The sequence below is a fragment of the Kogia breviceps genome, chromosome 19 (assembly GCF_026419965.1).
Source record: "Kogia breviceps isolate mKogBre1 chromosome 19, mKogBre1 haplotype 1, whole genome shotgun sequence".
NCBI lineage: Eukaryota > Metazoa > Chordata > Mammalia > Artiodactyla > Physeteridae > Kogia > Kogia breviceps.
This window is the reverse complement of record NC_081328.1, coordinates 248,878-312,442: the sequence shown is the minus strand read 5'-3', so window position 1 is coordinate 312,442 and position 63,565 is coordinate 248,878. Positions and strand designations below refer to the sequence as shown.

General features: G+C 51.5%; 1 protein-coding gene and 1 pseudogene across 5 annotated transcripts; one reads left to right on the top strand and one right to left on the bottom strand.

Annotated features, from left to right (window-relative positions):
- Nucleotides 1-7,741: 7,741 nt before the first annotated feature.
- LOC136793230 (uncharacterized) lies at nucleotides 7,742-30,665 on the bottom strand (annotated as a pseudogene).
- Nucleotides 18,116-38,271, top strand: LOC131747007 (disintegrin and metalloproteinase domain-containing protein 21-like). 5 transcript variants are annotated; one of them, XM_067022055.1, is made up of 5 exons: nucleotides 18,116-18,301; nucleotides 31,184-31,626; nucleotides 33,026-33,138; nucleotides 33,236-34,438; nucleotides 35,753-38,271. In XM_067022055.1, exon 5 carries the CDS (start codon nucleotides 35,817-35,819, stop codon nucleotides 38,034-38,036), a length of 2,220 nt encoding a protein of 739 aa, XP_066878156.1. In that variant the 5' UTR covers nucleotides 18,116-18,301; nucleotides 31,184-31,626; nucleotides 33,026-33,138; nucleotides 33,236-34,438; nucleotides 35,753-35,816; the 3' UTR covers nucleotides 38,037-38,271. The 5 variants fall into 5 exon arrangements, with proteins under 5 accessions (XP_066878156.1, XP_066878155.1, XP_066878157.1 ...); XM_067022054.1 differs by having other exon boundaries at nucleotides 31,186-31,626; nucleotides 33,026-34,438; XM_067022056.1 differs by lacking the exon at nucleotides 33,236-34,438.
- The last annotated feature ends 25,294 nt before the right edge of the window (nucleotides 38,272-63,565 follow it).

The following is a 63,565-nucleotide window of genomic DNA, read 5'->3' as shown; positions in this document are numbered from 1 at the left end:
TCTCTTCAGTGTCAAGGGGCCAAGGTCAGAGCGGTGGGGCCTCAGAGGACACCCGCATCCCCCCACGGCCCACCCTCCACCCAGGACCAGAGGGGTCTCCAAACCAGAATTAGGCCTTTTGACCCTGCTGCCTGAAACCCTCCCTGTCTTCCTTGCACACTGGAACTAAAGTCCCCACTGTTTCTCCAGCCCTGGAATCCTGTCCCCTCCTCTAATCGGGACCTCCTGCCTCGCTTGAGCCCCTTGAGAGCCCGGTTTTGCCCCCCTACCCCAGGACCTTTGCAAGGGCTGCCCCCTCTGCTTGGGTCCCTCTTCTCCCAGACCTGCCTCCCACCCTTCCTGGGCCCCGTGCAGAGGCTCCCCAAGGCCAGGGATGGTCGCGTCTCTCGTCCACTCCTGGGCGCCCGGTGCCAAGAGCCGGGCTAGGCTGTGCTCCCCGTGTATTCGTCTCACGGATGGTGGGTGGATAGAGGGCAGGCCCTGTGGGCTTCACCACCCAGAGAACCGTCTTCAGGCCTCACCAACCTGCAGCCCCCCCTTCACCTTCCCAATGACCCAGCTGGGCCAGAGCCCGGCCACCAGCCACGCCGAGGAGAGAGCAGCTCGGCCTGGGGCAGGAAGGGTGGAGAGCTTGGTGCTACAGGGGATTTGAGCCCGCCCAGGGCTCCGGGCCCTACTTTCTTCCCTCTCCGTGCTGCTGAGAAGGCACAGACGCGGGCCATCCTTACCCAAGCCTGGACTGGGGTCTCGAAGGCCTTCTGCCTCCTAAAAGCTTATGACCGGCCATCTCTGGGCCTCAGTTTCCCTACGTGAGAAATGGGAGCTCCACCCATTCCTTCCACAAGTGTTTACGAATTGCCACTGTGTGCCAGGCAGGCATTGGCACTCTGGGAGGAAGCAGGACAGGCCCAGCCCCTGACGTCAGTCTAGAGGCTCAGGGGACAGGCGTTCAACAGTACAGAGCCTGCAACAGGGATTCGTGTGCGCGTGACTCACTGGGGGCTTGGGGGCAGGGAAGCAGGAGAGGAGCTGAAGGGCCGAGGTGGGTCCAGCTGGCGGCCAGCTGGCCTGACCCTGGGCTCGGGGATGTGAGCTGTCCCACCTGCCGGCGGAGGCTGTGCTTCTGTACCCTCAGCAGCCAGCCTGTGGCTACTGCCACCCTGCCGAGCGGGGAGGTCCAGCCTCTCAGCCATTTCGGGCTAGGCTGTCTCCTGTTGGCCCAGAATGGTTCCCCAGGGAGGGGGCAGCTGAGAGCCATTAGCAAATGACACAGCACCTGGGTGCCGGGCTCGTCCCGGTAAAGGGGTCCAGGTGGCGCACAAGCCATGCCTGCTGCAGCAGTAGCGATACAGCGCGGTCCCTGGGTGAGGGACACGAAAGGGTGCCATGGGTAAAGCAAGGGGAGGCCTTGTTGCAGGGACCAAGGCAGGGGGTCCTCCAACGAAGTGACATTTCCTTTGAGATCTGAAGGGTGGGTAGAGGTTTGCCAGGTATGTGGGGAGGAGCTTCCCAGAGAGAGACCAGCACCGGCAAAGGCCCTGGGGTAGGAAAGCACAGGAAGAAGCAAAAGGAGCAGCTTGGCCGGGGCAGGGGAGACCACCCAGGGCCCGCGGACCCCGCGCAGGGCCCGGCCTCCTTCCCCAGCACTCAGCTGCCCTCAGGCCCCCCTGGCAGCCTTGCTGCACCGCCCTCCTCCTCCTGCCAAGTCAGCCTCTCCGGAGTGGGAACTTCGGTTCTATCTCGTTCACGACGGAGCCCCAGCACCCAGAACAGCTGGTGCCTGGCACCCCGTAGGGGCTCAGCTTTGGCTGCTCCCGCAAGATGTGAAAGAACCACGGGAAGTAAGACGTCAGTAGTTGTTCTTGGCCTGTCCTGTGAGGGGCCTGGGGCCTTGCCGCCAGGCTGGCCGGGGTGGGAGGGTCCAGGAGGCCTCCTCCGTGTCAGCGCAGGCTGTGAGGGGCCAGGGAGCCACTGCCTGCAGACTTTTTAAATTTTTCTATGTTGTGGTCTTCTCAGAATAACATTTTGAAATGCACAAAATGAAATAGCTATGGTTGCAGAGGAAACCCATCCTCGTGCAAAGCAGTTACCAAAATATTTCTGGGATATTAATAACCACATTTCCTCACTAACCACTGATGCCAGCTTCCTGGTGGTGAGCAGGGCCTCACTGTCGGGGGTCCCAGAAAGTCACTGACGAAGAACCCCCCCCCCCCATTCCGCAGGCAGCAGAATCGCCTCCATCCATAAACGAAGAGGATGGCAAATTTCCATTTGAGGTGAGCAACACGGAGATGGACATGTTTCTCGTCCCGGTACACATGCCCCCCGGGTTTTCCCCTGAGCCCTGGCGGGCGTGCGGGCCCGGGTTCGGGCCCTGCAGGCCCAGTGGTTTGGAGACAGGCTTGCTGCTGTCAGGCAGGACAGGGGAACTTTGCCGGCAGAGGCCTGAGAATAAAAACCGTAGGCTTTGTGGCCGTGAGGTCTCTGGAAGCGGCGTGGCTCTGTGGTAGCGGGAAAGCGAACCCGTTAGTTAATGTGTTCAAATAAAACCTCATTTATGGACACTGACATCCGAATTTCAGTTATTTTTCACATGGCGCAAACTATGACTCTTCCTTTGATTCTGCCCGCACCCCACAATCATTAAAAAACGCAAAAACCATCCTTAGCTAAAGGGCCCTACAGAAGCAGGCTGTGGGCTACGTCAGAACCTCCCAGAGGTCTCCTTTAAACTCACAGCGCCGTGAGTTCTGATCCATCGGGCAGGTGGCAGTCCCCAAGTGTGCGTTTCTGACAAGTTCCCAGGTGATGTTAAGCCGTTATGGGGACCTCACCTTGAGAACTGCTGTTTTTCTGCCTGGGGGATGGAGCCGCAGACGTTTGTGTGTTGACCCCCTGCCCTGGGTCTCTCACACGGTTATAACCCATCCCGGGTGTGACTTTAGGTGGCCGGTGTTCCCTACAGAGGTAGCGAGCCGAGGCAGCCCCCCCTCTGATACAGGAGAGGAAGACGATTGTTTTCCCGTCGATCCTCCTAGGTCCTTCAGCTGGTACCCTGCAAAGTGGACCGACAAAAGACAGATGATCAAGGGAAAAACGAGCAGAAGTTTATCAACGTATCCATCGCACATACACACGGGAGAACTCAGTGATGAGTGGTAGACAAGGATGGTTAGAACTGAGAATCTCAACGATGCTTTACAGACGAGGAAACTGAGGTTCAAGGAAAAGAAGGAGTGGGCTGGCCTCTCAGGGCTCAAGCCAGATCTCTGCACCTCGTTTTGTTTTTTTTGTTTTTTGTTTTTTGTTTTGGTGTCAGGAGTGGGATTGCACCTCGTTTTTGATGCACCCTTTCTCTCCCTCACCTCCCACTCTGGTGCAATACCCTGACCTTTCAAATTTTAAAAATTTGTTTTCAGCCCCAGTACGTTTCTCCATCTGCTGCCACCACCCAGTCCAGGCCCCGCTGTCATCACGGACTCGGATGACTGCAGTTCTCTCCTCTCTGGTACCCTGGGCCCCCTCGCCCTTCTCTACCTGCACAAGACTTTTAGAGTCCCCTGGGCTTTGGTTCTGGGTGACCTGGGCTCCCTGACCCTGATGGGTCCACTGGGGTGCTGCGTGAAGGCTCCTCCGGCAGGCAGAGAGTTTGGCTGCACCAAGAGGAGCACACCAGTTGCCTGGATCCTGGCACCATCCTCTGAGAGTGACCTGCCAGCCCCGGACCCTCCTTGAAACCTCAGTTTCTGACACATGGGGAATGATGCTCTCTGAGGCCCCGAGCCAGGCCCGCATGCTGAAGGGCTCTTCCTTTCCCTTCCTGGGTCCATGCTCCTTCAGTGCTGAGGCCTGGGGCTGTTCTTATTCCCGAGTGAGGCCCAGTGCAGAAAGTGAGCTGGAGCTTGGAGCCCACAGCTCTGGGCCAGGGCAGGGCCCGAGGTTGTGCACTGTACAACTCCAGGGTGCCGTTCACACCCTACTCAGCCGTGCACAGCAGTGGCAACCGCGGAGGCCTCTTGCCTCTCCTTGCTGCCTGCGGGCTCCGTGGCGGACGGATCCATAGCACGTGTGGAAAGTGGGGTTTAGGATGCCTGGGGCCCAGATGGGAGCTGCGCCCGCAGACACCGGCAGTGTTTTTTTGCGAACCCACTGGCTAGCTGGAAAGTGTTCGCAAGGGTGGTGCGGCCTCATTCGAACACACACGCACATAACCACATACAGGCCCACACGTACACGTGCACACACACCCAAAATGTACACAAACACAGACACGCACTAAACGCACACACAACGGTGTACGTCGTCTTACACAGTAGAGCAAAAGAGCAGCCCCTGATGCGCGCACCAACGTGAAGGGGCCTCACGGCCACAAACGGAGACTTGCTCGAGTTCTAGGATAGACGTGAGTCTGTGGGATAGAAGTCAGGCTAGGGGTTGCCTGTGGGAGCAGGTGGGCCAGTAACTGAGTGTTGGGGGTAGAACTTGGCGGATTTGGGCTCAGAGAACAGGCCGCACCTGGATCCGGAGGGACGGCCCGACGACGAGAGGTTTTGGGTCCATGTGTCCTGCCCAGCAAAGAGCAGGTTTTTATCAATATATGCATCTCACACACACACGGGACAACTCAGTGAGGAAAAACGACAGATATATGTGTATATAGATAGATAGACAGGCAGACAGGAAAAGCAGACACAGAGACAGATAGATAAAGTGACAGAACCAAAAACATACAGCCTGATAGATGGACAAAGAGATAGACTCAGAAGGACGGACACATAAACAGATATATTAACAAAAGGACAGACGGAAAGACAGATGGACAACACATAGAGAAAGACGGGCAGGAATATGGATCGAGAGATACAGGTGGACTAACAGACAAGTGAGGCGGACAGACAGCAAAAGAGATGGACAGGTAGACATGTACACACACATCTGTACACAGAGTCATAGACACACAGATGTAGAGACAGAGAGAGAGGCACAGCCAGTGGAACAGAGGGGCAGACAGCATTTTTTTCTCTTTTTTTTTTTTCTGCCTTTGAACAGAGTTCCTCTACTGGGGCCTCTGGGGACGAGGTGCCCTGTGCGGCACGGGGCCGAGAAAGCCACTCCCACAAGAGGCGGCGCCATTATGAGCTCACCGTTAACTGGGAGCCTTGGATTCTGGGTGAAACGTTTTGATGACTTCGAATGATGTGGAACAATGTAGATCTGACATCTCGTATGGGATCAGGATGCTTTCTGCTCTTTGAATATTTGTGCTTGTTTTGTGTTTAAGAAGAAACATCCAGAAAAATTCTACCCTGCAGCCTTTTTCCTGGAATATATCTACTGGAACCAGCAGAGGGCAGGAAATCATTAGTCACTAGACGGTGTTGCTTGGTCTGTGGACAGTAAACTCAAGGTTTTCATGTGTCTTTGCTTCTTGAGCACTTGGTTAATTAGCTCCAGGACCTGCGCACACGCATCCACCCTGAATGAACATGCCGAGTCGTCAGTATTTATAGCACTCAGAGTCTGTGCTCTTTCTCAGCAATGAGATATCAGAGGACACAGCTGTTCTTCAAAGCAGGGTGGAAAATCAACGAGTATCCACTCAGTCTTAACTTTATGGATGGTGCAATGGGGTTATATTGGATAGAATAAATATCAACCCGGAGTGAATATCCTAGTGGGGTGACCGACCCACTTTAAGCTCATTCTTCTTCCTTTATATTCCTTTATTGACTAAATTCTGCATTCACGGAAATAAGCTGGCTGTTCAGAAAGAACGACTTTTGGAAGATAGGGAATCAGAACGTGTCAGAGCGCGTTACAATGGACGGCCCTCCAGCAACGCGGTCTCTTCATCCGGTTGCTGGCAACAATTAGACATGTACTCATCAGTATTTACAGGTGACCCCTCACCCCTCCACCGCCCCCCCCACCCCGTCATCTCTAATGTAATTTGCAACTATAAATGCATCCTTAAGTTTGTACGACTTTGGAATAAGTAGGGATAGGCTGATCTTATCATACGAATAAGATCAAGCATGTTTCTCTTTGAACACGGAAATTACGGAACAGAAGTATTCCCATTAAAACTAGCTTAGAGTCAGTAAAGTCTGCTGGAATACTGCTGAATGTGAAGAGTTAAGAAAGGAACGGGAGGACTCAAGCTACAACAACGAGCAGACGATACGGTGCTTCAGGTAAAGGAAGGCCCTCTGTGCCCTCTTAATGAACCTCACCCTGTCCCAGAGCTAGCCACACTTGTCTTCTCTATTGGGCTTTGCCAGTTTCTGGACCTCCAAGCAATGCAAACACACATTAGGTACTTTTTTATATCTAGCTTTTCCACTCAAGGTTACGTCTGTGAAACTCATCCGTATTATTTCATGCAGCAATCATTCATTTCATCATTGCTATGCACTATTGTTTGAATACATCAAAATATATGTATCTGTTGGATTACTGGCGTAAAATTTTTAACTGTCTAATTTTTCTAGCTTTTGCGTACCTGCACGTCTGTTCGTGGACATAAGCCATAATCTCTGTCGGGCTGGGTCAGAGGGGTTATGTACGTATGCTCAGCTGTATAGATACTGCCAAGCACTTTTCCAAAGTTGTTGTACTAATTTACACTCCCATCAGCAATGCTTATCTTGCCAGTTTTAAAATATTTTCTTTAGCCTGTTTAATTTTAGTCGTTCTGATGTGTGTGCTGTATATGACATATTCATCTGAATTTCCTGAACGGTAATGTTGTAGAAGTGGCTGTCCGAGGCTTCTTAGCCATTTGGATATCATCTTTTCTGAAGGGCTTGTTCAAATTTTTGGTTATTTTTAACTGGGCTCTCTTTAAAAAGCAAATCGATTTGCAGCAGTTCTTTAGACATTCTGGGTATGAATCCTCTATGGGATAAATGCATTGCAAATACATCTCTCCCTTCTGTGTCTATTGTTTTTACCTAAAGTTCTTAATCTTCACAAAGTCCAATTTAGCAATCTTTTACTTTATGGTTATTGCATTTTTGGGGTCCCATTTGAGAACGCCTTTCTGACACCAAATTCACAGATGCTGTAACAGAAAGAAGACGCACTCCTGTGTTTTCTTCGAGAACCTCTGTCTGTAATCCCACCTTTCGCCTGGGCAGGACCTTCTCCAAGGTCTGCGTTCCGGCTCCGGCTCCGAGTAGCCCTCTGCCTGCCCAGCCACGGAGGTCTCTGCGCAGCCAGGTGGCGGCCCTGCCCCAAGGGCATGGGCTCCGCGAGCCTTTGTTCCTGCGGCCTCGCGGGCGCGGGCGGCGCCAGCTCCCCGGGTGTGGTCTTCGTTGTCTCGGGTCCGCCCTGCGTGCTTCTCCAGCTGCCTGCGTGCACTGGTCTCGGGTAGACCAACTGGGACGGTTTTTGTTTTCCCAACTGGACAATGACGAAACGATTGCTAACCTGGAAAATGTGAACTAAAGCTACCTGCAGTTCTTGTTACCTGTCTGATGGGTAACAACTGAGAAGATCAGCAATATCCAGGGGTGGTCAAAGCACGGGTAAATATAGCCACTTCGACGCTATTTTGGGTACATATGAGTGCTATTTTATGAGGGGCCGTTCGGCGGTACCCGGTCATATTACAACGTGTATGGATTTGACCGGTAAGCTGTCCTTCACGCCACCCCCGCCTCTAGAGAAGGACGCTCACCCGAGTAGGCAGACTCTCACTGGCATGGCCACCTACACGTGGTTTGGACGTAAATCGTCATAACAGGACACTTGTCAAGCTGGCACCTCCGACGTACAGCACGAGGCGAATCTGCACGGACCGAACAGGACAGATAGGGTATGAAGGTGTTGATCTGTACAGAGAAGCAGCTGGTATAACTGTATAAAATTATGGCCCACAAATTATCTCGTCCCGCTGCGAGTTCCAGGCACTGAGCACCCAGTTCAGGAGGTGAGGGGTGCCCTAGGTCGTCTGACGTTTGTAGGGGACCGGGGCTCTGGCGGGGTGCTGCTGGCCCAGGGGGCCGCCCAGCTGTGCGGCCCTGCAGTGCGGCCGCCGGCCAAGCCTGTGAACGCACCACCTTTCGAAACCTGCACTTCGTCGCGCTGGTCCTCCTGATCGGGCCGTGAGCGAGCTCGTCCCCGGGCGGCCCGGGGGCTGGGACACGGGGTGAGCGGCCTCCGGGGACAGCGGGCGACACGGAGAAGCCGGCCTCCCCGGGCGGCTGCTTCCGCTGCTGTTCCTGCGATTACGTCATGGTACAGAGCGAAGGCGTTTTGCGCACGTAACTGAAGTTCCCGATGAACGAACTTTGGAGGCTTCAGGCCCCGGTGGGCCCGATCTACGCACACGAGCCCTTGCGAACTGACTGCTGTCTCTGGCTATAGGCACGAGGGCCAGTCCGGAGCTCAGCGGAAACGGGGGCCGAGCTGTGAGGTGTGAGCGATTAAAGCCACAAGCCACACGGGGAAGCGCTCGAGCTTTGATCACTTCCCGGGAGGAGCGATGCGGGCACCCGCAGCTGTTCCGTTTTCCCCCAGGAAGGGGCGCGCCTGTTGAGGGCGGGCTCGGCGGCGCAGAGCCCCCTTGGGGTGGTCTGAGTGCAGGCGGAGGCCCGGGAAAAGGCTCCGTGGGTCCTGCGCACCCAGGGATGAGGCTGGTTGCGAGGGGGTGTGGGCTCGGAGTGGCAACGTTCTGGGTGCCGAGTCGGAGCGGGGAGAGCGCCTTCGAGGTTCCCCCTCCTCCCCGAAGGGGGCCTCAGGTAAAGGGACCCGGGAATGGAGGCGCTGGGGCTAGAAATGTACATCTGTGAAGAGCACCGCCAGCCGGGGGGCCCGAGTCCTTGACTGCGCAGGGAAGCAAAATCTGTCATCCCCAAATCTGTCTCTCTGGCGTGGGGATTCATTTAGACCGACTATTTTAAGAAACAGAAGACTCAGGAAGTGGTGCTTTTTTTTTTTTTTTTTTTTTTTAACCTCCCTCTTAGCTGCCTGTAGAATTCAGATAAAGGGTCTGTTCCTGCAACAGAGCTGTCACCAGAGAAATCTGCAAAGAACGTGGGTTATGTGTGGTGGGGAAACTCAGCGGAGCCTGGAGACCAGAGTCCAGTCTCCGTCCCACTGTCTCTGCAGGGCCCAGGAAACGGCGATTCACCAAACATCTGCTTTTCTGTCACCGGGTGAACTGTCTGCGTTCCCTTTGAAGCCCCCAATCCCTACCCGACATCCTCTGTGGTCTTTGGCTGAAGATGGTATCAAAGGTGAAGGTTTGGCCATTGGCGAGTTACTCACTTTCCCTGGGTCTCTCCCACGTATACATGTTATTAAACTTCGTTTGATTTTCTCTTGTTAATCCGCCTCATGTCAATTTAATTCTTATACCACCCAGAAGAAACTAGAAGCGTAAAGGAAAATCTTCCTCCTGGACAGCTATCTCATTATATATATATATATATATATATACGCACGCACACATATATATGTATGTATATATACACATCTCACATTTTCTTTATCCACTCATCCATCGACGAACACGGGTTGTTTCCATATCTTGGCTTTTACGAGTAACGCGGCCATGAACACGGAGCACAGACACCTCTTTGAGATTCCGATGTCATTTCCTTTGGATCTATACCCAGAAGTGGGATGGCTGGGTCATATGGTAGGTCTGTTTCTAATTTTTTTATGGAACCTCCATACTGTTTCCCACAGTGGCTTCAGCACTTTACACTTCCACCAGCAGTGCACAGGAGTTCCCCTTTCTCCCAAGTGAGTGTTTTCAATCTGGGGGGATCACCAGTGATGCCCCCACAGAACCTCCCTGCTGGTTCCTTCCGGGTCTGAGCACCAGACTTCCCAGCATCGCTGCCTTGGCAGAGACCCGTGGGCAAGAGGGAGCTTGTTCCGCAGAGAGAAGCAGAGGCCTTGGGGCTGAGGTGCAGGACCCGTGTGGGGAGGGGCAGGGAGGCATCATCACCTCCTTCAGCTGAAGCTCCTCAAAGGGCGCTGGAGGGTGCAGACACGGCCCGGTGCTGTCCTGAGGGCCACATCTGCAGAGTCTGCCTTGAGGGGTTTACTCCATGCGGGTGGCTGGGGTCTCAGTGAAGTCTTGGGGGCGCCGGCGTCCGTTGCAGGCCGCTGGGAGAGCAGCCCCATGTCCCCCCTGCCCTGGGCCTATCTCCTCCGTGCTGGTGGACACCCACCCTGGTCCCAGATGCACGCCTACCCTGAAAACACCTGCTTCACATGCTTTCAAACTGGAAAACATCTGGTTTGGACTTTCCTGGGTAAGTCAAAGTTCCTGTTTCATTTTTACCTACGTTAGCCATTATTTCAACGGGGCATGTCCCTTGTGGCTGGGGGACTGAGGTCTCTAAGAATAAAGGACCGGAGTTTAAAGTTTTTTCCTCTTCTCCCCGTGCCCCCACCCTGTGACCGTGAACTTCTAGAAATAAGTTGGCAAGTCATGCTGTGTGTCTTTTGCTGCATCCAGAGAGATGGTCGTAGCCATGCTCTAGCACGTGAGTAGATATGCGTGTGTAGGACACTGCTTCCTGCTGTCACCTGCTAATAATTGATATCTGGTAAATGCTAGCTTTTTATTAAGTGGCTACAATGCACGTGAGTCGATCTTCAGGACAATGAACGTGACAGGTGTTGTATGTTCTTTATCAAGACACTTTGCAATGCCTTTTAAGATAAACGTGTTAAATTCTATAATTAGTTTACCTAGACCTCGTTAGCGGGCTGACGTTTTCAGTCAATAAAGAGCAGGGAGATGTGTCGGATCCCTTACTCGGACCCGGCTTAGGAGCAGCTGCATGAATTCAACGGTTCTTTATTGAGCACCTACTGTGTGGCAGCTTCTGTGTCTGGCTCTGGCCCTGGTTGGCTCCTGTTTAATAGATGCTGAGATCTGCGGCTGGAGGGCAAAGGCCAAGTGGTCCTGGGGATGCTGAGCCCGTGAATGAGTTCTTCTGTCTCCTACCTTTTACCTTCCTGTGTTCACTGCTTTCAGGCAGCACATCTAGGTTTGGGGGGAGATGGACGCTCCCCATGGAACCCGGGCCCCTACTTGAGGTCACTGTTGCCTGACATCGGAGCCCCCGGCCCGCCCCCAGACTCTGGGGCCACGACTGTCGTATGACTTGTCTTGCACGCGCAGAGCCAGGCACCTGTTCACATCTGTTCTGCAGTCCTTGTGTTCTTCTCATCTCAGTAGCACCGTTACGTGAGCGTATTCTCTTGGTGTGCAGAGGTTCCAGAACGTTCCTTTATCAGTGCCACGCTGCTGGATATGCCATTTTTTAAGCTATAATAAATAACATTAACCTTCTAAAAAATACTTTCGAGTAGTATTCGGGATGAAGATATCATCTTAACAGGTATCAAATTGCTTCACCTGATTTTGCTTATCTTTTCCAAATAAAGGGTCCGTCGTCGTGTGGGCTCCTCTCCTCGTGGGAGGGCCCACGCCCAGTCCAGGCAGGGAGGCGGGATGCCCTGCCCGCAGGAAGCGTGCAGGGTTGGAGGCGCGGGCTCCCTCTCCGACTCAGACACGAGGCCCCGGTGGCATCTGTCCCTCACGGTTGTGAACCTCAGGAGACGGTCACCCGGCGTACAGGTGTGCGGCCTCCCTGACATCAGACATTTTGTCTAATGAGACAAACAAGGGCGAGGAATAGCGGGCACTCGCGTACGTGCATGTGCCCAGGTGACGCCTGTATGCAGCTGACCCAGACATCCAGGAAGCCCTAAGGAGCCACACCACATCGAAAAGCCCAGCAGACAGGGCGGGTGGTGTCAGGGCTGCTTCCTTGGGTCCAAGAGCCCTTCTTGCACTATTGTTCAGTGAGCTGTGGCCTGCTCTTGCAGACATGCGTGCCACGGCCCCCGGCGGGCAAAGGATTTCCCAGGCTCTGTGCCAGGTGCTTGGCAGCCGTGACTCAAGCTGGTGTCCTTCTCACTGTCCGAGGAACAAGAGCATCAGTGGTCTCTGCAAACTGCACCCCAGGTCTCCAGGTCTCCGGGGGCTGCAGCAGAGACGAGGTCTCCAATGCAGCGCTTTCACGGGGTCCCCTCCTCGGCAGCCTTTGTGCACTTTGGAAACGGGCCTGACGTCCGCTAATTCAGCCTCATCAACGTTAATAAGATCAAACTGAGTTCCGTCATATTACATTAGTTGCCAGCAAATCAAAGTAGATATTTTTGAAGACCCTAGTTGACAGAGAAGGCTGCCCCCGCAAGTAAGTTTTCCAGAAAATAAAGCCATGACTTATGGAACAGCAACTCACAGCCCAGTGGCTTGGCTTGTAGCTGAGAACCTCCTATAAACTCCCCTCCATGGCTCGAGTCACACTTCCCGCTGCTGCCAGGTGGCGATCCACCCTCAGGCCTGGCCTCCGTCCACGGCACGTCCACGGCCTGACCACAGCCAGTTGGGTCACTGGCACGGAACTAACAATCTCTGAGCCCAGATGTAATTTCTAAGGGGATCCAGCCCGCAGAGCAGGGCTACCTGGGTGTGTGGCTCTGACACAAAGAGACATCCCTGGTGCTGAAATGACCCCCTTGGCCTCCCGCTACCCCGCCTCCTCCTGTCGTAAACGGATGACTAGAAATTCCAGTTCTAGGTGAGTGAGGGGGTGTTAACCCCGGGAGGTGGAGGGCAGCAAACTGCTCCAGGTCCGACTTCTCCCCACTCTGGCCCATCCCTGGCAACATCAAGTCATCTTTGGCCCCAACCTTCTGCTTCAGGACCAGAGGGAAGGAAACCACTTGAAAAGGCCAATCTCACAGCATCAGCACTTCTTTCCAAGACTCCGAGTCATGTCTGAGAAAGGAAAGATCGACTACAAGGCAGAGAGGAGCTCTCAGCTAGTGCTTCTCACCAGCCCGGGCTGGTGCTCCAGGGGTCCAGGTCCAGGCGGGAGGACTCACGGGGTCGGGAAGTGTAACCGAGCAGGATCCTGTGGGACCTTCCTGGGACTGACCCCTCCCCATGTCCCCTGCTGTAGCTTTTCCCCGAAATACCCGGATGATAGCATCTGATGCACATTCCTGAGTTGTTTTACAGATGCTGAAACCCCCACCAGATGGAAGAAGAAGTTAACTACCGGTGACCATGAGCGTGTAGCCCCCAGACCTCCTGGAGTCTGAGAAGCCATCATGTTCACCCCTGTGACCCTGCCCTGTGACCTCATCATCAACCAATCAGAACTGTGCACAAGCTGATCCCATACCCTGGGACTCCCCTCCCTCACCTGGCCTTTAAAAATGCCTCCCTGGGACTTCCCTGGTGGTGCAGTGGTTAAGAGTCCGCCTGCTAATGCAGGGGACACGGGTTCGAGTCCTGATCCGGGAAGATCCCACATGACGCAGAGCAACGAAGCCCATGCGCCACAACTGCTGAGCCTGCGCTCGAGAGCCCGCGAGCCACAACTACTGAGCCCACGCACCACAACTGCTGAGCCTGCGCTCTAGAGCCCGCGAGCCACGACTACTGAGCCCACGCACCACAACTGCTGAGCCTGCGCTCGAGAGCCCGCGAGCCACAACTACTGAGCCCACGCACCACAACTGCTGAGCCTGCGCTCTAGAGCCCGCGAGCCACGACTACTGAGCCCACGCACCACAACTGCTGAGCCTGCGCTCGAGAGCCCGCGAGCCACAACTACTGAGCCCACGCACCACAACTGCTGAGCCTGCGCTCTAGAGCCCGCGAGCCACGACTACTGAGCCCACGTGCCACAACTGCTGAGCCTGCGCTCTAGAGCCCGCGAGCCACGACTACTGAAGCCCACACGCCACAACTACAGAAGCCCGTGCACCAAATCCGGTGCTCTGCGATGAGAGAAGCCACCGCAATGAGGAGCTCACAGAGCAAAACGAAGAGTAGCCCCGGCTCACGGTAACTAGAGAAAGGCCATGTGCAGCAATGAAGACCCAACACAGCCAATAAATAAATAAATAAATCGATAGAAACACAAAAATATTTAAAAATTTTGAAAAAGTAAAAATGCCTCCCTGAAACCCATTGGGGAGTTCCGGTGTTTTGAGCATTAGCTGCTTTGGCCTCCTTATCTGCTGCCTGACAATAGACACTGCAGGTTCCTTCACCACAACCTGGTGTCACTAGATCGGCTTTATTCTTGCACGGCTGAGCAGACACAAGTTTGGTTCGGTAACAGGAGGACAGCTGCTCCCAGAGGTCTAGGGCGTCTTCTGGTCATTTCCACCACTGGCTGATATTTTCTCAGCCAGTCACCCATTCAGGGTGCCAACCTGTGCTCTAGAACGCGTGGCGTCGCTGGCACCCTGGGTCTGCGAGGGGTGGCGCGGGAAAGGCACTGCCAGGCCTGTGCTCCTTAGAAGAGATGTCCCCATGGCTGTGGACCCCGGTCCTGGGTGCTCTGGGGCCGGGCTGGCTCTGGGTGTGGTCAGAGGCCTGGGTCAGTGCTCAGAGCTCTGGTCAGTGGGGGGTCTGGGGTCCGTGGTCCCCTTCCATCCGCCCCCCAGGCACTCCTCTGTCCGATCACAGAGACGGGGGGTTTTCCGTCTCCCCGGTGACTGGCCCAGGGCCTGATCCATGGTGGCTGCTCAGGAGATGTTAAAAATCTAAGAATGCAATGAGCCCAGCCCAGTCCAGTATGGTTCCCACCTGCATGTGGGGCCCCCCCAGGACGCCTGCTCGGCTCCACACGCCTGGAGGACCAGGGCCTGGGCAGAACCTCTGACCCTGGGTGGTCAACGAGAACTCCTTGATCTACCGATGCATTAAGGAACTTCCCTTATCCTGGTGTGGAGGCTGAGGAGACACTTGCTGGGGGAGAAGGTCAGGCAAGCGGGGGAGGGATGGGGTCCAGCAGCTGGAAACTTCTGAGTCCTTGGCACTTGGAGGGGCCCAAAGATGGCATCCCTCCCGGTAAGACCTGCACCCTCTCCTTCCAGCCCACTTTACCCCGCTTGGACCCACCTCTCAGAAGTCTTCATGGGAGGGTCCCCTTGGAGGTGGTCTTTGATGTGTCACATGACCAGAGTGTCCCTTGGAGACACGTGCTAGTTGAGGGGTCCCCCACCCCAACCCAGACCCCAACCCCAAACCAGGAGATGCGTGTGGGTCTTGGGACCACCGTCCTCCAGGAGGGCATATACTCAGTCAGGAACGAGGTCCTCTGTGGTCCAGAGTGACCCATGTGCGAGGGAGGTGCTTGATGGAGGCTGCTGTCCACCAGTTCCCTGCTTTTCCACCCCTGCCTCTCCCAGCAGGGGCCCTTATAGGAAAAGCTCCTCAGCTGCTTCTCTTTCAATTTCACTCTTCTCTCCTTCATTTTGGAAGGTTCTGAAGCACATTCTCTTATTTCCTTGTGTGTCAGAGTTTGAGACGCCACCAGGAGACTTCTGGGCCCAGTGCTGCTGTGGCTTCATCAAAAGGGCCCGGGTGGAAAGTAGAACCACCACAGGCCCCGCCGATGTCCCCACTGGGAATGAGTCCCATCAGGGCACCAGGGCTCACAGACTTCAGGGCACCCCTGCCCTCAGGACTGGTCTCCTTTCTTCCAACCAGCTGCTGGCCAGAGCCCCAGGAACCCCCATCCTGGCTCCACCCCCCAGGGCCTGGATTCTGGGACAGCCTAGGGGTAATTCAAGACCCTCACGCTCCTTTATCTGGGGGCGAGAATGTCTTAAAAGCTGCATTTGGCTGATTTTGGAGGTCTGATTGTTTCTAGCCCACATGGGTGGAAAGATGGGGTGTGATGTTCCTACCTCTGCAGGACCTTCCCAGGGTAAAGATCTGTGCATTTCCCCAGCCAGTAAACTCCTGACACCATCCTCCCAGGAAGCCCAGATCCAGGATTACGAGGGCAGAGGCTCTCCCCTGGCGTACCTGTAACTTCGCACTCCCACAGCAAGGAGCCTGGCTCCCACCATCTGCCATTTATCTGTGCATTGCTCCTTTCCAGGTTACGTGTGCAGAGGTTTCAGAATTGTTAGCTGTTACACCCTGGAAAGAACTTCGTAAAATAAAGCCCACCGTTTATGTACAGTCCATTTTGCCTTTAGTCTACAGATTCCATCCATTTCCAAAGGTAACTTAGATCAGCACCCTTGCTCCCACCCTTGACAGTTGTTTCCATACATTTCTAATACAGTTAGATTCTGTCACATTGTGTATTTCATCTTGCAGCGCTCCTACACCCTAAATAACTAAATTTGAATAGATTATGATTGACCCCTTGAGCTACACAAATCTATGGGTTTGGACAAATGCATAGCGACAGGTATCCGTCCTAAAGTGTCACGTGGACTACTTCAAACCTCTCAACACATGGTCTGCTTATCATCTATGTAGCTTTGCCTTTCCTAGAGGTTCGTAAATGGGGTCATACTCCGTGCAGCTTCTTCAGGCTGGAGTCTTTGACTTAGCAACATGCACTTAAGATTCATCCGTGCCTTTCCGTGGGTTGACGGTTCATTTCTTTCTGTTGCTGAGTAGTGTTCCATTGCACGTGCATGGGAGGAAAAACAATTTTCCCTCTGCCCTTCTAGGTTCTTGGCTGAGATCCTCCACGTAATATAAAAGATTAATAGGAGAAAACCAAACAGAATTTTAATAACACTCGTACCTCTTGTATATATGGGAGATACCCAGGAAGACTGAGTAACTCCTTGAAATGGACCAAGCCATCACCTTAAATACCATATTCAGCTAAAAACAAACAAATGAAACAAGACTTTGGGGAAGGGGAGAAGCCAGTTATGACGGGTTATCCTGCAGCGCGCAGTCAACAAGGGTCGGGTTATTAGGCAGATTTAACTCAGGACTTCTCCACGGATGAGGGTTTCTTGAGATTTAATCATCCTTCTATCTAATCATCTTTCTACAGAGAGGGACACACCCTTGAAATGGAGATTTCCCTTATAAATGTAAATGTCCATCAAAAAGGGCAAACTCTACTCAGTTTTCTGAAAATTTTCAGTGTCATTTTATTGTAAAAAACCAATCAGATCAAAATAATCCCTACACCTAAGAGCATTTCGGGGTGGCATATTCTGTTCCCCATGACATGGATGTACCCCCGTTTGCTTGTGCGTTTATCAATTGAAGGACATCTTGATTTCTTCCAGTTTTTAGCCATTATGAGTAGAGCTGTTATGCATAATTCCGTCCTTGTTTGTGTTTGGATATAGTTTTTCAAAGCAGTTGCGTAAATACTGGAAGCACGATTGTTGGATCCCAAGGTAAGACTTGTTTAGTTTTGGAAAAAACTGCCAAGCTGTCTTACAAATTAGCTGAACATGCATTCCACCAGTAAGCAGGGAGGCTTCCTGTTGTTGCTCACCTTGCAGTAACTGGTATTGTCATTTTCTTGGGGTTCAGCAGTTCTAATAGATGTACAGTGATATCTCATTGTTGTATTAATTTGTAATTCCCTAATGGTGTATGATACTGAGCGTATTTCTTTATACTGTCTGTATATCTTCTTTGTCCAGGTGTCTGTTCATATCTTTACCTATTTTTAGTGGGGTTGTTTGTGTTAGAGGTCTTTGTATATTTGAGACAAATCCTTTATTAGATATGTGTTTTCAAATATTGTTCTCCCAGCTTCTGGCTTGTCTTTTGATTTTCTGAATAAGGTCTTTCACAGAGTAGAAATCTTTAAGTTTATAAAGTCCACGCTATTACTTGCTCTTTTTTTGTGGATTTCCTTTTCGTGTTGTGTGTTAAAACTCAAAGCTCCTGATCTACCTAACCAAACACAAGTTCAGGTAGATTTTCTCCTATGCTTTCTTCCATAATTTTGAAGTTGTGCCTTTTAAATGTGTCTAAGAATAATTTTGAATGAGTTGGCGTAAGCTGTAAAGTTCGTGTCTACCTCCATTTCGTGTCATACGGTTTCCAGTTAACGGTTCCTTAGCTATTTATGGAGGAGTTACGGGACACAGTCTCCATTTCAGCGAACGCCCAAAGTTGAATGGGTTCCGCAGTTCTGCGTGCAGGGAGCGCTGTGTCCCGCGAACTGTGAGGGACGCGCGGCCCGCAGTTCCTGCACTGACCACACGGTGGCGCCGAGCCGGCCTCTCTGACCCAGGGCGCATGCGTGCTCCCCCTCCCTGCCCGCAGCTGAGAGGCGTTGTGTCTCCTCGGGCACCGCCGAGGCTGCGGTTGGGACGCCCGGCTCGGCGTCTCTGCTGACGGGAGCTCAGGCTCCTTAGGACTCGCTGGCGTTTCGGTTTCAGGGCGACGCACGGCTGTGTCCACGCTGACGGAAGCTGGGTTTCCTGAGGAGCCAGGCGACGCCGGGAGGAACAGGTGAGAAGAAGTGGGGAGAAGCTGCCTGGGTACGACTGACGGCTGAGGGGGCTCCCATTTACTGTGGGGCCTGGCCTTTACAGCTTCCTTGGCCCCTTTGCCATAAATTAACGGGCCCCGCGCGTGCGGGGTGGGTTCTGGGCCCTCTGTCCCGGCCCTGGGGACCGTGTGCCTGTTTGGGGGCCGGTTCCGCACCGTTTGGGGACTGTGGCTTCTCGGCAGAGGGTGAAGTCAGCGAGGGAGGTGCCTCCAGCCCGTTCTCCTTTCTCAGCGTCGCTTTTTGGCTCTTCGGGGGTCTTTTGTGCTTCCACACAAATGTTAGGAGGCTTTGCCCTGTTTCTGTGAAAAATACCATTGGAATTTGGGTAGGAGCTACGCTCACTGTGCACATCGCTTTGGGAAGAAGGGACATTTTAACAATATGAATTCTCGCGCGCCGTGAGCACGGGGTATCTTTCCATTGATCTGTGTCTTCAGTTTCTTCACCGATGCCTTACAGTTTTCAGCGTGCGGGTCTTTCACGTCCTGCGTTAAATTTATTCTAGGTATTTTGTTCTTTTTGATGGAATTGTAAACAGCTTTTGTTTGTTTGTTTTTTCCCTCTTTCTGATGGTTCATGATTAGTGTTTAGAAATGCACTTGATTTTCTGTGTATTGATTTCGTAACTTTACTGAGTTCATTTATTATTTCTAATAGTTTTTTGCTAGAGCGATGCAGAAAACCGGAACTCGAAGATCCCACTGTTTCTATCAAGTTTAGGTCATCCACAACACCAAAGACACGGTGTCTCCTACTAGAATCTTCCCACGCTGCCTGTCAATTCCATGTGGACTCCTGTAAGGGCAGTTAGGTTCATGACTTTGTGTGAAGTGGATCTGGGCTCAGGCTTGGCCTCTATAAGAAAGTGCAGTATTTTCTCTGCCTCTCTGGTGTGGTCTTGGCATGGTGTTTTGGAAAGTTATTGACTTTGCAGTAACTGCAAACCTACAGAGACTTGTAATAGCAGAGCAAGGTACTGTGTATCTGCACACTCAGATTACCCAGACTTCTTTGCTTTACTGCTTTAGCCACCGACCACAGAATACTCCAGTGCATTTTACCCAAAACGGGGGCACTCTTCCAGGGAACCAACACATAACCTCCAAATGAGGAAATTATGTTGGTTTCCACATTGCAGTCCAATCCACAGGCCCACTTCAACTTTCACCAGCTGCTCCAGCTCTAGGGAAATGTCTTTTCCCATTCTGATCCAGATTTCTTTTTCTGGAACAATTACTGATACTTTCAGATTTTTCATCATTAGTGTATAGGAATGCCAGAGATTTCTGTGCATTAATTTTGTATCCTGCTATTTTACCAAATTCATTGATTAGCTCTAGTAGTTTTCTGGTAGCCTCTTTAGGATTCTCTACGTATAGTGTCATGTCATCTGCAAACAGTGACAGCTTTACTTCTTCTTTTCCAATTTGGATTCCTTTTATTTCTCTTTCTTCTCTGTTTGCTGTGGCTAAAACTTCCAAAACTATGTTGAATAATAGTGGTGAAAGTGGGCAACCTTGTCTTGTTCCTGATCTTAGTGGAAATGGTTTCAGTTTTTCACCATTAAAAGCTTTTGCACAGCAGAGGAAACCCTAAACAAGACCAAAAGACAGCCCTCAGAATGGGGGAAAATATTTGCAAATGAAGCAACTGCCAAAGAATTAATCTCTAAAATTTACATGCAGCTCATGCAGCTCAATATCAAAAAAACAAACAACTCAATCCAAAAATGGGGAGAAGACCTAAATAGACATTTCTCCAAAGAAGATATACAGATTGCCAATAAACACATGAAAGAATGTTAAGCATCATTAATCATTAGAGAAATGCAAATCAAAACTACAATGAGATATCATCTCACACCGGTCAGAATGGCCATCATCAAAAAATCTAGAAACAATGAATGTTGGAGAGGGTGTGGAGAAAAGGGAACACTCTTGCACTGTTGGTGGGAATGTAAACGGATACAGCCACTATGGAGAACAGTCTGGAGGTTCCTTAAAAAACTAAAAATAGAACTACCATATGACCCAGCAATCCCACTACTGGGCATATACCCTGAGAAAACCATAATTCAAAAAGAGTCATGTACCAAAATGTTCATTGCAGCTCTATTTACAATAGCCAGGACATGGAAGCAACCTAATTGTCCATCAACAGATGAATGGATAAAGAAGATGTGGCACATATATACAATGGAATATTACTCAGCCATAAAAAGAAACGAAATTGAGTTATTTGTAGTGAGGTGGATGGACCTAGAGTCTGTCATACAGAGTGAAGTAAGTCAGAAAGAGAAAAACAAATACCATATGCTAACACATATATATGGAATCTAAGGAAGAAAAAAAGGTCATGAAGAACCTAGGGGCAAGATGGGAATAAAGACACAGACCTACTAGAGGATGGACTTGAGGATATGGGGAGGGGGAAGGGTAAGCTGTGACAGAGAGTGGCAGGGACATATACACACTACCAGACGTAACACAGACAGCTAGTGGGAAGCAGCCGCGTAGCACAGGGAGATCAGCTGGGTGCTCTGTGACCACGTAGAAGGGTGGGATAGGGAGGGTGGGAGGGAGGGAGACACAGGAGGGAAGAGATATGGGAACATATGTATATGTATAACTGATTCACTTTGTTATAAAGCAGAAACTGACACACCATTGTAAAGCAATTATACTCCAATAAAGATGTTAAAAAAAAGATTAATGGTTGAGGCAGACTGAAATGACAATTTCTTAGTCCAGAGTGGAGCTAATCAAGAACATTTCTAGACATTTGGCACAAAATATCTTTAGATGGTGGAGTGAAAACATCAGTACCAGTCTGATGGATTTCTTGGATGGGTTTACTGAATGTTCCAGATGGTGGCCTAGACATCAGAGAGATTTTGATAAGATTGTCCACAGTCATGGTATTTCCCGGAGCAGAGACTAAAAGGTGCAGAAATGAGGTGAACTTCCTGAGGGGCCGACACAGCAGCAGCTCCAGGCACCAGGGTTATTCTCATACCATCTGCTGAAGTTTCTTCGAAGTTTTCGTCAAGTTGTCCTGCATCAGCTCACACGGCTTCATTAGGTACCAGGGGGAAGGTCAGCTGCAGACAACTTAGAGTCACAGTGAGGATCCGGATAGTCACGTTCTGGTTCTTCATGATGTGAATTCTGGAGGGTGGGATAAAATTCGGAACATTACTTTGGAGAGACGTAGCCAGGTAGTGAAGGCAGCTACAAGAGGTGAGAATTTGCTAAGGACCAACTAAATATGAGAAATGGCAGGATCAAGAAATTTACAGGTAGATAAATACCTTCTAAGAAAATGAACTGGGCTAGAATCTGATAACCCAAAAGGACTGGCTGTAGTTTTCTCCTGAAACATAAGATTTCTCCATGTAGTCACCCCACTTGTGATCAAACCTTAACAAAGTAAGGTTCTCCTTGTTTACAAAATTCATCTGTTCTAATTAGATTTGGCCTGATTTATTCACACATGTTCAACAAGAATGATTACTGACCACGTGAACATTTTAGTTTGTCTTGGTTGAATTTTTCTTAAGGAATCTCAGGTTGTAGTCTTAAAAGCCTCTTGAGGTTAGGAAGACATGGCAAGAACTTACCGCCAGACCTCATATGCAGTAGCTATAGATTTGGGTGAATTCCTCTCTTCTCTCATCATTATCTCTTCTATAAAATATCCTAAGGTTCCTGGTCCTATCAAGAAGTGCCTTTCCTTACTTTCCTGTAAGGCTGGGTACCACATGAGCCAGGATGCAGGCCAGTTATCCTGAGACGTCTTTGTAACCATTGGCATTAAAAATCAACCTTAGTGTCTTGAACTCTCAGGACACATCTGATTTTATACACATCACTCTAAAATATGACAGTCCAGTCAAAGCCTTAGTTACATGGCCAATATTTCCAAGTATGTTCTGTTATAAGGAGGGTAGATTCTGAATAAAGCCATGCAAAAAATCAAATTCTGGCAGGAAGTGGAGCATTATGAACTTGGAAGACATTTTAACAGTTTCTTATGGAGTTAAACATACACTTACCATGTGATTGGGGAGTGGGCTGCAAAGTACTTACCCAACTGATTTAAAATTTTGTTTGAACTTTTCTGGTGGCGCAGTGGTTAAGAATCCGCCTGCCAATGCAGGGGACACGGGTTTGAGCCCTGGGCCGGGAGGATCCCACGTGCTGCGGAGCAACTAAGCCTGTGCTCCACGACTACTGAGCCTGTGCTCTAGAGTCCGCGTGCCACAACTGCTGAGCCCATGTGCCACAACTACTGAAGCCTGCGTGCCTAGAGCCCATGCTCCGCGACGAGAGAAGCCACTGCAATGAGAAGCTAACGCACCACAACGAAGAGTAGCCCCTGCTCGCCGCAACTAGAGAAAGCCCGCGCACAGCAACGAAGACCCATCGTAGCCAATAAATTAAAAAAAAAATTCGTGTTCACACAAATGCCTTCATGGGAATTCTTATATCAGCTTTATTGATTTGAACCATTTTCCAGTCTCTGAATTTTGCTCATATGGTGATTGGTTTATGGAAAATTTCCAAAATAATTAGTGAATACTCATATCTATTGTGTAATTTCAATTACATAAACCCATTTTCTGAGGCACCTTCAACCTAAACATCTCTGTCACCTCAGCCCCGGCACAGCCAACCTCTCCCTCGGGGTTTCTGACACACTCGGGAGGAGGTTTATCGCACTGTGTGTCTTGCACGGTAATAGTACGTGACTGTGACCTCAGATCTCAGACTGCTCAGCTCCATGTAGCCTGTGGGTGTGTCCACACTGATGGTGATTGTCCTGGAACTTCTGGCCGTACCTTGTTTCACCATCTTTGGGGTCAATCTGTGTCATTCCCTAAAGCCCTTGTCCAGAGGCCTTCGGAACCAAGGGAATGAAGCAGCTGGTGAAGGAGTATCTGAAAGGCTTGCAGGAGACATTCACTGATGCCTTGGGCCTCTTTGCCTTGGTGCCAGACCGCACCAGCTGGACGTGGGAGAGGACACTTGTGGAGAGGGGTCAGGAGTGGATGAAATCCACTTGACTTGTCCTGATTCCCTCCCCAGCCCAGGGACTGGGAAGGTCCTTACGTGTAGCCACTGCCGCCAGGAAGAGGGTCCTCCCAGTCCGGTCTGTGGTGAGGACTGAGAGACTTCTGTAGAGGATGCTGTGTGGTTGTTGGATGATGCTCTTAGGGCGAGACATGCCCATCTTTAACCTAGGATATCTCAACTTATTTGCCCATCGACGAGGCAGAATATTTCATACTCAGTGCCTGTCTAGCCAAGAAAAGATGGATATCCCATGGACCATACTCAGTGGGATGCCAAAGGCCCAAGTCCTAATCCTGGTCTGAGAATATGTGTCCCCCACCACATCCTTGACCTCTGTGCCGACAGAGTTCTTCAAACTGAGAAAGAAGCCCCACAGGACATGCGTCTCTTTTTGAGCCCACCTTTGAATGACAGGGAAACAACCTGAACATGTTCTGAGCTGTGATAACTACATGTTACTCCTAGAGTCAGACTGTCTCCCCAAACTCTGCAACCATTGGATTAAAAAAATCCTGTTTTCCACTTCTAAGGATTAGGATATCTAGAAGGCCTACAAATTTACCTGTTAAACACAGTTCTCATTGCCTTGTTGAGTTGGGTATGTGTTCCCAATAGAATCCAATATTAATCACACAGGAGTAAGCTGTCCTTAACAACTCAATTTAGATTTGTTTTAGCTGAAAAGAGAAGACTCAGTCCCTGAGAGGAAACCACTCCCCAGTTCCTTTTGCATCTTCTCCTGGGGCTGCAATCCTGTGCTGGGTGGGTCCTGAGCACCCCCAGTACCACCCTGCAGGGAAGGGTCCTGCCTGGTCTCACATTGTATTTACCTCAGTATCTCTAGTCCAGTATTCAGTGGCTGTGCCCTGCCTTCAGAATCCTTTTACAGTGACACCATATTCTTTCTACATCATCTCTTGAAATAGTGAATTGGCCTTACTAAACCCACATACTTTACAGGGAGACCCCAAGCAAGGATTTTATGAAACCACAAGGGAGCCCTTTCCCTGGAGGTGCCAGATGCATTGATACAGTTGACAGTCGTGTAAGTCCAGAGTCTATCAGGGGCTTTGGGGGTTCCTTTCATTTCCTTTGGGCTCCTCTGGTTTAATATTATGTCAGAGAACACCTGCACATAGAAGACATGGATCTCAATGCGCACATAACATCTAATATTCCAGTAATACAGACACACACACACACACACACAGAGTGGCTAATTATCATAGTAATGCACTTGAAATGTCTTCTTTTCTATACCTAGCACATGGGCAGTGCCCTCCGTGCCCTGACACACACTCACCCTCGGCTTGAGTGTGTGACTTGCTTTGACAAACAAAAGCAAACACAGTAAAGCGGAGCCTGGGGTGTGCATGCCCGTTGGGCTTGCCTGTTCTCGAAGACTCTGGACACTGCAGCTGCCCCGTGGGAAGGGCACAGGCCTCCCCACATTGTCAGAAGCGGGGCACAGTCACCACATCTCTCACTCATAGTGCCGGCTCCGGAGGGACCCCAGAGACCCCACGTGCAGGAAGGGAGACCCTGAGAGGTCTGAGGAGGAAGAGGAGGGTGAGGCAGCGCTGTTGTCAACTGACTCAGGTGATGCTGTGCCGCTGGGTCACCAGGAAGATGAGCTGGCTCAGCTCCGTGAGGGATGCCCTGGCTTTTGCAGGACACCTCGTCACCAGAAGTTTCTCCATCCTCGGGCTCAATCCTGGTGGTCATCTTTCCTCTTGGCCGCCTGCCCTGTGGACCTAAGACCCCAGCATCTGACAGGTAGACAGACCCACTGCTTAATCACCCACAGCTGCACCAACTGCGGGAAACCTGCGTCGTCTTCTGCGTCTCTGGTGTGATTACACCTGGATCCACCACAAGCTCCTGGAGGAGGAGGGAAACTTTGTCGCAGAACACTAAGGAAGGAGAGAAGAACCAGCCTGAGGCTGATGAGCGAGGACCCTGAGTTTGGTCCGGAAGCTGCAGGTGTCAGAGGCTTCCACCTGATCTCCTGTTCTGGACTTTGTCTCACTGTGGTCCCTGGGCACCCCTAAGTCCTCCTCCTTGGGGAGTCCGTGTCTTCCAGCACTTGCAGCTTTCCCCCACCAGCGTCATCCTGCAGACTCATTACTGTGGCAGTGGTCTGGGGCAGAGGCGTCTTACATGTTCGTATGATTAAACCTCAGTGAGGCCGTTATCCCGAGTCTCTAATCTGTGATTCTCACAGGGTTTCCTCAGTGGCGTCAGGGTGGGACTTGTTCCCTTCTGATTACCCACCTGATTCACAAAAAACTATCACCAGGGAGCTTGACCTTATTGGTTGCACAAAAACGTTTCCTAATTTTAGGGAGAAAGAAAAGAGAGATATGTGACTCATGAATACTTAAAAAACTTAAATGAAAGACAGGCAGTTAATATAAACAGTATCAGAAATTCTCTTTCAAAAAGAAAATGAAACATTATGCATCTGTTATTTTTTTAACTTGTCAAAGTATGTTTTCTGCTAAAATAAATACATAAAAACCTGTGTGTGTATGTGTGTGTGTGTGTTAAAATGTAGCCAGATTTGTTTTCATCGGGTATGGTGAGACACACGGACGTGGAAGTGATTGTCAGTTTACACTCACAGATCCCTAGAAACGGGGCACACACCACACAGGGGCCACTCAGGGAGGCACTGGGGTTGGTCAGGAGACAGAAGAGGGGGCGGGCCATGCACCAGAGACCTGATGGGGGTTTTGGAATGGATGAGGCAGGGAAGGTATGCCGGGTAAAATTAGCACTGGATAACTTGAGTAATTTTGTCAGGCTCTTGGGCATGTGTGGTCCCTGGTTGTCTGAGACCTGGCCCTGGGGTGATCCAGGTCAGGAGGAATGTGGAAAGGTGTGTGAGAGCTTGTAAGAGAGAGAGAAAATAAGAGATGTGCTCTGGATTGGTGGCTTGTATATCAGAGGTACACCTGCAGGAAGGTGTCTGACATCTGCAGGAATCTGCAGCCCGGGAAGGGGCAGTCTGTGCAAGATCCGGGCCGCCTGAGTCAGAACACTGGGAATCCAGAAATAGGAAAATATACTTACTGCAGTTGGCCCTGCGGTGCTCTGGCTTCAAATGAAGGGAACTTTGGGAGAGTGGCTTGCAGAGAATATGGCAGAAGTCACTCTAAATGGAATAAAACATTTTGCTATGAGAGTAGGAAGAACAAACACAAGTAAAAGTATAAAGATTCCTTGTAAACTGGCTCATCACCAAGTGCCCATTTGTATGGCATTAGCCAGGAAAATAGATTTGAAGTTTTGGGGCTCTCTAACAATACCTGGGTGGAGTTGTGAAGAGTATCAGAATATGCTCAGGTCAAGGAGATGGGTCCAGAAGTTACGCCCTTTGAGAGTATGAACTGTCAGTAAGTCTATGTAAAGACAGTAGTATTTGTGTGTAGCCAAGGCCGCGGTAGGGGCGGGTGGTCCTACTCCACAGCGGTCAAGGTGGTGACTGAAAGGAGGCCGGGGCTTCCTGGAGACAACACTTATGTCCATTACTTTCTTTCTTTTTCAAACTTCTGCTCCCTGCATTCATTCATTCATTCATTTTATTTATTTATCCTTGCCTGCGTTGGGTCTTCGTGGATGCGCGCGGGCTTTCTCTAGCTGCGGCGAGCGGGGGCTACTCTTCGTTGCGGTGCACGGTCTTCTCATGGCGGTGGCTTCTCTCGTCGCAGAGCACGGGCTCTAGGCGCGCGGGCTTCAGTAGTTGTGGCTCGTGGGCTCTAGAGCGCAGCCTCATCCGTTACTTTCTTTAAATTAAGACTTTATTTTTTTGAGAGCAGTTTTAGGTTTACAGCGTAATGGGGGGGCAGTACAGAGCTATCCCATGTACGTACCGACCCCCCACATGCACAGCCTCCACTGTCATCACTTCCCTCAGATGGCACATTTGTTATAGCTGATAAACTGTCATGACACATGGCAATTACCCAAAGTCCATAGCTTACCCTAGGGTTCACTCTTGTACATTTCACAGGACTTTACAAATGTATGACATGTGTCCAGTATTAAGGAATCATAAGGAGTATTTCCCTGCCCTATAAGTCCTCTGACTTCACCTGTTCCTCCATCTTCCTCTACCCGAACTCCACGCAATCACTGATCTTTTTACTGTCTCCGTAGTTTTGTGTTTTCCAGAATATCACAAAGTTAAAAGCATACAATGTGAAGCCTTTTTGGATTGGCTTCTTTTACGTAGTAATACGCCTGCCTCTTCCATGTCTTTTCATTCTTTCATTGCCAAATAATATTCTGTTGTTTGGATGCACCACCGTTTATTTGTCTGTTCACTTACTGTGGGACATCTGGGTTGCTTCCAAGTTTTGTCAACCATGAATGAAGCTGATATAAACATTTGTATGCAGGTTGTCACGTGGACCTATGTTTTCTATGTCTTTGGGTAAATACCAAGATGTATGATTGCTGGGTCATGTGGTAAGAGCATGTTTCCTTTCATAGAAACTGCTGAAATGTCTCCCAAAGTGGATGCACTGTCTTGCGTTACGACAAGCGGTGAATGAGTTCCTTTCCTTCTGCAGCCTTGCCGGCACGTGGTGGGTAATTGCGATGTGTCGTGACAGTTCATCAGCCTTGCCAGCATGTAGTGTGGTCCACGTTGCAGACGTTGGCTGTTCGAATAATTGTGTATAGTCATCACGTCATGGTTTTACTTTACGTTTCCCTGATCACATGTGAAGCAGAGCTTCTTCTCATGTGCTCGTTTGCTACCTGTTTATCTCTGTTGGTGAAGTTTCTATTCAGGTCTATGGCCCATTTTTCTAAAATAAATTTTTCTATTTTTAATTTTTTTTATTTTTGGCTGCGTGGGTCTTCGTTGCTGCGCGCCAGCTTTCTCTGGTTGTGGCGAGCGGGGGCTGCTCTTCGATGCGGTGTGCAGGCTTCTCATTGCAGTGGCTTCTCTTGTTGCAGAGCACGGGCTGTAGGTGCACGGGCTTCAGTAGTTGTGGCTCGCGAGCTCTAGAGTGCAGGCTCAGTAGTTGTGGCGCACGGGCTTAGTTGCTCTGTGGCTCCAGGGCTCGAACCTGTGTCCCCTGCATTGGCAGGCGGATTCTTAACCACTGCGCCACCAGGGAAGTCCCTTTGGTACATTTAAAAATCAGGTTTTCTGTTTTCATATTGTTGAGTTTCAAGTGTCTTTGTATAATTGGGTAACAGTACTTTACCAGATGAATCTGTTACAAATAATTCATCCTAGGCTGTGGCTTGTATTCTCATTGTCTTGACATTGTCTTCCATAGAGTAGAAGTTATTAAATTTAATAGACTCTAGCTTATCAAAGATTTATTTTATGGATCCTGAAAAGTCATCATTCATCCTACCCCAAATCATCTAGTTTTTCTCCTGTGTTATCTCATGGAGGTTTTAGAGTTTTGAATTTTACATTCAGCTCTGTGAACCATTTTCAGTAAAGTTCTGTGAAGACTCTAAGGTCTTTGCCAAGATTGACTTTTTTGCACGTGGCTATCCAGTTGTTCCATTTGCTAAAAAGCTCCATTAATTTTCAGAATGGCACAGGTAGGAGGAATGTCTTCCAGACTTCGCCTTAATCTTGCGAAAACGGGGGTGTACAGTTTGGCAGAGAGCAAGGATTATGCCAGGATTGTGCTCTCAGCAGAGGGTGAGCCCAGACACAGAATAGAAATCCCAATATCAAAAGAAGAAAAGCAGCAAAGGTTATGTGTTCATCATTTGTGTTTTAAGAGGGACCATCCACAGGCTTTACTGGGGCTCAGGATTCAGCATCCAGGATGAAGTCATCACCAATGGGAAGGTCTTGAGTTGGACGGGTATCATCTGGGACGGGGACTGGAGAACCTCCAAGTGAGCTCCTGTTGCAGTGGATGTGGGTCTGAGCATTTGCCATGGTTGGTTGAAGCAGTGTCTCCGTGGCAGGGTGGGCTTCCAATTATAATTTAGTGAAAACAACGAGACCGTTACTAGTTAGATCAGCAATCGTCAGGATGACGTGAGCTGTGCTTGACCACTGTCTGTTGTTGTTGTTGTTTGTGGGCATGTAGGGTCCTGTATCAAATGAGCCACCCGCCCTGTAGGACAGGTTATGGCTAGTGCTTCCGGGAGAGTATGTGCCCTAGATCTGGTGTCCAACCCTTTTGGTATGGAGGAAAGATAGTAAAATATATTAAAAAATAAATCAAGCCATGGGGAAAGGGAGAGAAACATTCAGGGGATTATGTGCCAGACTGGAATTTGGAAAGGAATTATTTGAGAAGAGCATTATGTTTCTAATATCAAACGTCTGTCTAGGACCTATCAGGGGCATGATGGTTCTATTGAATGATATTCCAAGACCCTACATTGTGTGTATTGAAAAGGAAATGTGTAGTTTCGTTACTATTAGTAAAGTCTATAACTCCAAAGGAAATAAGTAGTGCCCTGGTAAGGCATTGTAGGTGTTAGCATACGTGGAAATATGTGTCATTTTGATTTACATTTTAGGTGTCTTTGAGGCAAGAGATTCCCAGATACTTTTACACCAAAGGAGACATTTTTGGACAGTGGCCCAATAGTTTGTTATAAACGAGAAGATGGGGCTCTTTGTTGTCCAGGGTATCCACTGCTCAGGCCACTGCACCTGCCCTGTCCCTGGGACTAGAGCTCGTGCTCCTGAGTCCAGAGCACTCCTTGGTGTCCTGATTACACCCTGCAGCCCGGCCCCTCCTGTCTCCCTGCAGGGAGGTTTGTGTCTGGGCTCACACTGATCTCTGTTTATTGTGTCTCGTACACAGTAAAGCATGGTCCTGTCCACGGCTCTCAGGCTGTCCATTTGCAGATACAGCATGTTCCTGGCATTGTCTCTGGAGATCGCAAATCAGTCCTTCACAGAGTCTGCATAGTTAGTGCTACCAGTACCAGTATTAATGGATGAGACCCACTCCAGCCCCTTCCCTGGAGCCTGGCACACCCAGCTCATCCAGTAGCTACTGAAGGTGACTCCAGAGGCTGCACCGGAGAGTCTCAGAGACCCCCCCCCCCCCCACAGGCGACACCAAGCCTCCTCCAGACTCCACCAGCTGGACCTCTGCAAACACAGACACATCCTGGTCAGGAGACTGTCACGCATCCACTGATTCCCTCACTCATATCCCCTCACATCCTCAGTATCTCTCGTTCTCCATCAGTTACCTTGTAAAATAGCAACAGAGACAAAGCAGCTCAGCCCAGACTCCATGGTGCGTCGTCTGTATTCAGTCCTTGCACAGCTGACGCCGAGGCAGGGCCACAACAGTGAGGTGTGGGGGTTCTCCAAAGGATGACTTGGGCTTGAAGATGCCCCAGCTGGCCCTTCCTTGGACCGAAGGGCACTTGATGTCCCATCCAATTTTATTTGTCTCTCTGTCACTCAGGGTCAGAGCTGCATCAGGGCTGACATCACTCTCAGCATCACAGACATACTTCCCTAAAAACAAATTCCGTGCAAATGGAATCCATTTTCAATGACTGCTTTTTAGGTGACCTGAAATAACTGAAAAAATACCTTAGCATAGTTATTGATAATATGAACCTGCTTCTTTAGGCAAGTATAAAATATAGAATAACAATGGCAATGGTCAGTTTTATGGTCAGCTAGCCTGGGCTCCCTTTCCAGTTATTCAGTCAATCCCTAATCCAGGTGTTACCCTGAAGGTATTTTGTAGATGTTGTTAAGTTCTATCATCATTTTACTCTAACTGAGGAATATTATCCTAGAGAACCTGGATGGGCTGGATGCGATCACAGCGGACCTGAAGAAGATGCAGTTCCACGGTGGACAGCAGCTTCAGCTACTGCTCGAGATCTCCAGCCCGGCCTCCCCGACGCCGGGCCCCATGAAGGTCGTATGTCTCCAGCCGGCCGCACAGCCTCCATCCTCCAGTGCTCCCAGCACAGCCCAGTGTCCCTCAGGCTCTGCGTGAAGCCACAGGTCACCGTGGTGACCCCACAAGAGTTTGATCAGGACAGGTTCAAACTCCACATCCCGTTGTGTCTAAACAAACCTCACTCCCTTGAGTACTTACGTCCACTTCCCTTCCCCAGTGAGTGCACGTGCAAAGGACAGCAGGCACGTCCCGGTCCACAGCAAGTCTGAAAGTGCCGTCACACCTTCCCAGGTGCCTGCAGGAGCCACAGCCTGGGCCACACCTAAGCTCCAGGTAAAGCGTCTGCCCCTGGGGTTTAGACCACAGAAAGATCATGACCCCTTTTCAGAGAGCGGAAGGAGAAAGGGTTTGGGGACAGAAAGGTGAAGGAGAAAGAAAGCTGATTCACAGAAGCAGAGACAGCCTGATCGGCGTTCACCGTTCAGCGTTGAGTCTGGTGAGAGGAGGGTTGCATTGAAAATCCATCAGCTTCTCTCAGCGACTGGCCCAGCCTTAGGCTCCGTCGGGCTGGGAGCAGGACAGCAAAGACTGTCCGTGTCCAGCGTTTCTATTGAGGTCTGTCCGTGCAGCCCGATAGCAAACCAGCAACGGGTTCCTCAGGCTTCCTCACCTCCCTGCTGCTGGTGACCATCGAGCAGTCGCTGCTGGCTCTGTAAGTGGGCTCTGCAGTGGTGCACGTGAGACCGTGTGCTCGCGGTAGAGCAGAAGCTTCTAATCAGACGTCTAAAGCTGGCAGACAATTACAAACGTAGAGAGGGTCTACGAGCAATGGTGAGACACAGAGGGAACCACGGGCTCTGGCAGGAAACCTCCACCTTCATCCGCACCTGCTCGTGGGGCTGGTCTCTGTGCTCAGTGGGTCCTGAGCAGCCCTGGGGGCCTCCTCCCCGCCTGGTGGTCCTCAGTGAAACCCGCAGCCAGGCCCCTCCTGTCTCCCTGCAGGGAAGTTTCTGTCTGGGCTCACCCTGACCTCCCCTCCCTGTGTCCCTCGAACAGTCCGCAGCCACGCCCTCGGTGGTTACAGAGCTCAGCTGCAGGGAGAACTGGTTCCTGGATGTGTCTCTGGAGACGGGGAGCTAACTCCTAGGGGCTGGGGCTGGGGCTGTGTCATCTTTCTAGCATATTCCTGAGGACCAGTGCAGCCCCGTCCCCAGGGGCTGATGGAGCCCAGCTCCAGCGATAACCACTGGCCGGGATTAGGGATCCAGAGACAGCACAGGTGAGGGAGAGGGTCTGCAAGGGGCAGTCCCGGGCCCAGCTCCTGCGCCTGCACCTGGGACGGGACACCTGGCGACAAGGAGAATCAGTCGCTGTCCGTCACCTGTGGCCACAACCATCCCCACGGCCCCGTGTCTGACACCTGCGACCCTCACTTTGGGGAGGTGTCACCAAGCAGAGGAGAAGAGCCCACAGCCCTGCCTTCCCCAGGGACCTCAGCCCTGTCTGGGAGGGAGCTGTGAGCTCCCGCAACCCAGGGGTGGACTTGACCCTCGAGCTTGAAGAGGAATTTTCATATTGGAAGCCTTGTCCTTAGAAGTGGGGAGAGACTGAAGAACTCCTTTTCTGTTATTTCTTATTCTTGCTAACCAACATATAATCATTCTCCCCACTTTCTAAGGACTCAGATTGTTTTCTATCCATAACGGCCCTTTTCTCCTTTCTTTTCAATTAGTTTTTGCAGGTGTTAAGTGGAAGAAATAGTCCTACTCTATTTTCTGATGTTTGAGAGCTGACACCTTAAAGTTCACTCCTCTCTTCTTCCTCTGCCCACTGCTGGGAAATTTGGTAAGAAGCACAGTTTCTCCCTCCTTCGATGCAGGTGGGAGATCAAAAGCACATGAGCCCCGCCTGTGAGCACAACACTTAACCCTCCCACACGCAGGAGCCACATTAAAATCCCTAATCTGTCTCCATTGCTGGCGCTGTCAAACCATTTCTGATGTTCTTGAGAGGCCTGCCCTGCTCTCAACAGACACCTCAATAATGGAGGTGAGAAAGTTTTCAGATTCCTCTCACGTGTGCCTGTGGCATCATCAGACTGAACTTCCGCATCGAGCTCTGGTGGGGGACGGGTGTCACTGTGCATCGCCCTGATGGCCACTGTTAGCGCTGTTGGTGCCGTGAGTGTGGCGTCAGGCCAGTAACCCCCCCCCGCCCCGGGCCTCCTCCTCCTGCTTCGGGCGTGTGATGCCGCTGTTGCCTGATACCCATCACGCACTTTACGGTGCCGCTGGCTGGCTACTTGTGCCCTGAGCTGTGCCGTGTTGACTGCGACAGAGCCTTTTGTATGGGTTTAGCCAACTTACTTCAGAAGTTTTGATAATTAATTGGTATTTATGGACAGGAGTAAACTGTCGTGAGGGACTCTGCCTTCTGTGCATGCGAGTGTTTTCCTCCTATGGCAGCACATCTTCCTAATGCAGAGGTTTTCGAGTTAAGCATAGAATCATGAGGCAGAGGTGGGCTGGGGAGACTGCTCTAAGGAGAGGAAGCCCCCGGCCCCGGCAGGGAGCAGCCCTGAACCTCCATCTGCGCCTGCGCCTGCGATCAGCCGTGTGTTGGCAGCGCCGACCTCCCTCTGAGGCCCTGACATCTCCTGGGAGACCCTGGCTGTTACCCGCGGCCCCCACGCCCGCCCCTGCGAGGAGGCTTGTGTCTGGCTCACCATGCACTCGGACTGCGGTGCCTCGGGCACAGCTGTACCTGCCTGCACTCCTGGCCTTGGAACTGCACAGCTGTGAGGACAGTTGCTTCTTGGTTGTGTCCCTGGAGATGCTGACTCAGGACTGGAGGTCATGCTGTGCTGAGTGTGCCCCTGAGCCCAGGCCGCAGCCGCTGCTCCAGCCCCTTCCCTGGGTGACTGTGGATCCGCCACAGGGAATCTTCGGAAACTGGGAACGTGCAGATGACACAGGTGAGGCTAAGCCTCTCCATGGAGACCACCTCTCCCTCCTGCCTTTGTACAGTGTGGTTCTCAGCCTGGGTACCTGGGAAGAGAGAAAAATCCTGAGTGACACGGGCACGTGGCCTCATCCCATCATCCCATTTCTGAAGGAAAAGTCTGATTCTCTTCAAGTGGCTTAAGGTATGCAGTTAAGTCAGACTTCTCATCCTGCTGTGTAGGCAGACAGAAGGGCTTGTGGCCTCCGGATTCTGAGGGGGGAATTAGTGCAAGTCTGTAGTACTGTACCTATGAAACTGGGCCTTAAGAAAGCATTTCTTGCTGAAGAAGGTACTTTAATGGAAGACATAGTATGAAAAAACAAGTTAGGGTCCATTGTCAGCTAACAGGCACCAAAGGAGGTTGTGAGATATAATTTTACGGTAAAATGAAAACAGGCCCAGATAGAAGATGGGAGAAGAAGAAAGAAATGAGAAGCAAAAAAGTAAAAGCCGTATGTGTAAGCATACTTAAATGGCGAATAGAGGGAAAAGAGTACATCATCTTGTACAGGGTGTAAATTAAAAGAGTAGAATCACCATTCCGAAGGCCAGTGGGGGTTCATTTGAGAGAGCAGGAGTGTGGGCACTTAGCGTGAAGCCCCGCGACTGCGTAGAACGGCGGGTAAGGGGACATCGTGAGATTTCCGTGGCTCCGTCATCCTCACCCTGTGCTCTGCGAAAACCGAAATGTGGGAGTGAAAGGGCGTCTAACTCCCGCCCTCTCAGAGGGGAAAAGTAGCCGATGTGTTAGATGCATCAGGGACGAGCAGGCCCGCCTGGGATGGGGAGGAATACAGAGCAGCAGGGAGAGGCAAGGAATACATGTCCTACCTTGGAAGTTCATCCCCGATCACATGCGGCTTAGATGGCAGGAGTATGTTTGTAAATTAAAAGGGAAATATTCATCGTCTGGAGGACAATGAACTTTTTCTTCTGATCATGACCTGGTACTAGATTTTTTTCCTCCCCTCAAAACAAATACAAAATGTCACAAGGGTGAAATATTTGTTCTTTCACACTGGGCACCAACAGCGAGAAGGAATTAGCACATGCACAGGAGGAAGCTACCGCCATGCAGGAAGGACCCACAGGAAAGGGCTAGAGGGAACCCCCCCCCCCCCCCGGGGCTCTCATGTGGCCAGGAGCAGTGTCTTTTCTCACCCGCTGGGGCAAGGGAAAGAACATCTGATACTTTTAATTTTAAGGGAGCATTAGATGCTGGACTCTGAAGGGTTTTACAGAGCATTGAGGAGCGATGACTCCTACTTTAGATGCCGAGCCAGTAAGCCCTCAATTCCATAGTAGCTCTCGTGGGCATAGCCCTCCGCTCCCCCACCTCAGCGCTGGCTGAGCTCATACACAGACCTGTCCGCTGCCACGCCCTGCCACTGTTACCTAATCCCATTAGGAGACCCACCCAGCGACCTCTTCTTCTCTGTCACTGTCTCCTTTGCAGGAAGTGGCCACAGCAGATGGTGTAGACCTGGCTCCTCTGCGGTCTTGCTTTTAACTCATTGCAGATGTGCCTGAGCAGGGCACCAAGGCTGGCAGAGGGCCAGGTCACTCTGGGGGCAGCCGTCTTGCTGACTGGACTCTGCGCAGTACTGGCTCCAGTCCAGCGCCCTCAAGGCCGTCCCTTATGGCGCTACATCTCTTCGGAGTTGGTGATACCCAGGAAGGAGTTGTACCGAGGCAAGGGTGTTCAGACTCCAGGCTCGCTGTCCTACAGCCTGAGTTTTGGGGGCCAGAGGCACGTTATCCACATGCGGCGCAAGAAGTTATTTTGGCCCGGACACCTGCTGCTGATGACTCAGGATGACCAAGGAGCCTTGCAGATGGACCACCCCTTCGTCCCTTCAGATTGTTACTACCTCGGCTACCTGGAGGAGACTCCTTTCTCCATGGTCACCGTGGACACGTGCTATGGGGGTCTTGAAGGCATCATGAAGTTGGATGACCTTGCGTATGAAATCAAACCCCTCAAGGATTCGGAAAGGTTTGAACATGTGGTTTCTCAGATAGTGGCCGATGCCAACGCAACAGGACCTGCATATGGACCGGGACACAAGGAGGATAGACACCCACTGTTCCCTGAAGTAGATGCCAGTGTAGCCCCCAGGAGTGGTGCCAGGGTGTTTGCAGCACATAAGGGATTTATGAAAGGATTTGCTCTATATTCCAATTCAATGTATCGTGTGTACAACAATGTGTCTAAATGTGTAGAAAACCTGGTACGTATGTGTAGTATAGTGGACTCCTTTCAACAAGGTCTTGCTGTAAGGTTCTATCTAGTTGCAGTGGCGCTATTTAATGTAAGAGATCCAACTGTCATGGATAACTATAGAGTACCAGGCGGCGCATATGCTCGTTATCACACAAACACTTTCAGACTAGTCAGAGAAACCACTTCGTCCTTGATAGTAATTCGTGATGGACCACGACCAGGTCAGTTTGAGCCAGAGACCTATACTGTGTGTAAAGCTGATCGTAGTCTACTCTTCGTTGGTTATCTAGGCAGACATTATTTAATGTTAGCTATTGTATCCACCCAACTCATTGGGAGAAGTTTTGGTCTGTGGTATGATGGGGACAACTGCTATTGCATGAGAAGGAGCATCTGCCTTATGGCAAAGTACCCCGCCTTGACCGATGCCTTCAGCGACTGTTCCATCAGGCACTGGTGGGACATCGTAGGGATGCGGGGCAGTTGCATATTTAACACAACGGTGAGGTATTTTAATGAAAGCCTGATAAAGATGCGTTGTGGCAACTATATAGTGGAGGATTGGGAGCAGTGTGACTGCGGGTCCTTCAAGCAGTGTTACAGCAACAAATGCTGCCAGTATGACTGCGTGCTGGAGGAAGGGGCTACTTGTGACGCAGGGATGTGCTGCACAAACTGTACCCACTCCGAACGTGGGACACTCTGCAGACCAGTCCAGAATACATGTGATCTTCCAGAGTACTGTTTTGGAACAACCAGTCAATGCCCGGAAGATTTTTATATGCAGGATGGAACACCCTGTACTGAAGAAGGCTACTGCTATCGTGGAAACTGCACTGACCGCACTATGCACTGCAGGGAAATCTTTGGAAGACACGCAGTTAACGCTCGTGATGTGTGCTATACAATAAATAGAAGAGCCAATCGATTTGGACACTGTAGAAGAAACGATACGGCGTTGAACCACACTGCTTGTGGAGAAGCAGACATAAAATGTGGAAGGCTGCAGTGCAGCAATGTCACTCACGTTCCCCGGTTGCAGGAACATGTTTCATTCCATCAGTCAAAGATCTCAGGGGTCTGGTGTTGGGGAGTAGGCAGTCACTATTCCCCAGAAACAACTGATGTTGGTCACGTGAGAAGTGGTACCCCCTGCGCTCCCGAGAGGTTCTGTCTCAATAGCACCTGCAGTGCTCGTATAGATGCAATAACTTATGACTGTCCCCCTGAGAAATGCAACCATCGAGGAATTTGCAACAATAGAAGGAACTGCCATTGCCATGCAGGCTGGGCGCCTCCACTGTGCTTAAAGAGAGGTCCTGGAGGGAGCATGGACAGCGGGCCCAGCTCAAGAAGAATTCGCTCAGTGAAAACAAGCCAAGCACCCATCCTATATTTGAAACTGGTCTTTGGTCGCATTTATGCCTTCATAGCCACACTCCTCTTCGGTGTGGCCACCAACGTTAAACATGTCAAGACCTCCACAGTTAAGGAAGTGATAGTAGGTGATAAATAAATTATAAAACCAGCCTCCCGACCCCCGTACGGCCATTGGTAATGTAGAAGTAATATCAATATATATGATGAAATCAGTAATAAGATGGCAAAGATGAATGTCATGTTCTAGAAGTCTGCAGGAGATGACGGCGGATTTCCGTACGTCAGGGGCGGTCGAGAGGCATCGATGTTCTCACATCAGGTCTCTTTGATAGGTCGCTGATCAGCGCTCTGAAATAAATCTTGAAAAACCACTTGTCGGTGCCCTCTAATACTTTGTAAACTCTAAGAGAGCAAATTGAGCCTGAGACTTTGGCCCGGAGAGAGACCTGAGTCAGCAGCTGGGTCTTGACCTGAGTTCACTGGTCCCAGTAATAACAAAAATTTTCATGGGCTTCTTCAGGGGCAGATTCGTGACATTTCTCCAAACTAGTGCTCTTGAACCCTGGGGTTTTCCGCTTCCTCTATTTAATCTCTTCTTCTCTAAGCCCAAAGTGGGTTCAGGGTAATAGAGGGCCCCTCCCAGCCAGCACTGTCTGTCTCCTTCTGGGGTGGCTGTGGTCTGTGGGGTGAGAGTGATGTGGGCTCAATTCCCACCTAGCATAAACTAGGACACTGGGGAGAGCATATTTCCCAAGGTGGGACACGGAGATCAGGAGGCTGAATGTAGCATTCACTGAAATTCCATCGGAAAGTTAGGTAGACACGCCTATCAGTGACTGGCGTTCAGAGGGAGTCCTGGGAATGTTAACCCCTCCCTTCCTTCCTGCATCTACATTTCAGTGCAATTTCAGTGAGTGTAAGCTGAGTAATTCCTGATGAATAACAGACACTAGTCTTTATTTTATTTTATTTTTTATTTAACATCTTTGTTGGGGTATAACTGCTTCACAGTGGTGTGTCAGTTTCTGCTTTACAACAAAGTGAATCAGTTATACACATACACATGTTCCCATATCTCTTCCCTTTTGCGTCTCCCTCCCTCCCACCCTCCCCATCCCACCCCTCTAGGTGGTCACAAAGCACCAGGCAGATCTCCCTGTGCTGTGCGGCCGCTTCCCACTAGCTATCCACCCTACGTTTGGCAGTGTATCTATGTCCATGCCACTCTCTCACTTCGTCCCAGCTTACCCTGCCCCCTCCCCGTGTCCTCAAGTCCGTTCTCCACGTCTGCGTCTTTATTCCTGTCCTGCCCCTAGGTTCTTCAGAACCATTTTTCTTTTTAGATTCCATATATATGCAGACACCAGTCTTCACCCCTGTGGGGGAGGAAAACCAGTCTCCTTCTGTATCGAAATAACGTTCAATGAACTAAATATTATTTTATAATATGATGTAAAATTAATAAAACGTATAAGTAAAAAGAAGCATTTTTATTATAAATTACCACAAAATTATATTGACTTTTCCCCATGCAATACAGGTACATGACATAGAATTACAAAGACAAAAATCTCCCGCCAGCCGAAGGACTTACACTTCCCACATAGTCCACAGAAAACCACTTTTGGTCATGACATTTGTTTCCAGGGTTTTCCTAAATGCACACAGTTATAGCTCTGCTGCTTCCACACACACTTTTGAAACCCTACCCTCTCATCTTCAAATGCATCTTGATGACCTGTCTTTGAAACTCCTTCCAAGTTCTAGCATTCCCTCTGCATTGAAGTCTTCCATTGTTCTGCCATGTCAGTGCATTCCATTCTTTTATCGGTGAACATTAAAGAGAAATTTACATGAGCGATCAGATGAATTCAGTACCCACCCACTTCCACACCCTTGATGTTAATTGTATTGTTGATGCAGCGCCACCCTCCTGCCTTTTGCTCCTGCAGCCTTCGGAGCAGACCTCCCCACTGGCTTTTTTTTGGGGGGGGGGGGGCGGGTCTCCCTACCGGGGATCATCTACCCTCTCCCTGGGGCTCTTTTGCATGTCAAGCTCAGTGTTGGATGAACACCAAGTCCTGATCTCCTTTGAACTCTTTCCGTTGTCCCCTTTTCTTCTCTTTCTGACCTTTGGTCCTCACATCATGTCTCATAGTTTGGCTAACAGATTCAGACTGAAGTCCAGAGACGTGTCTGAAAATTATTTATGTAGGTTCTGAGTAATGTGACTTTCCTCCAGAGAGGAATGACCCCACCAACCTCCATAGATCTCCTTGCTCCAGTTAGGGACTGAGCTTCAGGTTGGGTTCCAGGGTGTTTCAGGGCTGCTCTATTGATGGTTTTCTCTCATTCACAGCACAGCCTTCCAGGGGCTCCGGTGAGAGTATCGGCCTTTTCTCCTCAGGAAGCAGTAAAGTCCAACGTCTGACCTAATGTTTAACCAGACTATAGAACACTTGGCTTGGGCTGGCTTTTTACTTCCCTTTGAACCCCCTTTTATTTAAACTTTATTTATTTAAAATTAATTTTTATTGAGATATAATTGACATATAACGTCGTGTAAGTTTTGGTGCACAAAGGGGTGCTTGCATACATTTATGCATTGTAATATGATTACCACCATAGCTTTAGCTAACACCTCTATCACCTCACATAATTATCATTTCTATTTTGTGGTGATAACACGGTTTAGTCTCTTGGACACTTTTAAGTTTACAATACAGTGTTGTTGACTATAGTCAGTTCTTGCCTTAGATCTCCAGGACTTGTGTATCTACAAGTTGCAAATTGTACCCTAAAACCTGTCTCCCCAATTCCCCCACCCCCTAGCCTCTCTTAGTCATAATTCTACTCTCTGTTTTTACGTTGCATCTTTGTTTTACATTTCACATAGAAGTGGTATCATACAGGACTTCCCTGGTGGTGCAGTGGTTAAGAATCCGCCTGCCAATGCAGGGGACACGGGGTCGAGCCCTGGTCCGGGAAGATCCCACATGCTTTGGAGCAACTAAGCCCATGCACCGTACCTACTGAGCCTGCGCTCTAGAGCCCGTGAACCACAGCTGCTGAGCCCATGTGCCGCAACTACAGAAGCCAGCGTGCCTGGAGCCTGTGCTCCGCAACAAGAGAAGACACTGCAGTGAGAAGCCTGCACACTGCAACGAAGAGTAGCCCCCGCTCGGCCCGCTGCAACTAGAGAGAAAGGCTGCATGCAGCAACGAAGACCCAACGCAGCCAAAAAAAAAAAAAAAAAAAGGAAGTGGTATCATACAGTATTTGTCTTTCTCTCCACATCCTCACCAACACTTGTCATCACTTGTCTTCTTGATGGTGGCCATTCTAGCAAGTGTGAGGTGATAGCGCCTTTTGATTTTGAGTTACAATGCTCTGCTGACCAGTGTCATGGAGCATTTTTATGCACCTGTTGGCCTTATGGATGTCTTCTTTGGAAATCTGTCCATTCAGTTCCTCTGCCCTTTTTATAATTAATTGGTTTTGGTTTTTTGTGATTGAGTGCATGAGTCCCTTATATAATTTTGATATTAACTCCTTATCTGATATATGGTGTACAGATAATTTCTCACATTCCGTAAGTTGGCTTTTCATATTCCTGATTGTTTCTTTGGCTGTGCAGAAACTTTTTACTTTGATGTAGTTTCCCTTGATCCTTTTGCTTTCATTGCTTATGCTTTTGGTGTCATAGCTAAAAAAATCATTGGCAAGACGGCTGTCAGAAGCTTCTTCCTTAGGTTGTCTTTTAGGAGTCTCGTGGTGTCAGGGCTTATGTTTGTCTTTAGTCCATTTGAGTTAATTTTTGCAAGTGATGTAAGTAGGGGTCCAATTTCCTTTTTCTGCATGTGGTTATCTAGTTATCTCAACACCATCTGTTTCTTAAAAATATTTCATTTATTTATTTTTATTTTTGGCTGCGTTGGGTCTTCGTTGCTTCATGGGGGTTTCTATAGTCGCGGTGAGCGGGAGCTACTCTTCATTGCGGTGCGCGGGCTTCTCATCGCAGTGGCTTCTCTTCTTGTGGAGCACAGGCTCTAGGCATGCGGGCTTCCGTAGTTGTGGCTGGTGGGCTCTAGAGCGCAGCTCAGTAGTTGTGGCGCACGGGCTTAGTTGCTCCGTGGCATGTGTTATCTGTGCGGACCAGCGACCGAACCCGTGCCCTCTGCATTGGCAGTTGGATTCGTAACCACTGCGCCACCAGGGAAGTCCCTATTGCTCTATTTTTTAGAATTTTTAGGAAACATCATACCCTTCTCCAGCGTGGCTGTTAGCAATTGACATTCCCACCATCAGCGTAGCAGGGTTCCCTTTTCTCCGCGTCCTCTCCTCCATTTCTTGTTTTTACGCTTTGTGAGGATGGCCATTCTGACTGGGCAAAGCGATACGTCTTTGTAGTGTTGATTTGTACTTCCCGCATGTTTGGTTGGCACAGGGGCGTATGGATTTACACCCGTACGCCCTTTTTGGCCAACTGCATCGTAGGCAATGTTGAGCAGCTTTCATGTGCTTTAACGGCGAGTCCAATCTACCTCTTGCAATCTGGTTCCTGCAATTCTGCCTCGTCTTCAAGTCCTTTTCAGTTACTGACCCCGAGACGTTTTCCCCGATAGTTGTCATTTACAACCCTGCAGGCGTTGTGGATCGCGGTGCCCCTGAGCACCTGTCTTCAACTTGTTTCTGGAACCGGCCACAAAGTGGCAGGATTGCTTCAAGCCCCATTCTGGTTACAGGGGCGGCCTGAGCCTTTGGGAAATTCCTCTTGCTGACTGGAAATTAGAGTGGCCTGTGCTGTCCAAGCACATAGAGCTCGTTTTTCATTCCTTCCCCCACTTCCCTTTCATCCTCCGACAAATTCCAAGCCGTGCACGACCGGCTGTTGAGTGTGCGGACTTCCCAGGTGGGGAGACTCTAAGGAACGAGGCTGGAGCGGGGACCCCTCCCCCAGGACATGTGGAGATGGGGTGACTTTTCCAAACTCTTCCCGCCCATCCGGCCCCCATCCTCTGGGGTTCTGTCCGGACGCCGCGGGGCTTCCAGCGGTGCGGGGCTCGGGGGCCGCCCTGCGGGGAGCAGCCCTGATCCCGCGCCTGCAGCGCCGCCTGCTGGTGTCTCCGTCCTGCGTCGGGCACGGTCTCCACCTTCCCCGCTGCCTCGGGTGCCCTGTCTCCACAGGGTCCTGCGATCAGCTCCTCCGCCCCACCGCCATCACGCCCAGCTCCACACCCCTCGTCAGCCTCAGGGATGACCCAGGACTGGGCTCCCCGCCTGCCCACCCCCGGTCGGCGTCCTCAGGCCCCCTGTGCAGACAGGTGAGGACCCCCTGCAGGGGCTGCCGAACGCTTCTCCGCTCCACCCTCCCCGGGCTCGGCCCAGGTCCTGTCGGGATGGTCCACCCTCAGCAAGCCCCCAAGTACACGTCAAGGGCGGGCATCGGGCCTGCTGCGTGCACGGCTGTGCGTCCTGCTGTATATGCACAGGCATGACCCTGCCCCAGGGTGCAGGAAAGGCAGCCTTGCCTCGGGACGTGGGGAGAGGGGCTGCCCACAGGGCGGACGTCGGTGCTCGGTTCACCAGGCAAGGGCAGCATTGTTCTCGCTCCTTGGCCCTTTCTCACCCAGCCTGACCCCGACCCTGCTTTGTTCCCACCCCCGTTGTCCCTCCATTGGCCTCGCTCTTGTGAGCAGAGCAGGACAGTGTGGTCAGTGGTCACAGGCTGAGACACAGACACTGGCTGACCCGCGTGCACCCAGCTGACCCCATGGAACGGGCACCGCACCAGGGCCCGTGCGGTGTGGGTTCACCTGCCCACAGAGAGGCCGGGCCTCTGTCCTGGCTTCAGAGGTCACCTTGAGTCCGACGGGAGTGTCCATGCTCCGCGGGCCTCGCTCCAGGCTGGTCTGTGCTGACGGCGTGATACACGGTGGGGCTTCCTGAGTCCCCCGGGGGCTGGAGGCCAAGGTCAGGCACATGGCGGTCCCCACATGGACGAGACAGACCCCAATAAACCCTGCACTTCAGGACTCAGGTGGGCTTCCCTGGGCGGCCACAGCCGAGGAGGCTGACCCCTGCTTATCCCCTCTGTCCTCGCTGATTTTAACTTGCATCCTTCACCATAATAAACCCTGGCTATAACAGCTTCAGGGAATTCTGGGAGCCCCCAAGAAAAAAGAAGCCGGGGAGGGGGTCTCTGGGTCCCCAGCTCTGCAGTTGGGGTCAGAGGTCGGTGGGGAGGATCTTGGGGCCCTGGAATCTGAAGGGCCTCCCTACCAGGGGAGGGGGTAGGAGACCCGGGTGGTAGTTAAGCTGAGTCCAAGGCCCTCCTGCTTAGGAGGCATCCTAGCCCCGGGGATCCTGAAGAGGCTGGCCCCCTCCGTCCCCAGGCCTGGTCCCTGCTCTCGAGAAGTTCCCTAGGGTGGGGTCCTGGTGCTGGAGGTGCCCCGATGCTGTGGCCTCCCGAGCCTCCAGTGAGGATAACGGGGAGCTGGGGAAGACTTGCTCACAGAAAGGGAGCTTCTGCCCGAACAGAGCCTGGGTCTGCTGCCCCGACCCCAGGTGCCCTGGGGCAGGAACGTGAGAGCGAGGCTCCCGCCCCTCCCAAGACACCCAGGACCCACGGGCGCTGGTCGCTGACTCCCACACAATACTAAAATCTCCCACGCAGGCCTGATGAGTGAGAGACAGTATTTAAAGATTATTAATGAGGCCAGGGGGAACCCAGGGGGTGGAGCTGGGGGTGGGGAGGGTTGGAAAATCACCCAAGGACACACTCTCCCTGCAGCGACCCCCCAGGTGAGCCCAGGTGGAGGTGGACCCCTCAAGTCAGAGCCCACATTCTGGGTCTTTGGGGGACAAAGAGCCAAGCACCCCCAGTCCTTGCCCTCACCTGCTGCAGTTAGGGCCTGCCCTGTCTTCTTCACTGTCAAGTTCTCACCCGCCCAGAAGCCCTCTTGGGGGCTAATGGGATGGGGGTGTCCATGGCAGGACTGGAGGGTCTGTGGTGGGCTGGAGGCCACGTGGCAGGCAGGAGGGCTCCCACCGATCCTGCCGGTCCGCACCTCCTGGTCAGAGGCCCGCACAGAGCCCACCAGGCTGTGGATGTGGTAGAAGGTGCAGAGGTCCGGGGCCCGGTCCAGCCCATGCAGGTGTCTGAGCACTGAGCAGTCAGTGTGGAGTATTCCCAGGGAGCCCTGGCCGTGCTCGCACCCTCCCGGGAAGGACACGTCAGCGTGGTCCCTGGAGTGACCGGGAGGTCAGCCTGAAGCGCCCCCCACCCAACCTCACTGTCACCACAAGAAACAAGAGACAACTCCGTGCAGAAACACAGAACATCACCAGCCTGATGCTGTCCTGAGGAAGGTCGGCTGGCGTCTGGGAACTGGGTGCTACAGTGGGTTGAATGGGGGCCCCCAGAAGTTATGTCCACATCATGCCCCCCAGAATCTGAGAATGGAACCTTATTAGGAAGTAGGGTCTTTGCAGGTATAATTAGTTACAGATCTGAAGATGACATCATCCTGGATCAGGGTAGCCCTAAATCAGTGACAGTGTCCTTCTAAGAGACAAGAGGAGAGACACAGACACACAGGAGACGGCATGTGAAGATGGAGGCAGAGATGGGAGGGAGGTGGCCACAAACCCAGGGACGCCTGGAGCCCCCAGGAGCTGGAAGAGGCAGGCAGGACCCTCCCCTGGAGCCTCCGGAGGGAGCGCGGCCCTGGGACACCTTGACCTCCGACGTCTGGTCTGCAGGACTGAGAGAGGACGGGTTTCTGTTGCCCGGAGCCTCCGTCTGTGGTCGTTTGTCACAGCAGCCCCGGGAAGCTAATGCAGCTGGTGAGCAGGTGCCTGCCCTGATCTAAGCCCTCCCACCTCCCGTCAGGGGCAGCCCCCTGCGCCTGTGCTGTGTGCACAAACCATGTGGCTCATGCTGAACCCCGGCTCCCCTTCTGGGCACCGGCATTTTGGAGGGTGAGGGCAGAGAACACCACGTGACCAGCCCCCAGCCGGGTGCCAAGCCTCTGATGAGCTTCCCCGGGGACACGGGGGTGCGGGTAACTGTCGTGATTCTGCCCTTCGTGGCTGGGGGAAGAGACACCCTAGAGACCCTCGAGGGAAGGAGGGGGCATGAAGGGTCATGAGGTGACCGGAGCAGGGGCCCTCCCTCCCGGGCATCCTTACTGTGTACTGTGACCCATCTCAGCTGTGAGCTCACAAGCCATGAGCATGTGCCGAGTCCTGTGAGCCCCCCAGCCGGTCCCTGAAGGTGAGGGCGGCCCTGCAGACCCCAACCCTCTCCTCGTCTAATAGGGGTAAGACCCACTTCTCCTTGCCATTCCAGAAGCGGTTCTGGAGCTGTCCTGGGAGGGCTTCTGGGGTTATGCAGGCTGAGCCCCTGTTGCTATGCACCCACTTCCCCACAGGAACATCCAGAGCAAGCAGTTTGCCCTGTTGCCTGAATGCCCCCCACCGCTTTTCTCAGGAAAGAATCAGGGGTTTCTGTAGCAGCGTCCACAGGCAACTCTGCATCTGGGCCCACGTTCACATCTTCTGCGTAAACACCGAGAACCTTCCCTGACACGTGCCCCGGCTGACCACCTCCGCAAGCCGACCACAGGCCCCAGTGCGGGCGTCAGACTGACTGCTCGTCTCAGGCTCCGCCTCTTGTTGTCAGAGCTGCTCCAGGCCCTGCTCAGAACCCGTGCACCCACCTTTCACAGGGCTGTCCTCCACCCCCCACCTTCAGCAGGAGTTCACCTAAGTATTTAAGTTAAGGGGTCCAGAGATAAGAAAGGAAGCTACAAACAAACAGATGGAGCCAGCTGGGACCAGGATGGCAACGAATGTGACCTGCAACAGACCCTGAGTCTCATCACGTGTTGAATTTACTATATCAGCATATTCAGTGACACAGCCACCGGTGGCCATGACTGGACCTGAACGACCAGAAACGAGTAAAAGGAGGCGGTGCCCCACCCCCTTGGAAAAAGCCCCGCCCCTTCCCCGGAAGGCCTCTTCACCCCATCATCAGCCTCACTCCTCCTCCCTTTGTCTTTACTCTTTAAAACTAAAGCACTCTCTCCAGGAGGGCGAGAAGGTGATCTGTGAACTTAGTTCCCGCTTCTCCATTCTTTGGCCACTGAACAGAGCCTGTGCTGTGCTGGTCTCAGCTTTGGTTTTGTTATTTGCCTACTTGCACCCCCGTGGAAAAAGGAAAGCTTCCCCGCTGAGGCAGAGCGCCTCGCCAGGCCGGGGCCCGAGCAGGGCCACGTGACTTCACTTGGTAACAGTCTGGAAGGGGGCGGTGCTCTCTGCCCGCGGGGTCGGGGAGGGAACACGTACAGCCACAGCACCGGCTCCGCGGACGGCACGGCCCCTCGTGGGCCTGGACCCTGTGCTCTCGTCCCCCCACGCCTGACACCCCCCGACAGTCACGACGCGGTGACACTGGCTGCCGGGCGTCCAGTCAGGAGGGACCAGAGGCAGCACCTGGTGGAGATCAGACGTGCCTTTTCACGGGCAGGAGACACAGGAGATATTAGGACTTTGTGTCTAGAAAACAAAGCAAGCAGCTAGAAGGTGATCTGAGCTGTGGACTCGAAACCCACGTGCGAGGTGAGAGCTCCCCCCGGACACCGGCTCGGAAGCTTCCGCACAGGCGAGACCACCCGGCGCTTCCTGCTCGGCCCCTGCAGGCCTCCCTGTGGGCACAGCTGCACCTGCGCTCCTCAGGCTCCCCGACCCAGAGCCTGAAGGGCCGAGGCTGCCAGGGCCTGGGACGCGAGGGTCCCTCCACCAACGCTGCTCGGCCCCTCCTCCCACTGACCAGGGGAGGGAAGCCCCGCGGAGTCTGAGGCCCGGCACAGGCACAGCTCGCCCCTCGCCCCCCAGGACCCCCGGACCCGCCCTGCTCCCTCAGGCCCCCCGTCTGCACCTCCCAGAGCCCGCGCCCCACCGACCCACGTTCCCGGTGTGGACGTCCACGCACACATGCTGCTCCGTGTCCTCTTCCCACATGCGACACCCCCATCCCTGCTTCTCCCCAGTGACGGCCTGGACCTCGAAGGTTCTGGGCAGGAAGAGGGCAAGGAGGACGCCGGCCTGTCCCGTCTGCCTCCTGGGGGCCCAGACACAGGGCTCGGGGGCTGCTGGGCCTTGAGGTCTGGATGCTTCCAGGTGTGGGATGAAGCTTCCACTGCCCGCTGGAGCTGCTCCTTCCGAGATTCAGGAAACAGGGGGACCCACCAAACGGAGCCCCTCCCCCGGCTCTGCTGCAAGTCTGCTCGGATTTGCTCGCCTGACCCTGAAGACAGACCTGCGGGAAGCAGGGCCTGCGATTCCCATACTGACCGTGTTCTGTGGAATTTCCACTAGACCCCTTCCTACCCGGTTCTGAGCCAATTACTAGTCAGTCCGTGCTGCCATCACCCCACGAGCAGACCAGGAAGCTGAGGCTCCGAGAAGCCAAGTAATCCAGCCGGAAGCACAGCTGAGGGACCACGGAGTGGGGTCGGCACCCGCCGCCCGCCCAGGGGGACTGCCCACCCCCCGCAGGTTCCACGCCTGTTCCCTTCACCCCCTCCCGGGGCCAGATCACAGAGCATCCTCCTGGGGGGACTCACTCACCTTCTTCTAACAGGATCCGTCTCACTGTCCTGTTCTGGGATCACCCGGCAGGCTTGTCACTGAAGCACGTTCAGCCTCACGTCACCAGGGCAGCTTTCCTGTATCACACGCACCACCTGCACGTCCACCGCCAGCTCAGACCCAGAAAGGACCCCTCGGCCCCGAGCCCCATGGCCCTTCCTGGGCTCCCTCCCCCTCCTGCCTGGTCCGTCCCTCGCATGTCCCCTGCAGGGTCACCAGGAGCTCCCACCTGCCCCAGGCAGGCCCTCTGCTCTGTCCTGGGGAGGCCTCCGTGGTGTCAGGTGGAAGACACAAGAGATGCCCGTGGGGCCTCCCTCACGCAGCCCAGTGGCCAGCACCCGCCTACTCACCTCATCATTCGGGACGGACAGGTATTCAGGGGGTCCGTGGCATCTCCTGGTCCTCATTTCATCCCAGCATTGCCCACAGGGAAGGTGCCAAGCAACTCTGTGCCGGCTGCACAGAGAGGACGCTCATACACACACACCCCTCCCAGCCCACAGGGTCTCGTGGTCAGGCCCCTCCCAGGGTATGGAGCTCAGCTGAGCTGGTACCCAACAGCCCACGGGGCTCTCGTGGTCAGGCCCCTCCCAGGGTATGGAGGTCACCTGGGCAGGTACCCCGGCAAGGCTGGGCACACAGGAACTGTGCACGTAGCCCTCATTTCAGAGCACCCCCAGCTCACCCGTTGGTCAGAGCTGACACAAAGCACCTCAGAGCAGGACCTGAACTAACAAACAGCAGCTCCGGGACAGGTCTGTGACTCTGGGCTTCACTTTGTGCGGTCTCCTTCCACCGGGTCTTCCAGAGGCTTCCACTGCAGCCGGGGCACCAGGCCTCTGCTTTCACCCATCACCGCTCCTCTCCCTGACTCCTGGGTTCCTCTCATTAGGAGAGGGTCTTCTTGAAGTTGTCTCCCACTCATGGGCCAGATAAAATGATTAGAAAACAAGCCAGAGCTGCAGCCCCTTGTCTATCCTGACCCTCAGGACCTATACCTGTTCTTGGACCTGGCCGGTGCAGCAAGGCCCATGTTCTGCAACTGTGAGCCCCTGAGGGGCGAGGATTGGCTGACCTGGGCAGCCTGACCCGGCCGGCCAGCCCTCCCCAGGTGTGCCTGGGCTGAGGTCAATATAAACCCCGCTCCAGGCAGCAAGAGCGCCTGCAGCTGTGCCTGACGCCATATTCTCTGCCCCATCGGCAGTCTCGGGGCTGGGCTGGTGGGAGGGAGTAGGGCCCACAGCTCTGTGCGTGGCCTGGTGCGAGTGGGGCTCTGCTGGACTTTCTGCAGGAGTTGCCGGGCTGCCACCTGCTAAAGAAGAGGATGTGTCACCCATACCTGCCGCTGGAATTTCTCCCCGGGCAGAGGTGAGGAAGGAAAAAAGCAGTGGGGGCCGGGACAGGAGGGGTACGTCAGGCAGGGAGATGGAAAGCTTCCAGAAAAGCGCCCGGGACCAGAACCATCCTGGCTGGCCTGCAGGCCCCAAGTCGGCCTGCGTGCTGTGGCTGGTGTGGCCCCACGGCCCTTCCTCTAGGTTTTCAAGTCCTTGCACGCATTCAGGTGTTTTAGCTGGGAAGGGTGGGAACAGTTCAGCAGCCGCTGGCCTGGGGGTCAGCTCACGTTTACTCAGGGACGCCTCGGCACGGTCCCCCAGCTTTGCAATGAGGACGCGCCTTGCAGGGGGGCTGCTAGCTGCATGGGAGACGATTCCCCACCTCTGACCAACTTCAGAATTGTTTCCCACTGGAGCAAGTGCCCCGATAGGGTTTTCCTCTGTGTAACTAGTGGGTTCTTAATTAGCAACGTGAACGGTGATATCAGAGGTCCTGAATCAGGATGGAGATATTTATCCCCAACTTGTACAGGCGTAAAAACCTGGGGAGGGGTTTTCCTGGTGGCGCAGTGGTTGGGGGTCCGCCTGCCGATGCAGGGGACGCGGGTTCGAGCCCCGGTCCGGGAAGATCCCACGTGCCGCGGAGCGGCTGGGCCCGTGAGCCATGGCCGCTGCGCCTGCGCGTCCGGAGCCTGTGCTCCGCAACGGGAGAGGCCGCGGCAGTGAGAGGCCCGCGTACCGCAAAAAACAAACAAACAAACAAACCCCCAAACAAAAACAAAACAAAACAAAAAACCCTGGGGAGGCCGTGTGCAGCCGGCACCCTTGGGGATGGGCTTCCGGCTGACCCCTCAACGTTCTGGTGTCCAGCCACTGCTTTAGAATTTCTGGGGCCCAATGCTGACTCTAAGGGTTCTGCAATTTAGACTCTGTCGGCCTTTAATGAGTCCTGCACTTCCAGGACCCTACAGAGCAGGGTCTGTGTGACTGTTCTGTGGCTTCTGTAACAAACGACCACAAGCTGGGTGGTTTAAAACAGCGGGAGTTCATCCTTCCCCAGTCCTGGAGACCAGACATCTGAGATCCAGGTGTTGCAGGATGGCTTCTCCTGAGGCCTCTCTCCTTGGTGCTTAGACAGCCATCTTCTCCCCAGGTCCTCACGTGGTCTCCCCCTGTGCCTATCTGTGTCCTAATCTCTTCCTGTAGGACATCAATCCTATTGGATTAGGATCCACCCTAGTGATGTCATATTAACCTTGATCACCTCTTTAAAAATCCCATCTCCAAATACAGCCACGTCCTGGGGTCCTGGGGGTTAGGGATTCAGCACGTGGATTTGGGGAGACATGACTGAGCCTATACCGTCCTCCTTAGGAAGCAAGTGTGCCTCGGTCCTTCCTTCCCTCAAGTCACACGAGGTGAGCTAATGGCTCAAGGAGAGGCCACTCGTGCAGAGTTTGTGTCCCAGCTGGGGAACCCTTCTCTGCTCTCTTTGATCAGGCAGTGGCAGTGCCAGCCCCCTCCGGAGGTGAGCAGTTCTGGGGTTTCCTGCCGTGTCTCCTGGCCTGCTGAGGTGCTCAGTGTCTGGGAACCCAGGAGCCAGCAGCCTAGTGGGGCTGCCGGGGACTCTCAGGGCCTTGGCAGATGTCTCTCCCGGCAGATACCCTAGTGAAAGTGGGGAAACGTTGGGGGATTACAGGTGGGAGAGAGTCACGGTCTCGTTTATGCTTCAGAAAGACCACGTTGGGGTGGGATGTGAGACGCACCGTGGGGCAGGGAGCTTTGTCAGGCCTGATGGAGGAACCAGGCACAAGATCGGGCTTGGGCCACGGCTGTGGGCGTAGAGGGGAATTAGCGTGGGAACTGGCCACAGGCTGTTGTCGAAATATCGGCTTCCCAGTGCACCGAGGCCGAACAGAAATATGGAGACGGGGGTTTTGGAGGAAGAGAGAGATGGCTTTATTTTTCTGCGAGGCAGCAGGGAAGACACAGCCGGCTAGACCTCAAGAACTGGGCACCCCTCCTTGAGAATCAGGGAAGGTTTTATATGTGGGGCTCTCGCAGTCCGGGGTACAGGATAGGATCAAAATGGTGAAGGTCTTGCATTCCTCCTTTCCTTTGCATTATTTCAAGTCAGTCACAGCTGGCGTCAGGCCGCCCGGTAATCGGGGTCCGGCAGTCTGGTAATTGCATCCGTTTGCCTCTGGTTTATCGGCCAGTGACCTTGTTTCTGAAATGAAAAACTATAGGGGGTGATTTGTTGTGAGGGGCGTATAGAATGTAAGTGCGTTACATAATAAGGTTAGGGAGTGAGAGGCCGGGGCTGTAACACACACAGTGAGGGGTGATGGGTGCCGAGTGTAAATCCCATAGTGTCGGAGTGAGGTTAGCTTTGTAGAGTACAAATCTAGTAACTACAAATGAGTGACAGAGGAAAACAAGGAGTGATGAGCTCTTTCAGGCCAGGTTACGCTTCTTCTCCAGCCTGTTCGCTGTTCCCTTGTTTCCCTTGTTCTCAGGGCAGGGAAACTTCGTTTCTGTTTTTGCTGCAACAAGACTGTGGAGGAGGAGCTGACAGTCACTGGGGCCCAAGGCGAGTGGGAGCCTGGGAGGCCCCAGTGTTACTGAACCGAACGTGGGTCCGCTCGCCTGAGGGCAGCAGAGCCGGTCTACTGACACCGGGGGTGGCGGAGGAAGGTGCAGCCTGAATTGTCAAAGTGCCGATACAAGGAGGCCAGGTGGCCTGTGCTCTAAAACCCCGAGCTCCCTGAAGGATTTCAGCAAAGCAATTTTCAAGGCCAAGTGAAGGAGGGGGGTCGCAGGGTATGTGATCAGCTGGTGCACGATTCACTGATTGATGGTGAGGTAACAGGCGGTTAACGTTATAAATTCTTAGGCACCAGGAGCTCCGGGGCTACCTGTTCCTGATCATCAAGTAGTTAATTTCTTCCACTTGGTGGTGGAGGAAGCATGCATCGGGCACTGTTATCCGGGTACTTCAGAGGGGAGCTACAGCAGAGGGTGTGGGGGAGGGGTCTGTCCTGGGAAGGCCCCACAGGGTCCTGCTCGGTTACACCTGGTGCCTGGGCTCAGCAACCTGGGAAGGTGGGGCTGCTCCTGGGTGTGGGGAGCTGCAGGATCCCAGTCCTCTGAAACCCTGCTAAGCCCCCAAGGTGAGATGGGTGTGCAGTGACTGGACGGAGGCGTCTGGCCTGGGAGAGGGGTCCGGGCTGGAAATGTCCCTGGAATCATCGCAGGGAGGGAGAGGAAAGGCAAAGTGGGGGCAGATGGGTCACAGCAGACTAATGCAGTTGACTGCGGTCCTGTTGGAAGCAACTCAGAGCCAGAAAGGAGTGGCCGTCAGGGGCTCAGCTCCATTCTCTTGTTCCTTTGTAAAACCACTGTGTCAGAGTTTGAGATGCCGCCAGGAGACATCTGGGCCCAGTGCTGCCATGGCTTCATCAAAGGGCCCAGGGGGAACACAGAACCACTGCAGGCCCCGCCCATGTCCTCACTGGGAATGAGTCCCATCGGGGCTCCTGGGCTCACAGACTTCAGGGCACCTCTGTCCTCAGGACTGGTCTTCCTCCTTCCTCTCACCTGCTGGTCAGAGGCCCAGGAACCCCCAACCTGGCTCCACCCGCAGGGCCTGGATTCAGAGGCCCAGGAGCCCCCAACCTGGCTCCATCCCCAGGGCCTGGATTCAGAGGCCCAGGAACCCCCAACCTGGCTCCACCCCCAGGGCCTGGATTCAGAGGCCCAGGAACCCCCAACCTGGCTCCACCCCCAGGGCCTGGATTCAGAGGCCCGGGAACCCCCAACCTGGCTCCACCCCCAGGGCCTGGGTTCTGGGACAGCTTAGGGGTAAGCCAGACCCTCACGCTCCTTTATCTGCTTAGGGGTGAGAATGTCTTAAACGCTGCAGTTGACTGATTACGGAGGGCTGAGTGTTTCCAGCAGGTGTGGATGGAAAGATGGGGTGCGAAGTTCCTATGTCTGCAGGGTCTTCCCGGCGTGAAGATCTGTGTGTTCCCCCCGGCCAGTCGGCATCCTCCCAGGAAGCCCAGATCCAGGATTACGAGGGCAGAGGCTCTCCCCTTGCGTACCTGTAAGTTCGCACTCCCACAGCAAGGAGCCTGGCTCCCACCATCTGCCATTTATCTGTGCATTGCTCCTTTCCACATTACATGTGCAGAGGTTTCAGAATTGTTAGCTGTTACACCCTGGAAAGAACTTCATAAAACAAAGCCCACTGTATATATACGGGCCATTTTGCCTTTAGCCTACAGATTCCATTCATTTCCAAAGGTAACTTAAGTCAGCAGCTTTTACCCCATCCCCTACAGTGAGTCGTTTCCATATATTTCTAATACCGTTAGATTCTGTCACATGATGTATTCCATCGTGCAACATCCTACACCCTAAATAACTAAATTTGAGTAGATTATGATTGGCCCCTTGGGCTACACACATCTATGGGCTTAGACAAATGCATAGTGACAGGTATCCATCCTAGAGTATCACATGGACTACTTCAAACCCCCCACCCCATGATCTGCTTATCATCTATGTAGCTTTGCCTTTCCCGGGATGTCATCAATGGGGTCACACTGTGTGCAGCCTGCTCAGGCTGGAGTTTTCACTTAGCAGTACACGCTGAAGGTTTATCCATGTCTTTCCATAGGTGGATGGTGCATTCCTTTCTGCTGAGTAGTATTCCACTGCATGTGTATGGGAGGAAAAACAACTTTCCCTCTACTTTTCTAGGTTCTTGGTTGAGGCCCCCCCCGCCCCTGTAATAAAAGACAGATTACCAGGAGAAAAGCAGAAGTTTAATAACATGTACACCTTCTGAATAGAGGGGGGACACCACGGAAAACTGAGTCACTCCCCAAACCATCCCCTTCAATACCGTCTTCAGCTAAACACAGAAAAGATGCTGGGGAAGGGGGAAGGCCAGTTATGGAAGGTTATCATGCAAAGCACAGTAAACAAGGGTATGGCTGTGTGCACATTTAAGTCAGGACTTCCCCATTGAAAAGAGTTACTTAAGATTTAATTGTCCTTCTATTTTTGGTGCAAAGAGGGACATACCCTTATAGATGGAGATTTCTCTATTGTAAATGCCCTTCATAAAACGGCAATCTCAGTTTTCTGAGATTTTTTTAAAAATAAATTTATTATTTTATTTTTGGCTTCATTGGGTCTTCGTTGCCGCGTGCAGGCTTTTCTCTGGGTGTGGCGAGCAGGGGCTACTCTTCATTGCGGTGCGCGGGCTTCTCATTGTGGTGGCTTTTCCTGTCGCGGAGCACAGGCTCTAGGCATGCAGGCTTCAGTAGTTGTGGCACATGGGCTCAGTAGTTGTGGCTCGCGGGCTCTAGAGCACAGGCTCAGTAGTTGTGGCGCACGGGCTTAGTTGCTCTGTGGCATGTGGGATCTTCCCGGACCGGGGCTCGAACCTGTGTCCCCTGAATCGGCAGGTGGACTCTTACCCACTGAGTCACCAGGGAAGCCCCCCCCCCTTTTTTTAAAAGCAGACCAATAACCCTTATGCCAGAGAGACACATTTTGGGGTTGCATATTCTCGCCTTGACATGGATGTACCCCAATTTGCTTATGCATTCATCTTTTGAAGGATATCCTGATTTCAACTTTTTAGCCATTATGGAAGTGCTGCTGTGCATAATTGCATCCTTGTTTGCATTTGGACATAGATTTTCAAAGCAGTTGCCTAAATACTGGAAGTATGATTGTTGGATCCCAACGTGAGACTTGTTTAGCTTTGGAAAAAACTGCCAAATTGTCTTACAAAGTGGCTGCACAGGCACCACCCCCCAGCTATAGGGAGAGTTCCTTTTGTTCCTCACCCTCTAGCAACTGGTATTGTCATATTTTTGTAGCTTAGCAGTCCCAATTGGTGTGCTATGGTGTCTCATGATTTTAATTTGTAGTTCCCTAACGGTATATGTTGTTGAGCTTGTTTCTGTATGACTTTTACTATCTGTATCTTTTTTCGCCGGATGTCTGTTCAGATCACGCTGTTCATGTTCATGCTGGGAGGAGCCCTGTCTCCTCGGGACCTGCTGGGGCTTTGGCTTCAGGAACACGTGGGGCTGAGTCCACGCTGATGGCCGGGCTTTGGTACAACCAGGGGTCAAGTCCACACTAATGGAAACCGGGTCTCCTCAGGACCCGCCGGGGCTTCAGCTCTGGGACACTAGGGGGTCCAGTTCATGCCGAGAGGAGCCTGGTCTCCTCGGGACCTGCCGGGAGGTGCTGCCGCTGAGGGAGAAGGTGAGGAAAAGTGGGGAGAAGGTTCCTGTGCGTGGCTGACCGCTGCGGGTGTCTGTCTTCAGAGGACCCGGGAGAGGAAGGGCTTGATGTGGAAAACTGGGTGTTTGGCCCCTTTCGTGTGGGGTGTAGACGGAGTTCAGTGTTGTTCTTTGGCGAGTGGCGTCTGGTTTTCCCAGCACCGTTTATTGAGGGGCCTGTCCTTTCTCTGGCGTATGTTCTGGGCTCCTTTCTTGTGAATTAACTGATCGCATAGCTGTAGGTTGACTCCTGGGCTCTCTGCTCTGTTCCTCTGGTCCGTGTGCCTGTTTCTGTGCCAATCCCACACTTCGCTGGGACTGTAGCTTCGTAATGAAGTGTGAAGTCAGGGAGCGAGATGCCTCCAGCCTGTTCTGCTTTCTCAGAATCCCTTTGGCTCTTCTGGGTCCTTCGTGGCTCCACACACAACTTAAGATTGTTTGTTCTGTTTCTATGGAAAATGTCATTGGACTTTGGGTAGGGATTGCATTAGATGTGTACATTAATTTGGCTAGGATGCATTTTTTATTTTTTTGCAGTATGCGGGCTTCTCACTGTTGTGGCCTCTCCCGTTGCGGAGCACGGGCTCCGGATGCGCAGGCGCAGCGGCCACGGCTCACGGGCCCAGTCGCTCCGCGGCACGTGGGATCCTCCCGGACCGGGGCACAAACCCGCGTCCCCTGCATCGGCAGGCGGGCTCGCAACCACTGCGCCACCAGGGAAGCCCCTAGGATGCATATTTTTTAATTAAAAAAATTGGGGGCCACACCATGTGGCATGCAGGATGCGGGATCTTAGTTCCCCAACCAGGGATGGAACCCGCGGCCCCTGCAGCGGGAGTGCAGGGTCCCGACCCCTGGGCGGCCAGGGAAGTCCCACCTTAGAATGCATATCTTCACAGTGTTCTGTTTACTCATGAGCACGGGGTACCTTTCCATTTATTTTTGTCTGTTCAGTTTCCTTTATCAGTGTCTTCCAGTTTTCAGTGTGCAGGTCCTTCACGTCCTTGGTTCAATCTACTCCTCGTTATCGTTTTGGATGCAATTGTAAGTGAGATTTTTTAAAAATTCTTTTTCTGATGGTTCATTATCAGCGTATAGAATCGCAAATGATCTTTGTGCGTTGATTTTTCTTTTTTTGTATCCTGCAGCTTTACTGAATTCATTTTTTAGTTGTAACAGTTTTTTGGCGGTTGAATGTGGAAAACTAGAATTCAGCAATCCCACGGTTTCAGCTACATCCGGGTCTTCCACGGCACCCGAGACATAGTGGCTCCCAATGTAACCTTCCCACGGTGCCTCCTGTAGTATGTGGACTGCTACAGGGCTGATTAGCATCACCACTGCGGGTGAACTGGATCTGGGTAGGGCTTGGCCTCTATAACAGAGTTTGATGTCTGTGTTTCCGGCGTGGTATGACATGGTGGTTTTGATAAGTACTTTATTTTCTAGTAAATTTCAAGTGTATAAAAAAACTTTAAATAGCAGTATAAAGTTTTCCACTTTCACAAAATACTCCAGTTTACCATTTAAACCATTTTAAAAAGCTTTTAAAAACTTATTTTATTTTATTTTTTGGCTGTGTCGGGTCTTTGTTGCTGCACGCAGCCTTTCTCTAGTTGTGGCGAGCAGGGGCTACTCTTTGTTGCCGTGTGCAGGCTTCTCATTGCGGTGGCTTCTCTTGTTGTGGAGCACAGGCTCTAGGCACATGGGTTTCAGTAGTTGTGGCACGAAGGCTCAGTAGCTGTGGCTCGCGGGCTTAGTTGCTCTGCGGCATGCGGGATCTTCCAGGACCAGCGCTTGAACCCGTGTCCCCTGCATTGGCAGGCGGATTCTTAACCACTGTGCCGCGAGGGAAGCCCCATTGAAACCAGTTTTAAGTATACAGTTCTGTGGCATTAACTACATTCACATTGTTGTAAAAATATCCTCACCCTCCATCTCCAGAGCTTTATTTTCCCCGTGTGAAACCGGAGCCATTAAACCCTAACTCACCTCAACCCCTGGCAACCTTATTCTACTTTGTCTTTGAAGTTGACTTATCTGGATACCTCATACTAGTGGAATCATACAACGTGTGTCCTGTCTGTGTCTGGCTGGTTTCACTTGGCATAACGACTTCAAGGTTCATGCACGTTGTAGCATGTGTGAGAATTACCTTAGTTTTCAAGGTTGAATCATATTCCGTTGTGTATATTCTACACTGTACTTGTCCATTCATCTGCTGAAGGATGTGTTCCACCTTTTGGCTGTTGTGAATAATGTTGCTATGAACACGGGGTACAAATGTCTGTTCCAGTCCTCGCTTTCCAATATTTTGGGTGTACACCCTGGAGCGGAATCAAGGGATCATACGTTTTCCGTGTTTCTGAGGAGCCACCATACAGTTTTCCACAGCGGCTGTAGAATTTTACTTTATTCCTTTATAGGACAGAGTAATGCAGCTTATGGATCTACCTTATTTTGCTTATCCGTTTACCTGCTGATGGACATTGAAATCCTTTCTACCTTGGGCTATTGGGAACAGTGCTGCTATGAATAATTGGTGTACAAGTTTTTGTTTGAACGCCTGTTTTCCATTTTGGGAGTATATGTCTAGGAGTGGAGTTGTTGAACCACATGGTAATTATATTTTATATTTTTGAGTAAATGCTAAAGTTTTGAACACATAGACTGCACCATTGTACGTCTCCACAAGTAACTTTTAAGGGTTCCAATTTCTCTACATTGTTGCCAGCATTTGTTGTTTTTATTTACATATTTAAAAATTTATATTAAAATTTATTTTTACTCTAGCGTGTGTGAAGGGGCACCACACTGGGGTTTTAATTTGCGTTTCCATCATGACTACTGATGTTTGACAGCTTTTCGTGTCCTTGTTGACCATTTGTGTGTCTTGCCTGGAGAGCAGTCCGTGCAAGCCATTTGTCTGTTTCAAAAATGTTACTGTTTGTCTTTTTGTTGTTGAGTTGTAAAAGTCCTGGGTATATTCTAGGTAGAGAGTCTTATCAGATATATAATGTGTCAATATTGTCTTCCATTCTGTGGGCTGTCTTTTAATTTCTGGATAGCCTCTTTTGATGCACAAAAGTTTGTAAGTTTGAGGAAACCCAATTTATCTATTTTTTCTTTCATTTCTTATGCTTTACTGTCAAATCTAAAAAAACGTTGCTAAATTCATGGTCAGGAAGATTGAATTCCTTGGTTTCTGTGAGAGTTCATACAGTCATCCCTCGGTACCCACTACGCCAGGCTTTAGGCCTGGGGTTGAGTCCGTGTGAGGGTTCAGGGGTCACGGTTTAGGGTTATGGGTCATTGTTGGAGAGTCATGGTAGAGGGCTGTGGGTAAAGGGTCAGGGATTAGAGTTTAGGGGTCAGGGGCGAGGGTCTAGGGGCCTGGGGCTACGGTTGTTAGGGGGTTACGGTTAGAGGTTAGGATTCTTAGGGTAAAGGTTAGAGTTAGGTTTAAGCACAATCAGCCCTCATTGCCCGCCCCTCTCCTCCTCTCTGAAGCCTCCAGAATGGATAGGACTTGCCCAGGGTCAGACAGGAGTCAGGGAGCTGAGGTCAATAACTGTTTTTCTGGCCTCCCTCCCACTTGTCCTGGGCTCTGAGAGAAGAATGAAATGTCTGTTCTTGTCTCGGACTGTTTCTTATCCACCTCGACCTCTGTCAAGGATCGAGGAGCATGTCAGAAGTCAGGCATGGTTTCCTTCGGCCCTCCTACCTGGGGAGGGTGATGCTGGCCCTACTCTGCCTGGGCAGCCCAGACAGGAGGGCGCTCAGTGGACATGTGTGGATTCATACAGGACCAGGTGCAGTGACCTGCCAGCCCCCGGATGCTGCCTTCTTAAGGGCCGGTGGGGCCCTCCTGGAACTGGAGGCATCCTTTGTCCCATCTGAGTGGGCATGAGAGATGATCAAGTCTCAGGCAGGACAGCCCTTGACCTCTGACTCGCCAGGCGGGCATCTGTGGTCCTCTAGTTCAGTCCAGCCTGGACATTGTCAGGCCCTCATGGACAGTTACGGAGCTGACCATGATGCCGGGCGATTCAAGAGCTACCTGGGCAGTGTAGACCTTCCTATGAGAAGTTGCAACTACCAAGGTGCATGTGGTTGAGAAAAAGGCCTCCCCCTCACAGCCTCATAGGCTGCCAAGAGAAGTAATAATCCTCTAAACATTGGAGTGTGTCCCTGACGCAACACCCATACAGCAGACCGTGGCCCTGCAGTCCTTTGTCCTTTCAGTCGTTAGAAACTTTTGACATGCATATTCATTAGGAATCAAAGATATGGGAGCAACTGGACCTCCAAATGGGAGGTTTACAGTGAGACTGCATTGTCCTGGAGAGCCATATACATCCAAGTGGCCTCTGGAAAGCCTGCCAATTATGGGTTCCATGGCATGGAAGAGTTCTTGAGCCTCCCGTTACTTCATTGCACGCGAGTTTCCTTACCACCTTAGCATTTGGTTTCTTCCTCTTAGTAAAGGAGAGAGAAGAAACTGGAAAAGGAACAGTATTGTTTTTCAGGGATGGGTAGTTAATATGGCCAGGGAGATGGCATAGCTCAAGGGCTCCCACCTCTCAGGGGCAGGGATGAAGTCTGTGTGTCTTCTGAGGGCACATGGGCTGAGATGTGAGGATCTGACGCCCAAGGAAAGAGACTTGCGTTTACCACCACCAATGATCCTGACTTTTCAGCAAGTGAAAGAACTTCTTGCCGTCTTGGGAGGACAGGAAGAGCACTGGATGAGTAGCTGCAGCCCTGACCCTAAGTGAACCCCTTTCTTCCTTTTGTGTCAGATTCTGTGCTGTGCAGTGAGCTGTCATTGACTTAGAATCTGCTGCTTTCTCCAAGCCAGCGTCTGTTCTCAGGCCCAAGCGCCTCAGTTTTCCTTTGGGAATTACATCTCACCTGCTTCCAGTCCAGACAGTTCCAGAAGGATGAGCGCGTGTTGCACCAGCTCGAAGATGGGTTTACAGCCCACATCTAGCCAGTCCCATTTTCCATCTCCTGGTGATGGGTCAAGGGTGAGAATGCCACCCAAGCCAGATCAAAGGCATTTTAAACCATGACTTTCTTGGAATCCAGGAAAAGGAGAAACTCTTTCTCGGAAAATGGATGGTGAGTGGTTGCCAGCCTAGAACAGCTGTTGGCCCAAGGGCAGTGCGAGAGCCTGTGCCTGTGAATGGGGTCCCCCACAGGCACTGAGCAGGACAAAGGCGTGGAGAGAAGCAAGGTCACACTGAGACAGTGTGAGCCACGGGACCTGCCAGGTCCAGTCCCATCCTTCAACTTGCCACTTGCAAGTATTAATGCATTTCTACCCTGACGATAAATACTCATTTATTTTACTTCCGTGAGTGTGTCCAGTGGCTGGGGAGAGAAGAAGTCCTGGTTGATACATCTGAATCAACAATCCCTGGTCCTTCCTCAGGTGTCCTCACTGGGTAGGCGTGGCTGGGGGAGGTGAAGACCCCGGGTGGGGTCATATACTAGGGGAGCTGCCAGACAGCTCTGTCCCTGCTCCTTCCCTGTCCCGGGAGAGGGAGACCCTGGAACAGTGATAGGATAACCAGTATGGGGGAGAGGTTCCTCGGTGATTCATTGGTCTTTTTGTATTTTCCTTAATTTAGGGTTCATTTTGGTAATGTGGTTTTTTGTTTTTTTTTTTTTGTTTTTTTTTACAAGGAAATACCCCTTTTCCTGTAGATTTCCAGTTTGTTACAGTAGGTTTTTCTTATTTGACGTTTAATTTTTCCTGTCTAATTTTCTACAGAATCATGACAAATAATGAACCAATATTGATACTTTACTATTAACGGAAGTTCCCATTCATGTTCCCTTTGTTATACCTTTCCTTGTTCCAGGGTCTCATAGGACATGGGGTCATCATGTCTGTTTAGTCTCTTCTGGGCTCTGACAGTTGCTCAGACTCTCCTGGTTTCCATGACCTTGACAGTGTGGAGGAGGACTGGGCAGGTATTTTGTAGACTGCCCTGCACTGGGATTTGCTTGGTGCTTCTGTCATGGTTCGACTTGGCTTTGAGAAAGCAGATCACAGAGGTGAAGTGACTCCTCTTCACTGTATATCAAGAGGACAGGCTCTTAAGGAAGCTTCTCACTTATATTCTTAACTTTGGTCACCCAGCTGAAGTAGTGTTGGTCAAGTTTTCCCACAGTGAGGTTAATTTTTTCCCCGTGTCCATCCTGTGTGTCTTATTTAGGAGGAAGTCATAATGCAGAGCCCACGCTTGAGGAGAGAGGGGTTAGCTTCACATCCTTGATGGACAGCTGAGTGGCTACATATATTGTTGAGAGGCTTTCTGCATAGGAGATTTCTGTTTAACACCATTTATCAAAAACGATGTAATTTATTTTTACCAGTTTGGACATGTGAATAATTATTGTAAACTTTTGGTTATAATCCAGCATTACACTTTTAGACTGCTTAGTTAATTCTTGCTTTGGCTGTTGAGGGCTTTTTCCATTTCCTCCTGTTTTCATTTTACATAATTTTTCTTTTGTGGGTTTAAAAAATTTTTGGTACCTCTTTACTTTCTGATATTTTAAGGTTATCCTGTTTCTTATATTTACCGTCTCAGTCCTAGCATCAGCCCTTTCTTCAAAGAGCCCTTGTTCTTTTTATTAGAGAATGGTATTAAAAACTTACATGTGGGAGCTAAATGTGCTCAGCTGACAGTACATAGAAATATATGCATGTATCCCAGGCTATGTCTATACACATAATTATAAAGATTTCCATGTGGAACTATGTGTAGGCTAAAGATAGTTTATACTGATATTTCCAACCGGATCTGTTATGACATGGATACTGTAACCTTCTCCCTTTGTTTGACTGTAACATCCCACTGCAGTGGTAAGAAACCTGGCTTCCACCATTTGTCATTTGTTCAATTAAGCGCTTGTTCCATTCGATTACTGATATGGTAGTTTCAGTACCGTTAGCTACTACCCCTCATGGGAAATAACATAGAGTCCCCTGTGTATGTATGGCACATTTTGTCTTTGGCCTACAGAGTGTGTACATTTCCAAAGTCAACTCAGGGCAGCCCATCTGTCCCGCTACCAACAGTGAGTTTTTTCATACATTTCTGAATCAGTTAGATTCTTTGTTACATTCTGTATTCCAGTCTTTGACGCTCCCATATCCTAAGTAGCTAAGTTTGAATAGATTGTAAATTACTTGTTGGGTTGTAAAAACTCTGTGGGTGTAGACAAATGCATAGTGACAATTATTCACCACTAAAGTATCATATGGACTGTTTCAACCACATATTCGGTAAACTGTTTACCGTTGTCAGTTTTGCCTTTTCTAGAATGTCACATAGATGAGGTCG

Bases quoted from the DNA above. Each gene is read 5' to 3' on its own strand.
- LOC131747007 (XM_067022054.1), top strand. From the start codon at position 35,817: ATGTGCCTGAGCAGGGCACCAAGGCTGGCAGAGGGCCAGGTCACTCTG.